The sequence below is a fragment of the Antechinus flavipes genome, chromosome 3 (genome assembly GCF_016432865.1).
Source record: "Antechinus flavipes isolate AdamAnt ecotype Samford, QLD, Australia chromosome 3, AdamAnt_v2, whole genome shotgun sequence".
NCBI lineage: Eukaryota > Metazoa > Chordata > Mammalia > Dasyuromorphia > Dasyuridae > Antechinus > Antechinus flavipes.
Genome location: NC_067400.1, coordinates 143,245,932 through 143,318,020, shown reverse-complemented (window position 1 = coordinate 143,318,020; position 72,089 = coordinate 143,245,932). Strand labels below are relative to the sequence as shown.

The window sequence follows — 72,089 nt, the reverse complement described above, 5'->3', positions numbered from 1 at the left end:
TTCCTTGGTGTGTATGTTTGGCACTCTTAGACTTTATCAAATTCTCCTTATGTAAAAATGAAACTGTTTTGGGACAATGGTGGCAAATAGTTTATTTGTAAAATGTTTTCCATATGTAAAATGTTATTCACATTTTTATATAATAATATTAATACAGAGTATTATATTGTATATATTGATCCTGATTCAGGAAAATTTGGAATCAAGTACTATCTTTGAACATATATAACCTTAAGTAAATCAGTCTCTGGGCCTCAGCTCAATGACAGGATTGGACTAAGTAGCCATTAAGATCCTTTCATGACAGAAATCTATGATTCTGTGATCTTAGGATGCTGCTTTCTTCTTAAGCTTTTATTCTGTAGCTTGGCTCCTCTCAACTTTTAAACCTCTCTATCAGTGTCCATTTCTTCCCCCCTCACACACTCTTCATCTTCAAAGAGAAGATTGTATATGAAAAAAAATTGAATTTCCATTCATACCACTTTTTAAAAGTGATAATAATAATAATAATATGAACAGAGTACTTACTATGTCCTAGGCTCAGCTAAATACTATTACAAATATTATTTTATTTAACTCTTCTAACAACCCTGTGAGGTAGATACTATTATCTCATTTTGAAGAAGACCCTAAAGCAAAACAAAATTTAAATTCCTTGTTCTGGATCACACAGGTAGTAACTGTCTGATGCTGATTTAAACTCAGGTTTTCCTGACTCCGGGCCTAATGTTCATTCTATTTCACCATCTAGCTGCCTCTTACATTTGGAATAACTTTTATATATTGCTTTCAAAACTGCCTTGCTTGTTTGCATTTCCTTCAAAATTTCCATTATTCTCTTCTTTGCACTAAAGGTTTCATTAGCCTTATTTTTTTTGTTTTGTTTTTAATCTCACTACTGATTATACTTAATTTCTCTGAATTCCCTATGCACAAATTTACCTAAAAAAAGAATTAAAAATGTCACAGACCTGACAAAAAGGTACAGCTGAGACAAATGAATTCACTTAGTGGCCATATCCAAAAATGAATGTCTCTGTACCTTGTGTCCATCACTTCTCTAACTGCATATGGATAGATGCTTCATTATAAGCTCTCTAGAAACCATAGCTGATTATTGTCCTGATCCCTTAAATCTTTCAGATATGCTTTTCTCTTCAATGCTATTATTCTTATTAAAGTTTTTCTCTTGGTTTTGCTCACTCCATTGTATGTTACCGCATGTTATATATGCTACCTGTGTTTTTGGAATCATCTCTTTTATCTTTTTTATAGCACAAGAATATTATGTGCATAAATCATAATTTGTCCATCTGTTCCACAATCAATTAGACTATTATTGTTTTATTTTCTCACCCTATTTTCCCCTTTATAATTCTTCCTTCAGGAACAAAAAATTCATTTTGCTTGCAACATATCATTTTCCAGTGTTATCTTCCATCCTTTCACTTTAAAAAAATTCATTTTCACTTTCATTTAATGCTTACTCCTCTCCTTCTTCCTCCATGATTTTAAGCTCTTCTTTTCAGATATTTCAATTATAAGAAATAGGAGGCAGATCAGGATAGCAGAGCTCTGGCTGTATCTTTCCCTTAACTCTCCAAATTCCTAAACAAATTCTAGAGAAGCAGAATTCACAAAAAAGTTTGAAGCAATTTTCCAGCCCAAGAAGGAAAAGTCTGTCACACTGGTTGAGAGTGAATCACAGTCCAGTGCAGGCTGTACCAGTACAGCCCCAGCAAGCCAGGAGCAGACTTTGGCATAATTGAATCAGTGGCAACAGATCTCTCAGCCTACACATGCCAAAGACAACTTAGAAAGTCAGCTGCATCTGGGTAAAAGTACAGAATAGTCCAGGGCAAGCCATGTCAACACAACCCTGGCCCTAGCAAATCAGGAGCTGGTCTTTTCAGCCATTGATTTGAGAGTGTTTGAGTGGCAGTACCTCACAGATGGCAAAGTGGTCAAACAACTGGTCAGAACACTACACAGGTCTCTTTGCAAGCGCTGAGGCAGAACTCTGTTGCTTTGTCCCTGCTCAGGTCTAGGTTACAGTCTTGGGTAGCAGTCCCTGGGTAAAAAGGAGCATTAGCACACCTGAGCTTATGCACATTGAAGCACAAACCCTGAGGTCACTCACAGACCAGAGCACAGGCTAACATACAAGTAAATAAATCTCTCCTTAGATCATACTATTTTAAAGGTTCCTAGAAGGATCTCTGAAAACTGCAACACAAAACCCTTGAAGTTCCACTGTGGAAGCAGAGCTCTACTTTAATAATAAAAAAGTAAAAGTCAAACTGGAAAAGTAAGCAAACAATAGAAAAAGATTCTGACCATAGAAAGTTGCTATATGGTGACAAGGAAGATCAAAATACAGAGAGAAAAAAATAAAGTCAAAACTCCTACATTCAAAGCCTCCATGAAAATTATGAATTAGTCTCAAGAGCTTCAAAAGGATTTTGAAAATTAAATAAAAGGAGTAAAGGAAAAATTGAAGATAGAAATGAATGTGATGAAAGAAAATAATGAAAAACACCTGGTAAAAAAGACACAAAAATATTGAAGAAAATAATGCCTTAAAAAGCATTCAAGGCCAAATAGAAAAGGAAGTACAAAAAGTCATTAAGAAGAAGAATTATTTGAAAAGCAGAATTTACCAAATATATAAAGAGACACAAAAATTCATAAAAAATTCTTAGAGGCAGCTGTTTGGGGGCAGTTGGTACAGTGGGTAGAGCACCAGTCAGGAGGATCTGAGTTCAAATTTGGCCTCAGACACTTAACACTTCCTAGCTGTGTGACCCTGGGCTTAATCCTAATTGCTTCAGCAAAAAAAAAAAAAAAATTTCTAAAAAGTAGAATTGGACAAATAGGAAAAGAAAATCTACTGAAGAAAACCTTCAAAAGTAGAATTGGACAAATGGAAAAGGAGTTACAGAAGCTCACTGAAGAAAATCCTTAAAATTTAGAACTGAGTAATGGAAGCTAATGACTTTATGAGAAATAAACAATAAAACAAAACCAAAAGCCTGAAAAAGTAGAAGATAATGTGAAATATCTCATGGAACCAAAACAACTGATCTGGAAAATAGATCCAGGATAGAAAATGTTATAACTATTGGTATACCTGAATACCATGATCATAAAAAAGAGCCTGGATATTTCTTTCAAGAAATTGTCAGGGAAAACTGCCCTGAAATTCTAGAACTAGAAGATAAGATAGAAATTAAAAGAATCCACTAATAACCTTTGAAAGAGATCTTAAAATAAAATATCTGGGTATACTATAGATAAATTCCAGAGCTCCTAGTTCCAAAGAGAAAATATCGTTAGCAGCCAGAAAGAAACAATTCAAGTATCTATGGAGCTATAGTTAGGATAATACAAGATATAATGGCTTATACATAAAAGATGGCTGAGTTTGGTATATGATATTCTAGAGGACAAAGGAGGTAGGATTATAACTAAAAATTACCTACCCAGCAAAATTGAATATAATCCTGGGAGGGGGGATGTATGGACTGAATGTTCAATGAAATAAAGGACTTTCAAGCATTCTTGATCAAAAGAACAGCACTGAATAGAAAATTTGACTTTCAAATACAAGATTTAAGAGAAACATAAAAATGTCAACAAGAAAGGAAAATCTTGAGAGATTTAATAAAAATAAACTGTTTACTTTTCTCCAGGGGAAGATAATACTTGTAACACATAAGAATTTTCTTGTTATTAGAGAAGTTAAATGGAGTACATATAGACAGGGAACATAGCAGTGTGTTGTATGTGAAGGGATGATATCTAAAGCAACATAAAATTAAGGGTGGGAGAGAAATGTACAGGGAGAAAGGGAAAGGATTAGATAGATTGGGGTAAATGATCACACATAAAAGAAACAAGAAAATGCTTTTACAGTAGAGGGGAAAGGGGAAAGATGAAAGGGAATGAGTGTGTGTATGTATACACACACATTCAATTGGGTATAGAAATCTATCTATACTCCTAATCTGTATTACAGAATAGTAGGAGGGGAAATGAATGGGGGGATGATAAAAAGGCTGATGGGGAAGGAGTTAGTCAGAAGAAAAAGGCTTTTGAGGTGGGATAGGGTGAGAGGAAAATACAGTTTGCGAGACTAATTATGAAAAAAAAAACTGAAATAAGTTCTCTGATAAAGACTTCATTTCTCAAATATATAGAGAACAGAGTCAAGTTTATAAAAATAAAAGCCATTTCCCAATTGACAAATGATCAAAAGTTATGAATAGTTTTCAGATGAAGTAATCACAGATATCTATAGCTATATGAAAAAAATGCTCTCACTATTGACTGGAGGAATGTAATATTAAAACACTTCTGAAATACTACCATATACCTAGTAGACTGATTTATAGGACAGAAAAAGAAAATGACAAATGATGGGTGGGATATGGGAAAAAAAAATGAGACATTAATGCATTGTTGGTGGAATTGGGAACTGATTCAACTATTTGTAGAACAATTTGGAATTATGTCCAAAGGACTATAAAACCATGCATACCATCTGATCTAGCAAAATCACTACTAGGTCTGTATCACCCCTTCCCCATAAAAATAAAACATAAAGAAAGGGATCTATAAGCATAAAATATATTTTTTAAAATATCTTTTTATTGATAGAATGTATGCCAGGGTAATTTTTTACAGCATTATCCCTTGCATTCATTTCTGTTCCGATTTTTCCCCTCCCTCCCTCCACCCCTTCCCCCAGATGGCAAGCAGTCCTTTACATGTTGAATAGGTTACAGTATATCCTGGATACAATATATATGTGCAGAACCGAACAGTTTTCTTGTTGCACAGGGAGAATTGAATTCAGAAGGTATAAATAACCCGGGAAGAAAAACAAAAATGCAAGCAGTTTATATTCATTTCCCAGTGTTCTTTCTCTGGGTGTAGCTGCTTCTGTCCATCTTTGATCAATTAAGGCTCTCTTTATCGAAGAGATGCATTTCCATCAGAATACATCCTCAAACAGTATCGTTGTTGAGGTATATAATGATCTCCTGGTCCTGCTCATTTCACTCAGCATCAGTTCATGTAAGTCTCGCCAGTCCTCTCTGTATTCATCCTGCTGGTCATTCCTTACAGAACAATAATATTCCATAACATTCATATACCACAATTTACTCAACCATTCTCCAATTGATGGACATCCTTTCATTTTCCAGCTTCTAGCCACTACAAACAGGGCTGCCACAAACATTTTGGCACATACAGGTCCCTTTCCTTTCTTTAGTATCTCTTTGGGGTATAAGCCCAGTAGAAACGCTGCTGGATCAGCATAAAATATTTATAGCAGCTGTTTTATGGGGACATAAAATTGGAAATTGAGGGAATGACCATCAACTGGGGAATGACTGAATAAATTGTGGTATGTAATTATTATGGATACTATTGTCCTATAGGAAATGATGAGCAGGCTGTTCTCAGGAAAATCTTTAAAGACTTTTATGAGCTGATGCAAAGTAAAATGTACTATGCACAAAAGTAACAGCTATATTTTACGATGATCAGCTGTGAATGAATTTGCTATTCTTAGCCCTACACTGATTCAAGACAGCTCTGAAGGACCTCAGATGAAAAATGCTATCCACATTCAGAGAAAGAACTGATGGTGTTTGAATGCAGATCGAAGCATACATTTTTACTCTTTATTTTTCTTGAGGATATTTTTGGGGGGGATTCCTATGTTTTCTTTCATAACATGACTAATATGTATAACCTTCATTGAATTACTGGCATTTCTCAATGGGGAGGCATGGAAGGGAGGAAGGGAGACAATCTGGAACTCAAAGTTTTAAAAACAAATATTTAAAATTGTTTTTACACATATCTGGGGAAAATAAAATGCTAAATGAAAAAATGAAAAACAAATTTCTCTTCCCCTTCTTTTTATAGTAGTATATTCCTTTTGGTTTCTTTTTTTCCTTTTTTTCCTCTTTAATCTTCAGCAAAGAACCAATCCATTCCCAGGACCTTTGTTTTTCTTATTGAATTCCTTCAATATCCTTTGAGGATATTAAGTTTCTAAAGAGACACAATTCTTTTTTTTTTCCTATTAAAACATTAACACCGTACATCATAACTTTCGAATTGCTTAAAAAAATTTACTTTTCTAGGTTTCTCTTAATTCTTTTGAGTTATTACTCGATTGTGGTCTTTTTTATTTGAAATATTCAAAGTCTTCTTGCAATAGATCTTATATTAGAAGTCTACTCCTCCTTGCCATTCCCATTTCTGGAACCATTTAATCTTTGCAGGATAAGTTATTATTTGTGTTAAGACGATGTCTTTAAAAATTTTTTTCTCTCTCATTTTAAGTTGAAGCTGTCATGTCTTGTGCGATCCTACCTGCAGTTCCTCAGGGCTTGAGTTACTTCTTTCTTCTAGTTTGATATCAAAAGTCTGGAATTTGATAATGATATTCCAGGGATCTTTTCTTTCCCCCGTCCCAGACAAGTGGTGGATTTTGTCTTTATCTCTGATTCTAATAGATTTGGCAATTTTCACTTATTATTTCTTAGAATATGGTATCCAGATCATTGAGTTTTGAATTATCTCTTCTTGGTCTATTTTCTAGGTCAGATTTTTTTGAATATCAAATATCTTGCATCTATTAAAAATTTTTTTGAGTTTGTTTTAATATTCTTGGTGTTTTAATGAATCACTACTTCCTATTTGGTCAATTCTAATTGTCAGGGAGTTCATTATCTGACTATGACTTAACATTAATAAAATTTTTTCTATTTCTTTTCTCAAAAGCATGTATTTCATTTCTTAGCTCTTATTTAATTTCTTCTATGTATTCATATAGTCCTTGTGAAAAATCCATTTCTCTCTAAGCCTTTACTCAAAACTATTATGGATCTACTTCCCTTTTCTTTTGGGGAATCACTGGATTTGCAATCATTTTTGCTATTAGTCAGGATTTTATTTGATTTACTCACCTTGCCACTTCTATTTCCTGAACTGTGACTTTGTACAGAGGCAAGTCTTATCCATGCTACACTTTAAATTGAACAAATGGCCCTCCTTTATCTCCCTTGGGTTTCTAACTTCAGGAGTTAGATACCTCCTGCATCTTTGAGATTCAGAACTCTGGATCATCAAGACCCTTTATGGCATTTCAAGATAGGAATTAGAGGCCTTGAAGCATTTGCACCTGTGCTGTCCTTATCTGAAAGCTATGGGCTTTCATTTCAATGCTGGGTCACACTGTCAGTGGTTATTCATTGCTGTTGATGTTACCTAGAGATTCTTATGTCAAGACTCAGGAGCTTTCAGGGGATCCCTTCCTTCATATTACCTTTGGACACAAAATCTTGCAAGCTATATTTTCCTTTTCTCTTTGTGCTGGTGCTCTTTGTGCTGGTGTATTACAGAGGTCCCATTTCCTATTGTTCTTTGGCTTCTAGGAATTTTTTTCTCTAGGTTTGGAATCTAAGAAGATACTATAGCATCTTATTAGATTTCGTGGTCATTATTTTAGGATTTTGCTTGAATAGGTATGTGAGTGCTGGGTAATCTATGTCCCATACAGGAAGCCATCTTAGTAGAAATCCTAAAATCATATTTTTCTAATTGACTTTCCTTCCTCCAGTATTACTTATCTTTTAGTCTAGACTTCATTTAAATAATTCCCCTGGGACAGTGACTTAACTATGTCACTGCTCTTTTCATAAACCTTCAATGCTTGTTGTTTTTTTTCAAACTTCTGAGCCTAATTTTTAAAGACCTTCATAATCAAACTCCAGTCAAATACTTTTTTATACTGTACACTACAGCCAAATTAGATTATTAAACAATATGCTAGAGATGAAAAGAATTTTAGGAACATCCTATCTCGTAATTATAAAGATAAGGAATATATTCATATAATTAAGGAGAAATATGCTCTCATTTCAAATGGTGGGGGAATGGGAATGTTATAGCAATCTTGGACTGATTCTTATAATAAGAGTATGGAGGCATGTCAATTACTTAATATTTGAAGATATTTTTCAACATACCAAGAAAGAGATGAGGTATTGACTAGTACATAATAGATATTTTAGAATTAGATTCTTGATTTGATACCTAACACATGCAAGTATATTTAAGAAGCAGAAGAAAAAGTTCATATAAACACATAAAGAAAATCTTGATTTTCTCATTAAAATATGCATAGTTCTATCTTGAACAATCCTAAAGTCAATGAAATGACCTTTGTTTTTTCTAGTCTAAATACCTCATCTTCATTTTTAGATTCCAAGTAAAGTTAGAAAGAAAATATGTTGAGCTTAATCAATATTTGCTCTTCATTTGAAAGGCATCTAAATATCTACAGATATTAAAGGGGAGATATATGAATATTGTTATTACCCTATTATTAATTGTCCCTCATGATATTATTAGTTCATCCAAATAATAATAATTGGAAGTCCTTAGGGGAAAGAAAGAAAATGTCTGAAATGTCCACTTCCTCAAAATATATATATTTTAAAGGTATAAAAACAGGGAAATATGAAAAAGCTGCCTCCTCAGAATAACTCAATTAATGGATTACTTCAATTCTCTCTCATTTCTTCCAAATTACTTTTGATATAGATTTTAATAAAATTGTTCAGTGAAAACAATCTCAATTCATTAACAGGAAAATGTTTTTTTTTAATTAAAAGAGGGAGCTGTTTATGTAACACAAGTTCAGTGCTAGAAGGAACTTTAAAGATCATCTAATCTAATAGATACAGAGAGATTAAGTGATTCACCTAAAGTTTCACAGAAGTAAAGCTAAAATTGTAACTGAGTTGCACTGAATATAGACCCATAGTTTTCCCTACCACATCATACTATTTAATCTTTGCCTAAATAAATAGTGTAACTGGAGAATGTTGTTGCTTGAAAAAAGTATACATTATGCTTTGTGATTATTGGTATATTGAATAATATTAACATTAGAGAGGAAATAGATGAAGAGTTTTGGACACAAATCCCACAAACCTGGTAAGGGAATCTGCTATTGTGTTGAAGGGAGACTTCAATTATTCAAATATCTGTTAAAGTTCTCTTTCTCACAAAGGAAGATCAACTAATGATTTATAGACCTGATTCTCCCCCAAAAGGAAGAGCTTATTACTAGGGTAGAAATGGGAACTTTGAGGAGATAAATGCCTACTTCATCTTAAAATTTATAATTGAGAAGTGAAAGAAAATTATGCATAGTTTGACATAAAATCGCGATTTGGGTAGTGCAGGTTCTAAATTGTTTAGAGAGAGGATAACAAATTCTAAAACTCTGTGAAACAGGTGAACCCAGGAGGGAAAGGAATGAAATTCTGAACACATAAAGAGACATAGTTATGAGAAGAAAGAAAAAGAATGTAATTATCTAAAAAGATTAATATGAATGCACAGGGAATTGACTGACCAACTTAGCTTACTTAAAAAAACTCATAAAACTATAGAAAAGGTAATGGGGGATGTATACAGTTGTGTGGCTTAGTGCGGTAAAAATAGTCAAAAGCATTAAATGTCAAAATTCAGGGGAGTTTGTGGGGAAAGCTAAGGATAATAGAATTGTATTGGTGTTTTTCAATTATGTTGCAGTAAAGAAGAGATCAAGGAAAGAACACATAAGACCCCTGCTCAGGGTAAATGGGATGTTGATTATGGATGACAGAAACAAATAGGAAACTATTCATCTCTTATTTTGCTTCTTTTTGATCTGTCAAAGAGAATGACCTTTGAATTACAAAGGTCACAACAGATATGGCATTCAGGGTACTGATATAGAGATAAATAGGAAGATAATAAGAAAGCACCTAGATGTTCTTGATGAATTCAACTCATATTCTCAGGTAGATTACATCCTAAGGTACTAGAAGAAAAAAAAGCAAATCTGGCAGATGTAATTGTTGAACTAATATCAATGACATTTAATAGATCATATCATGGCATGGGAGAAGTACTGCAGGATAGAGAAGAGCAGATTCTGATTTTCAAAAAAGGAAAGAGAAGGAAGTTTGCAAACTCTTTCCCAGTGAGACTGACTTCAATTCCTGGAAAAATTCTAGAATTTATTATTAAAGGCATGGTTAATAAGTATCTAGAAAAGTAGTAGGTGATTATACAAAGCTCACATGACTTTATGAATAGGTTATAAGAGATTAACCTTGATTCTCTCCCACCCACACCTTTTTTGGGTACAATTACTGGTAGAATGTTATTATGAAGCTTATTTGACAAAGTCTTTCATTCTATTTGTGGACAACTTGGGAGAGATTTGGTTTAATGACCAAATGCAAGAAAAGTCTTTAATAGTTTCATGCCTGCTTTGAAGTGCTCCAAGGATCTGTAGTTTATTTTTTATTAGTCAGATTTACAGATGATATCCATCTGGAGGGATCCCAAAATGTTAGATGGAAAGGTAAGCCTCTAAAAAGATTTTGACAAGATTGAATTTAGTTTCCTTCTTAGAGGTCTTCAAGCAGGTTTAGAGGCTAAATAACCACTCATCAGGTATGGTATGGTGGGAATTCCTTTTCATAGGGATAAAATCTTAAACATAAAATAAATATATCAACATTATAAATACAAAATGGGGAAATAGCAATCATTATGTTTGCCAAGAATTACAAGCCATGTATGTCACATAGCTGGACAACAGCTTGTACAAAAATGACCTATGTATTTTAGTGAAGATATAAATTAAAGAGCATTCAACAATGTAATATGTTAGACAAAACAAAGATAACATGCAGTTAGAGAGATATAGTGTCCATGTATATGTTACAATCCTACCTGGTAAGATTACATTATGTTCACTGCTTGGTAAAATATTTTTGAAAAAACATTGTGAAGAAAAAGAATATCCAGAGAATCCAGACAACATAATCAATAACCTTGGAAAAGTACCATGGGAAGATCAAATAAAGAAACTGTGGATAGTCAGCCTAAAAAAAGAGAAGGCTTACTGGGACCATGATAGAAGTCTTAAAGTATCAGTACTGTTATCATGCTGAAAAGTAATTAGATTTATCCTGTGTGATCACAGTAGGTAGAATAGGAGCATATTTGTTTGATCTAAGTGTGCAAAGAAGCATATTTAATGTAAGTGTGATGGATACACAGCATGTTAGCCATGAGTTTCCTCACTGTAGTCTCTCACAAAGGACATGAGTTCTTCACTTTCTCTCTGAGCTCTTTCATTCACTCCCACCTGCTCTCCTACTCAGAAGGTCTGGGTTCCCAAATAAGAACTACCATTCATATTCTTTCAGAATTATAGAAGTAACTCTTGGAGAAGAATGTGCTCTCCCTGTTCACCAGTACAGGTCTTGAGTCCCTACCTTGTGTTTCCATCAAATCAGCCATTCATGATAATGATACTTTATATACATATATACATAAATATTTAAAAAATAAGTAAAAGCAAGGGCAGCTAGGTGGGTAATGTAATGAAGTCCAAAGAAGCTGAATTTAAATCTGGCCTCAGACACTTATTAGCTATGTGACGCTGGCCAAGTTACTTAAGCCTATTTCCTTCAGTTCCTCATCTGTAAAAATGAGAAAAGGAAATAGCAAATCATTATGTTTGCCAAGAAACCCCAAATGGGGTCACAAAAAGTTAAACACAATTGAAAATGATTAAACAGCAAACAAGTATAAACACTAATAATCAATACAAAAACTCATTATAAACAAGTATGTAAATAATCAAGGTATAATCTTGGATCCCATGATCTGACCCATATATTTAGCATCTGTGGGGGAAGATAGACATATATAAATTTGGCATGAAGGCAGGAATAAGGAAAACTATGTACTCAGGGTAACTAATAACTCTAGGCTTGATGTCACTGGTTCATTGAAGATCATCTCTATCACATGAAACTATTTCTCTGCTAACTATTCTTCTGCTGGGCAAATCTCTCCTATTCTCAAAACCTGTGAAGCATTGAAAAGCTCTTAGAAGGTTATTTAGAAAGTGTTGAACTTTTGTATTGTCTAGCAGTTCCCATGAATCTAAAGATTGTAGTTTCAGTATTCTTTCACTTCTCTGAATTTGTGTTGGTTTCAAATATCAACTTAATACATTTTTTTAGGAAGCTACTAAAATGAAGAAAGTTGAATATGACCCTGGATCTGGTCGATTGTTTTTGCAGTCCTGGAACTACGTTGATTTCCCCTCACATGGCCACACATGTATTTACTTCAAAATGTTTAATTTCTCTTAGTGACTCTTGGTTGAAGAAAGCCTTAGAAAAAATAGCAACAGTCATTTTGTCTTCCCATTTGTTTATTTATGGTCTCTGAGATGGGAAATACCATGCTTTTTAGTTTTCATGGGTAAAATTATTCATTTTGAACTTCTATAAATCTTAATGAATATTCACTATCATATAAATTATTTAAGCTATAATTTCCTAAACTAAACAGTGATTAGATTAACATACATCCTCAGATCTCATCACAGCTGTTTCAACTCAGCTTTCCTTAATAGTTTTGGTTTTATAATTTGATGTAAAACTGAGAGTTTTGCTATTCTAGGTTGTACTCCAAAGTTCTAAATAGCAAATGCACATTAAAATACCACTTGAATTTTTGTTTTAGCTGGTAATCACGTAATACATAATCAGTTTTATACCTTGAAAAGGGATATTGTTTGTTCAGTTAAGTGGATTTGAAAAAGTAGATTTCTTTCTTTTTACATTTCTACACACATACACACACACACAATTCCAAACCCAAAAAATAACATACATATACACAAAGAAGACGATATATTTCCATCTTTATAGGATGATTTATCTATGTTCTATTCTTAAGAAAGTGGATGATATATACAGAGGTTGCCATACAAGAGATCGTCAGCACAGTAAATACTAAATGAATGAACAAATATTCCCTCAAAATCCTTTTGAACTTTGTTAGTCTATGATTTAGATCATATTATATTATTATATTATAATAAAATATATTTTATACGTAAAATATATTTATATAATTCTATATAAATCCTAGAGCTTATAGAGATCTTAGAGGTCATCTAGTCCAACTCTTTTATTATGCAAGTTGAGAAACTAGACCCAGAAGTGGTAGGGGGCATACACAAGCTTATAAAGCTATATTTGGAAGATGGTATATTTATATATTATTCCATTGACAGGCAATGGCTCTAGGTACAATAAGACAAATCAAATTTAGCAGAATTCATTTGCCATATTAAGCAGAGGATTTAAGCAGATGCATCAATGGTACATTTGAATAGAAATAGTACTTCAAATCTTTATTTCTTTCCCTTAGATTTTTTTAAAATGCACATATTATATTTGATGTCAGAGTATTCTTAACTTCGTACTGCTGTTCAGATTCCTTATTCTTAATATTTTAGATTCTAAAGACTAAGGGATGGACTGATTCCCATGAAACTGTCTTTATTTATCTTCTATTTCCAGATTCTTGATTTATACTTCATTCTTTCTGTCTTTCTGTTTCTATCTCACATATCATATACTATTCTTCTCACACAATCCACTCTGCTAGTTACTAACTCCCCCCCCCCCCGGACAATTCCTTATTTCTCTCCTCTTGAAAGGGAAACCCTGCTGGTGACATTTTTTTCTTGATTTCCCTCAGATCTCTCCCTTTGCCAACTACCCAATTCCTAGTCTGTAAAGATCCTGCTGATGGCAATTTTTCCCCCCTTTTTTTGGATTCAAAACATTCTGAATGCTGTTTGAATAGCAATAATGCTAGAAAGATTCTATGTATAAGGTTTGTTTTATCTGGCAATGTGTTGTACTTGATATCAGTGAATTAATTTATTAACTGCTACAATATACTTATGAAATAATTGATAATTTACAATATCTTGTCTTTTTAGGTAGGAAAACTAGAATATGAGTAATTGGTTTGAAGTTAACCAATAAGAAATTTTTGCAATCTGATTTCATTAACATGCAGAGAGTACCATTATGCGAGTTAAAATTAAAATGAAGACACTGTGTTCCTTTCAATCTTCTCACAATTACTACCAAGTTTATCCTAAGTGATAGAATCCCATTATCTCTGACTACAAAGTTTCCATGACCTCTGATAGAGACCTACCCAAATGAATAGTTTTAAAAGGTATGATTAAGGGCACAATTATATCCCACAGTCATCCATCTTAGCTCAAATCCTTCAGTGTTTTCTATGTTGAAGACATTAGGTAGCTTACAGTATTGTAGCACATAAAACTTTTTCAAATAACCCAATGACACATTGGTGAGGCTACTTAGGAGCAAGGAACCTTTAGCTCCACACTCACCATCTTAAAAGAGATTATAAACTAAATGTCGCACTCTTCTTCATTTCAAGATAATCAATTCTGCAACTATTATGTGATGAGCGAGTCTATAACAAATACTAGCTCCGAGTTTAACTCTGGAACTTGTTTTAATTTGTTTCCTTGGATTGCTGAGAGACTATGCTTTTGTTTGGGATGATGCCTTCCTGTCACCACAACTCAAATTGTATTTTCATTCTGAATGTTGTAGCATTAATCATTCTAGGGGTGATGAGCTATATTTTGGAGGCTTTTGCTCCCAGCATGCTAATTCAAGCTTTCACTCTAAATAGAAGATTTAAATTAAAATATTTTCAGGCCATCCCTGTTGATAGAAGAAGGCTATTTATTGAACACATATGGAGACCTATCTACTGAACATATATTTCTTATTGTTATATATACTTTTATTATTTACTAAACTTTAAATAAGAAATCCAGTAAAATACTCTAAGTAATAAATGCATGTACCACAGAAAGAAAATAAGTGTAAATGTTAATTTTCCAGAACAATTTAAGTTTCCTATTTTAATTTAGTTTGAATTGCTATAAAGACTACCTTCCAAAGTATTTTCACTTGGTTAAAATTACATTTTTTATTTCATTACAATATATGATACACTGTGACATAAAATCATGTAGTTATCCAGTACAGCATACTTATATGTGAAGTATTTTTAAAAACTATATCTAAGAGGCCAAAGATGAAAGAATCTGAAGATTCAAATTGTATTTTCACTATCAATTTTGATAGAATGTGAAATTAGGGCAAAATAATGAGTCAAAGAACTGTGATATTTTTCATATTTTCTGAATAATTAACATTCACTTTCAAAGAGTTGCTCTATTTTTATTTCAAAATGCTATTGTGAGTACCTTTAAGGAAAAATCTGTTTAGTATTCTCTTAGGAAGATGATTCTGATCCTGAAATAAGGCACTATACTTTGATAAATATTGGGAAGGGGGAGTTTTTCTCTTGTAAATTCAGGAGTCTTCAAACAATGGCCTGCATGCCAGATTCGGCAGCTGAGGACGATTATCCCCCTTACCCAGGGCTATGAAGTTTCTTTATTTAAAGGCCCACAAAACAAAGTTTTTGATTTTACTATATAGTCTGGCCCTCCAACAGTCTGAGGGACAGTGAACTGGCCCCCTATTTAAAAAGTTTGAGAACCCCTGTATAGATCATCTTGTCAACCAATGTTAAACTACAGAAAACTCATAGAAATTAAATAATTTAACTATGAATTGGCTTTTCTCTTGTGGGAGTCGGTGTTTGTCAACCACTTCCCAGGGTTATACTGGGGCCATTTGTAACTAACTTCCAGAGAAACTGTTAAACTTTCAGTGTTGAACTCTTATACCTGAGATATAAGAGAGTTACAAATCAAGGCTTCATTTGTTTTTTTGTTAATATACTGGACTTAAGAAAATGTTAATAATGCAGAATGAACAAAATTGTGTGTGCATATATTTAGCAAAGCCCTTTATTTTTCTATAATCATTGTTTGAGCTGAGTAGGAGTGTGGTACAAAGTGCAGGGAACGAAGTCATCACCAGATGGGAAGCCTTGATGACTCTAGGCTCATATAATGATAATAACTAGAATCTATTAAAACTGACTCTTTAAGATTTGTTAAGTGTGTCAATCTATTATCTCATTTGAACATCATAACATCCTTGTCATTGCTTTAAGAATTATGATAACTATCAACAAATCTTTATTTTTGTAATCATTCCCAACAAATATTTAAAATAAAAACTTTTCATTTATAGTTTCTATTTCTTTTGTCACCATAATTATTCCAAGTATCCCTCACCATCATACTCCCTAAAAGCCCTCCCAAATAATATTTTTGTTGATGAAAAAAGAAGTCAATAGAATGATTTACAATCTTGAGAAGATCTAAAATTCTGTACAATCTGTAATATTTATGTATCTCCCACTTCTCTGAAGGACTAGGTTGGCAGTGTCTTCTCATCTCTAATTATTTGAATTCAATTTGATTTTAATAATTTTTTAGTTATGTTCAATTTTTTTGGTGTATAGTTTTTTTCTGTTTATATCATTATAGTCACTATATATATTGTTTTCTTAGCTCTGCCAATTTCATTCTGCATCAGTTCTTATAGATTTTTTCATGCTTCTCTATATTTATTCCACACATAATTTCTTATAACAGTCATATTCCATTATATTCATATATCACAATTGGTTAAGCTATTCTCCAAGTAATGGATATATATTCTTTCCCAAATTTTTTAGGTATCACAAAAACTTCTGCTATAAATATTCTAGAATATATTGGGGAATTTTTTTCTTATTGATAACTTCCTCAGAACATAAGTAATGGAGTCTGTGGTTTACAGGATATCAGAGTGTACCATTTTATAGCTTCACAACAATGTATTTACTAATAGAATTTATATTTTTAAATACATATGTACACATTTTTGTAAAAATATAAATTCGATTACATATAAAATATATAATATTCATCCTTCCATAGTTCTTTCAAAGTGATTGTTGGGGAAGGATTCTGGGAAGATGGTGGAATAGGTTGGCAAATTTTCAACTCTCTTGATTTCCCCACAAATAGAATAAAATTTTGCTTCAGGGTGAACATAGATTGGTGAAAAATCAAGAAGATTTGGGGCAGAACAGGGGTCCTCCAGATACAGCACCACGATATCTAAAGAAACACCCTGGGCCAGGATTAGCCCATGTGAAGTACAAATACTTCTGAGCTAACTCTTTATAAACAAGAAGTGGGGGATCCCTCTGAACTAGCTGGCTGTGGCTGGAATCTTAGGAGAAACCATAGAGACTTTCACCTCTAGTACTGTTTGTTGAGTGGGGTTTGATTCTGAGAAGACAGTGAACTTCATCTGATTGGGAACACCAGATCCAGTTGTGCTGCTGAGATATGGCCCTGGGCAAGAAGGAACCATCATCAGGGAGTACAGAAGCACGGTCACTGTTGGCTGTGAGCACTTGCTGGAGGGGGGAAGCTCTTGGTTTGAGATTCCTGGTCAGAGTGGAGAGTTGCATAGAAGTTTGGGGTATTTCTCCCCCCTATGATTAGAGGTGCTTATATCAATACTTCTTATAAAAATGTATGGTTGAAGAAGAAAGAACCCCATCATTGAAACATATTATGGGAACAGAGAAGACTGGGGTTCATCTTCAGAGGAGTATACTTTAGTAAAAAAGTTTTTTCCCCAAAGAATGATGTGAAATGGCTCCCTTCCCAGAGTGAATTTATGGAAGCACTCAAAAAAGTAAACAAAAATCAAATGAGAGATGTTGAGGAAAAACTAAAGAAAAAAATTAAAACATCCAAGAAAAACAAGAAGATTGTGAACAAAGTTGACCAAGTAGAAACAGAGGTACAGAGTCTAAAAGATGAAAATAACTCTTTGAAAATTAGAATCAGGCAAAGGGAAGCCAATGAAGCTATGATAGACCAAAACATAACAAAACAGATTATAAAGAATGAGAAAATAGAACAGAATGTGAAACAATTTATAAAAAACAACAGTTCTGGAGAACAGATTAAGAAGCGAAAATGTAAGAATAATTGGGCTGCCAGAAAGTTGTGACCAAAAAGAGAATTTGATACAAAAATGCAGGAAATAATCCTAGAAAATTGCCCTGGAGGGATAGAATGTAAGGGAAAAGTAAAAACAGAAAAAATTCATTGATGGCCTCCTAAAAGAGATCCTTTGTAATGCATAGGAATATTATTGACAAATTTGAACACCCCAGATCAAAGAGAAAATTTTGCAAGATACAAGAAAAAAAAAACAATTCAAATATGCTGGATCTACAATTAGAATTGTACAAGACTTGCCAACAGCTATAACAAAAGACCACAGGTCTTAGAATCACATCTACAAACAAGCAAACTAATTAGGCCTATGGCCAAAAATATCATATCCAGCAAAATTATATACAATTTTTCTCATTTTTCAATGAGAAAAACTGGGCATTCAATAAACTTGCAAAGTTTCAGCACTTTCTATCAACTAAACCTGAATTTAACAGAAAATTCAACAGTGAAGAACCAATATCAAAGAGCAATTTTAAGTAATTAAACATGGACAAACTGTTTTAAAATGGGCAAATTGTTTATGTTTTTTTCTATATGGGAAATGCATACTTTGTATTTAAAATTTACATCTACAATAGGGGAAGTTCAAAAGAAAGATTGGCAGAGTAAAAGTAAAAATAATAATCATGTTATACAAATGAGGTGCAGAGGAACAACAGACATAGAGGTATTAGAGGAGGAGAAGGACTTGTAGTTCTGAAAACCTACTCATACCAGGAATGGTTTCAATAGGTAACACTACCATGAGGTACATAGCATCCTTCAAAATCTATAAAGAATTAAGGTGGGTGGGATAGGTGGGTGGGGAAGCAAAAGATGAGGGAAGAAGACAAGGGAGGGATCCCTAGATGGGGGGAGAGTAAGTAATAGTAAGCCAAGTTATGGAGCAGAATTTAATGAGTCAGCAGAGATAGTAAAGGGAGGAAAAAGAATAAATTAAATAAGGTACACAGTAGAGTACAAAAGAATTACAAGGAAATAAAGAAAAGACAAATACTCATAAATATAATTTCTTCTACTAATACACACACATATACATATATATATATGCTTTCTTAAATTGATATTTTCTGTTGTATATTTTGAATTCTCAATGATGTTCTGCTGGGCACATGATAATGCTCTCTTTTGTTTCATTTTGTTTTGTATTGCTTTTCTGTTTTTCTTTTTGCTTATTCTGTTTCTTCAAATAAAATAATTTTGGAAAAAATAAAAGCCACCCCCCAAAATAAAAAAAAAAAAAAAGCTATTGCCATTTGGGGTATTTTTTTTTTCTAATTGACAGAGGAAATAAAACCTAAGGTTGTTTTGATTTGCATTTCTATAATTATTAATGATTTAGAGCACTTTTTATATAATTTTAAATACTTTGTAGTTCTTTAGAGAACAGTTTGTTCATTTCCTTTGATAAGTTATCTGTGGGGGAATGTTTATTTGTATGTATTTACTAATTGTTTTTATTCCTCAGATGCCAAATCCTTATCAGAGAAATTTTAGACAAAGATTCTCCCTCTTCTCCACTGAACAATTCTTATTCTAGATGCATTGTTGTTTGGGCAGAAATTTTTCAGTCTTAAGCTATAAGTTATCTATTTTATCTTTTGTAATTGCCTGTATTTCTTGTTTAGTTGAGAATACATCTTCTACCCACAGTTGTGAGAAGTATATGTTTGTTTCTCTTCTAATTTTGTTATTGTATGTTTATGATTATAGTATGAAAATGATCCCTAATATTCATTTAGAATGTTTTGTAGATGGGGTGTAAAGAGTTGGTCTAAACAATTTCTATCAGACAGTTTTCCAATTTTCCCAGCAAAATATTTTATATTTTATATCCTATATCAAAGAGTATAATCTAGTTGTTTTTATTTCATAATTTCAAATTGTCTTGAGAACAATTTTATTAATCCATTGCACAATATGTAGCAGTGAGATTAAATTTAAAAAAAAAACATTCATCTATATATAAAGATCCTGCCATTGTTTTAAAGCACAATATTGTCTATATCTTAATATATTTCAATATATTTTGTTGAATATTTCTCAATGCATTTAATCTGCATTTACCTGAACATGTAATGCCAGAGAAACTGAGGCAAAAGAAACATTAGAGAATTTTTAATATTTTTGTTTGGATTTCTGAGAGGGAGAGATTGTACTAGGGGCATGATGCCCCCAGGGCTGATGCCCAAAGCATCCAGCAGTGAGTGTGAGTTCTCAATGACATATTTATAGCTCTTAGCTCAGGTAGCTAAACAAAGGCAGAGTCCAAAGGTGGAGTCCAAACTCTGTTGAGCAGGAATTTCCAGGCAGGGACCATCAATCCAGTTCTGACAGGTTTGGGAGTAGGACCATAAATTCTTACAAACTGGAAGTTAAGGAGATGTCCAGCATAGAGCCAGGAAGTCTGGACTTAGCAGTATAAACAATGCCAATTAGGTATCTGAGATAGGACATCTGGAATCTTATCTTCCAGAATGTCAGATCTCCACAGCCCTAATTATCTCAGTTCTAATGGGCAGAAAAGTGGAGTTGTAACCAGGGTAACTGAGGCAGAAAAATTCAGGGAAACTGAGGCAGGATCAATTAGAGAAACTGAGTCAGGACAATAAAAGGGAACTGTGGAACAACACTGAGTTATAGGCCATGGCCTATGAGTGTGTATCTGACACTGCTGATACATAGTATATTAGGGAGCCTATCTTCTCCCAGCTCTCATCCGTGACTTTTTGTTTTCTGTTACACTTTGTATTTGGTCATCTTTGATAATTTTGGGGGGGTGAGATTATGTTTCAGAGGATTTTTTGGGGGGGAAAGTTAAGTTTTAGAATTATTTTGATTTGCATTTCTCATAGTAGTCATTTGGAACAGTTTTTCATATGGTCACATAGTTTTCAGTTGTTTTTAGAAACTTATTTTATCCATATTTCTTGTTACCTTATCAGTCTCACTAAATATTATATCTGTTTCCATAAATAAAACAAATTGGCATTCTCCCTGTTACTTATACATAAAAATATATCTCATCTTGATGCCTTTGAATTGGATGCCCTTATCCTTTGAAGATATTCCTTCCTCTTCTTTACCTCATAGATTTCCTCTCTTCTTTTAAAATACAACTTAAGCACCATCTTCAGCTTCAAGTCTTACCTGTTTTCCTCAGCTACTAGAGACCTCTCTTCCAAAATACATTGTATTTATCTTGTATTCATTTGTATTAATTAATTTCATATTTATTCTGAATATATTGTGTGTGTATATATGTGTGTGTATGTGTGTACGTAGACATGGATACATCTAGACATACTGATAGAAATGTTTTTTATTTCAGATTATTTTCCAAAATGATTGGCCAGTTCATAACTTCATCAACATTGATGATGATCAACACGGTTCCATCAATGATTGACTTTTTCCTTTTTTTTCATCTTTGTTAATCTGATAGATAGATGCAAGGTAAAAATTCACAGTTTGTTTAAAATGCATTTTTTAAAAACTACAATTGAATTGGAACATACTTTTTTCATATGGTTGTTGATAGTTTGTGTTTCTTCCTTTGAAAACTGCCTCTTTACATCTTTTGACCATTTATTGAAGAATGGTTCATATATTTAAAAAATAATTTCCTGTATATTAAGATATAAAACTTTTTGTTAGATACATTTTCTGTAAATATTATAAGCTCCTTGAGAGTAAGACACTGTTATAAACTGCAATACCTGATTGAAGGAGATAAATATTGGAAGAGTGGTATAAATAAAGTTCTGTGGTGAAGGGAAGTTTTCAAAGAGGAGGCGGAATTTGAGTAGTATTTTGAAGAAAAAGGAAGAATAGATGAGAAAAAATGTGAAGATAGAAAAGGTCAAGATATGTTTGGAAAAAAGTAAGTGATCCAATTTGGCTAAAGTATAGTATATGTAAGTATATGAAAAAGCACAACGAATATGTTGGGAATTAAATGCAAATTTTTAAGCAAAGAAATGGCATAGTCCTTGTTTTAGAGATAGGTTCATATTTCAAAGGAACGTGACTAATGAACATGAATGAGTTTTTGAGTATGTGTGATGAATAAAATGGTGTTACTATTAAGAAGACTGGGAGATTCAGAAGGATTTAGGGGTTTTTTGTTTGTTTTATTTTGGTTTGTTTGGTTTTTGGAGGGAGGAAGGGTGAAGATAAGCTTGGTTATAGACATAATGAGTCTGAAGCTTGAATGAGACATTTAATTACAAATGTCTATAGGTTGGTGATTAGAAATGTAAGACAGGATTTAAGTAGAGCAATCAGGCATGGAATTAGAGATTTGGAATTCTTTATAATAAAATTTGCTAGATTTCTTAAAGGTAGCTGCATTTGGTCATTTTCGATAAGGATTGGCAATTTTTCTCTTGGTTAGGAAGGAAAAAAGGAATTGATGAAAAAAAGATTAAAATTTTAGAAATCATACTTATTTGCTATCTTCATAAAAGTTCAATGAACATTTCATCATAGTTCTCAGAAATAAATTATTTAGGGTAACAAGCTCATTTCAAGTTACACATTTTTCTAGTTTCTACAACACCTACATACCAAATAATGACCAGTGGGTAGTTATAGTTTAACAGCCATTGAGATTGTAGAGCCAGAACACAAAGTCCCATCAGGAATTCTGAGGAAGTCCATTTCTTTACTCCATATTTATGTTTTCCACAGCCTTTTAAAAAGTGTTTTGCAGAGTTTGGGGCTGACTCATTTTGGAATGTGCATTTTATTATTTGCAATATTTCAAGAGCAATATGAGGAAAACCTAGATAAGGGAAGACATTAGCATGAAGGGTTTTTTTTTTTGTTGTTGTTGTTTTGTTTTTGCTTTTCCTCATTTCCTTCATGTTAGGTTGATGATGAAAAGCCCACTAGAGGGCTATGTTCAAAACCTAAAGTGAATACTTTAAATTTAATGATATGATAACCCCCCTGACCTCTATTACTACTATTCTATTCATTTTACTGAATTCTACTACAGTATTATTTTCTTTTACATTATACTTTGGATATAAATATAAGATGATTTAATTTGTCTATATTTGTCATAAAATCATCCAGCTAATAATTTATTTATTCCAGTTATTTAGCTCTTTATCTGGATAAATATCTTTCTTCTCCCTTTATATTTTTATCCAATATTCTAAATAAAAAATTCTATATAAATTATTCTAAATAATATTGAATATATTAATTCTTCATTTTAAAAATTCCACAAGGAAATGCTGAAAAGTACTTAGAAATACTTCATTCCAGGATGCTAAGCATCACAAACATTTTATATTAGATCTTAATAGTTAAACACTTGGTCTATTATTATATAAATTAACATGAGATTGAGGATTTCCTTTCATTTGTTTAGCTTTCCAATTTGTCGGGCCAGTAATTTAAGTCTTGTATATACATTTAAACTTGTGTTCTTTTTAATCAATTAGATAAACATTTATTGAGAGTTTTGAAAATAATTAGTTAGTAACCAGTTTAACTGCATTCATATAGGTGTTTCTCTAACCAACTACCTATTACAATCAATGCATTTTACAAGTGTTTTCTTGAAAAAATGAGAATAATTTATTTTTAGAACTGTAATATAGTCTTACTCATTATTCCTCCACCTCTGAAATCCTCTTCCCTCAAGTTTGTGTGCTTTTTTCTATGTATAATAATTATGTTTCAAATATCATAGAGAATATTTGTTCTGTATCTACAGCAGAGATGTCAAATACACAAATTCACTAGTTTACATGTGGCCCCAAACACTTCCTCATTGATCCTTATGTATTGTTTAGTGACTCCCCTATTTCTATTTGAGTTTGATAGCACTGAATTTCACAGCTATGAGATTTGTTATACTTTTCAAATGCTCATCATACATTCATTTTTTGCACAGGTCCTTTTAGTAGTAGCAGAGTAGTCAGAGTAGTGAGATTAAGTGAGGCAGTGACAAAAAAAAGTGTTATTCAGTCATCTGATGCTAAATGACACTTTAGGATTTCAGTTTTTGCTAGCTTAAGAAACTGTTATTGTATACTAAGGTCTCAGATACTCTAAAATTGGGTGAATCCTGGGTGTGATCTACTCAAAATTAGTGTATATAACAGATACACACATATATAATGCTATAATATATGTAACAAATATTCTAGTTGGTGGCATAGGACTATTAATGTAATCTCATCATCTGGCTCTTGGAATTTTGCAAAATCAAGCAAGTTTTTTTTGCTTTGTATCTTTCCTTGATTAAGGTTATTGTCTAGATATTCAAATTCACTTGCAGTATAAATTATTAGCCATGTAACTGAGGTTTTAGATGAAATTCTGAAAACCATTATGAGGGAATGCTAATAAATATCATTTAAGTTATATAGCTTTGTGATTATATAAACCATTTTAAAATTCAGGTCTAACAAAGTTATAAATACTTTGAAAACTGCCTGTGACTTTGAAGAAGCAAGGCTCTTTTTTTGCCCTGAAAACAGATGGAGAGCAGATAAGATGGCTTTTTTAATTTAATTTTTGCTATATTAGAATACATTACAAATTGAAGGTTGTTAAATCTTGGTTTACAGAGCTTTTATTGTTCTTAGAAATTTAAACTTTAATCAGCCTATTACACTTATAGCAGAAACTCATTTCTAATTGATAATGGGGAAACTTGCTTAGTTCAAAACCAGACATTCTAAAAACTTTATAATTTGTGCATAGATATGATAGCATGATATAGTCAAGGGTTTGAATTCCAGTTCCATCACTGCTTGTAAGAGTGGGGTAAGGTAGAGGGGGGCTAAGTTATTATTGGACTTTAATTTCCTCATCTGTAAAATGAGGTGAATGGGATTGATCTAAATGGCCTTTAAAGGTTTCTTCTGGTTTTAGCTCTATCATCCTATTAATTCAAATGTGAATTCATTGTGAAAAGAGAGTGAATTAACATCTTGGTGGACTTGAAAGAATGCTGGATTTGAAGTCATAGCACCTGTGTTTGAATTCTAGCTCTGCTACTTCTTATCTATGTGACCTTGAGTCATTTAATTTTGTGGAACCCCAGTTAAATTAACTATAAAATTAGGTAGCTGGATTAACTGTTCTTTGTGATCCCTTTGAACTTAAAATCTATGTTTCTATATTTTTAGTTTATTCCAAAAATTTCCTAACCTCTCTTTGTTCCAGCATTATTTCATACCTCCCTAATTCATCAACCCAGCATTTGTGGATTCAAATTCAAATATACAAAGTATAAATAGACTATTTTGTAACAATAATGTATACCATTTATATAATTTAAAGTCAATCAAGCAAATTATAAGTCATTCAATAAGCATTAAGTATTTACTGTGTACCAGGCACTGTACTAAGTACAAAGAATACAAATACAAGCAAAAGAAATAAATGTTCTTGTCCTTAAGGAGCTTACATTGCATTGGAGAATAGAGCACAAAAAAGGAAGCTGTAAAACACAAGCATATATATGTACATATGCATGTGCATGTGAGTGTGTGTGTGTGTGTGTGTATGTGTGTGTTTGTGTTGAATATATAGGAGGGCGGGGTGGATGCCAATATAGAAAAGTCTGGAAATAGTAATGAAAAATGATAAAGCCTGGATGTTCTCCTTAAATAGCTTCTGAGAGACACTATCCAGTTACAAGGAAGGGCTGTGGCTATTGAAGTGTTCAATATTCAAATTAGTTTAAAAGGTATTGACTTGTAAGGAGTAACTATACTTAATTTTAACTTTTTGGTTTATTTCTTATCTCCATCTTAATTTTGCAAGAATTTCCTTAATTCCTATCTGTAACATGAATCTCCTCTACCACATTCTTTATCAATAGTCATCTAGTCATATTAAGTGATAAGGAACTCAATATCAAGTTACATATATTGTTACTGATATCCTAAAGAACAAATTAAAACAAAGAAATGTCCTGGGAGTCAACTTTCTCCTACCAATTCTGCCACTGATTAGCTGTCAGTTCTTGGAAAATCACTTAAACAACTTTGTGCCTCAGTTTCCTTATTTAGAAAACATGGGGTTTGAATTAGATTTTTTTTAACTAGATGTTTTTAAAGATCTCTTTTAATTCCAAAACTCTATGAAATATAGCAAGCTAACAAGACTTTATTAAAGCAAAATAAAAGAATTGAAAGTCATCAGAATGGGTTATCAATTATTTTAACAAGACTTTAATTACTCTTCTACTTTCTTATGTTACATATAAATGGTCCTTGGAGATGATTTTGTCACTGTGGTCTAAAACTAAATGCAACAGAAGCTAATCCGTAATCTTAAGAACAATTCCAGCTCACTTAATTTTCTAAAACATATTCTAAATAGTTTATACAGCATAAAAAATTCTATTTTGTGCTGCCATTTCTGTGAGTAATGTTGAATACACATATTCAGAATGTAAACTCTGAATCTCTTCTTTGGGCATTAGATGGCAGTATTAATCAAGACATCTGTGCAGAGATGCTGCTACTTTAAAAGTAAAGCATTATTCTCATAAGGAGATTTTACAAAATGTTATTTATCTCTCGCATTTTACATTTTAAAAAGGTGGGGATATGTTGCCAAATCTGACTTGTATTCATTCTCATCATGTATTTATTTTTGTTTTAGGCAACTTGCTTCAGAATAAGTAGATTTGGTTTTAGTCGCTTATTGCTGTCAAAATTATGCTCCTGCTTCCAATATATGCTGCTTAAGCAACATTATAGAGTTGCAGCCTTCTTTTGTGTTGAGAGAGAAATGCATTCAGTAACTGTATGAGGTTAATGAAAGGTTAATGGCAAAAGATTCAAAGTCACAAACATTGATTTAAATTAGTTAATATAAAGGAAAATTACAGTTTATAGTTTTATATATAGTTTAAAATATGATGTCGGCAATTCTGTAGATGCACTTATAAAGAAACTAGCTAGAGGCTGCTGGCCACAAAAAAATCCTAGGGTTTGTAAGAAGTATGGAACAGCAGGAATTTTGTGACTCTTACAGAGAATAAAGAATGGAAAAGGTGGCAGTTGCCCTGTCGTAGCAGTTCAACTATGGCAGTTGGTGTCTGCCACATTTATGGATCCATTTTTCAAAATCTTGAGAGAGGACTTCTAAATGAACAGGCAGAAAGGTATATGGCTCGTTTACCCCTCTTGGCGCTCACTCACTCAAGAGAGTTGAGAGGAAAAAAAAAAAAAAAACAGCCCCGAGGAATGAACTGCACTTGAAGTATTTTCACATAATTTAAAAAATAATTCTCTTAATGAATACATTTTCTGGAATTAACATTTTTTAAAACACTTATGATTGACCCCATCTTTGTGCTTCTTGTTGTGTTAATTCCCTCTGTTAAAAATATGAAACCACAATGAGGTCCACACAAGAGAGTGACCTATCCTAGTATAGAACTGGGAGCTCAACCCCTACCTGGAGTTAAAGAATTTATACTTTAGGAACTTATAAAAATGAGGCACTTCCTAACTGTACTACTGTGCACATGGGCCATATTTTATAAATTATAGCTATTAACTAGATTGTCACTTGTTCATAATTAAATTTGCTGCTTGTTATACTTAACTATATTGAAATTTAATAAATTTATCAATTATGATTTATTTTAACATTACCTTTGGTTATTGGTTAAACAGTATCTTTATAAAGGGGCATTGTGATACGCTGACACTGTTATTGACAAAATATTGACATGTTGCAAATAATGATTTTTATGAATGGTTATTAATACTTGGAATTTACCTGATGAAGGGTAATGAGGGAGTTTTGAAAATTTTGAAGAATAATATAAGTGAATTAGAAAACAATAGGATAGTCTTCCTTGAAAAGAGATTAGGACAAACCTCTATGGATGTTCACGGTGAATCATCAGAATCATGGTATGTTAAGACCACCATTTATCATCATGTTTCTAAATCAGCTTCTTTCCCCTCAGCCCACAATGGGGGGAGTCCTAGACTCCTGCTCTACTTTATCTACTTGAATTTATATAAGCCTGATGATCTTTTCCTAAAGTTATGCACTTCAGTCTAAGGGATGCTTGCTTATTTTTAGCTTTTTAAATACATGATAGCTAATGGGAAGAGAAATGGGGATAAGGAATCAGGGATAGAAATAGGTAAAAAAAAATAGATATTGTTGACTTTTTTTATGTTTGGGATACCTTTAAGAATACCTTAAAAACCTTAAAGAACTAGGGGTGCTAATAGTGAAAGACATTAGAATACAGATAGGAAAATATGTAGAAATGCAGATGCATTGGGAGTAAATAAATTAATAAGGTTAGGCTAGAGTTAGAAAGAAATGGTCTTAATACTTTAAAATTAGCCTTTTTAATTTGAGATTGGTTTTTTTGATACTATACAATGATACAGACATCTTTGATTCACGGATATTAAAAGCATCAGATGAGTAGGATTAATCTGGAAAATTATGTAGCATACTTTCTGTTGGCTATCAATTTTAAATGTCAAATACATGTTCTTATACCAAAGTTTTAGAAAGGGCATTCTGATTTATCAAAATTCCTGAGAAAATATTATGGACAGGAATTTGCCTTTACATGTAGCAGGTGCCAGGTTATATTTTTCATCATTACAAAATGAAGTGCCAACAAGAGACTACCTTGTTCCTGTCTGCCACCATCTATGGAGTTGATCCCAATTATACCAGTACCCACTGAGGAGATTTATTTTATGAAAAGACATCATATGCCCTGGTTCATGTCAATCAGGCAAATTTTGCCTCCCTTCTTGTCTGTTTAGGAGAATCTATAGACAATAATGGAGATTCATCAGCCAGGAGCCAGTGGTTTAACATTATCCACTGAAACTAGTTAGTAATCTAAAGAATCTACTTTTCAGGAATGATATATTTGAACAGAGAATCATAAATAAGAATAAAAAGAAAAATGGTAGCATCTGATAGGACTCTCAAGAAATAGGGCATAGTAAAATTAGTAACAAAACCACCAAAGTAGATACTTGCCAGATAGTGTCTGCCAAAGACAATACTTTAACTCATAGAGTACCACTTAGCAATACTATCAATTCACATCTAATTTCCAAAAAAGAATAGATTGAGTATTTTAGGAATTGTAGAAATGGGCAAGATTTTAAAAACATCTCATTGGATTTTATCAAGAGAGGGCAGCCCAATTTCAGACTATATTGTACTAATCTAATTGTACTAATCAGTTTAATACTTTTAGAAAAATGTCATGAGTTGTCATCAGTATGTTAGATACCAATAATAACTTTGTGTGAATGTTTTTAAATTGCATTTGGACCCAGCGTCATTTCCTATATTTTTATATGACCTAGTATCTACATCATTTGTTAAGAAAACCTTTTTGTGGACTCCTGAAATATGAGCCTGTCGGAAATGTTGGAAAAATACAGGAACGAGATGGTATTAAATATTAGATTTGGAAGAAGTTTGGTGCAGAGAGACATATTTTATCAATCATTTTCAATATTTCACATAAATATAATTATTTCTCAAAGAAGTGGCAACTGTCTACTGCCATTTGAATTCATAAAAGTTAGCTATAAGAACTTGCCTGCAACTGAAGAGCTATATTCCTAGTTCCTCTCAGTTATATATGTTTACAATTCTATAACATTTGAAATATCTTTTCATATAGCTATTGATCTTTTGTATTTCTTTCTTTGAAAATTATCTGTTTATATCCCTTCACCATATTTTTATAATGGAAATGCTTTTTCCATGTCATAAACCTTGGATAACCTTCATCAAAGAAACTTGTTACAAATACTTTTTCTTCAGTGAACTTTTTTCCCCCAATTTTCCCTGTATTGGTTTTGTTTGTGCTCAAAACTTCAAAAACCTCAAAACTTCATGCAATCAAAATTATCTATCTTACCTTCAGTGATTCTCACTATCACTTAGCTTGTCAGGAACTCTTTCCATATCAATAGATCAGAAACACAATTCCTTTTATTTTTTTTAAAATATGATTATATGTCAACATTTTATCTCTCACTTGGAGTTTACCTTGGCAAGTGGTATAAAATATCGGTCTAAGCCTAATTTCATCTGGATTGCTTTCCAGTTTTCCCAAAAGTGTTAGCTCATATCACTATCACTTAATTGGGTTAATATGTACAAAAAGCACATAGTACCATGCCTGACATAGTATGTACTACATAATTGCTTATTCCTTTGCCTATTTCAGTTATCTTTGAGATTATGAAACATTAAGCTATTACATTTATTTGCTTCTATCTGCTGTGCACCTAATCTGTTTCACTAATATCCCTTTGTTTTAATCAATGCCAATTAGTTTTCAGGATAGTTATAGTATAATTGTAAATCTAGTTCTGCCAAGGACCCTTCTTTTCCATGTTTTCCCATTTTTTTTCCTTTAGATGAATTTTATTATCTTTTCTAGCTTATCATTTTTTAAAAGAAAACAATATTCTATTATAATCACATACCACAACTTGTTCAGCCTTAGTTGATGGGCATCCCCTGAATTTCCAATTATTTGCCACCACATGAAGAACTTTTATAAATATTTTTTGCACATATAGAACCTTTACCTCTTTTTTTTCTCTCTGAGATATAGACCTGGTACTGGTATTACTGGAATAAACTGGGTATGCAGAGTTTTATAGTTCTTTAAGCATAGTTTCAAACTGTTCTCCAGAATTGTTGGATCAGTTCACAAATCTATCAACAATGCATTAAAGTCCACTTTTCCCATAGCCCCTCTAATATTTGTCATTTTCTTTTTCTGTCATATTAGCTAATCTAATAGGTGTGAGGTAGTATCTCAGAATTGTTTTAATTCTATTTTCTCTAATCAATAGTCATTTAGACCATTTTTATATGACAATGCATAGCTTTGCTTTCTTTCTCAGAAAACTGCTTGGTAATATCCTTTGACCATTATCAATTGGGCAATGAATCATATTTTTATAAATTTTATTCAATTCTCTATATAGTTGAGAAATGGAGGCTTTATCAGAGAAACTTGTTGAAACATCTTTCTCGCTCCCTCTCTCCAACTGTCTTTCTTAGTTTGGCTTCATTGGTTTTGTTTGTGCAAACCCTTTTTAATTTAATATAATCAAAATTATACATTTTACATCCTATAACACTGTCTGTTTCTTATTTGGTCACAGACTCTTCCTTTATTCATAGATCCAACAAATAAACTATTCCATACTCCCCCAATTTGCTCATATTATCACCATTTTTGTCTAAATTGTGTAATTCACTCCACTATCCATTTCCATTTTGGGGGGTGTGAGTTCATCCCATTTACATTCACAGTTATGACTAATGACTATGTATTTCTCCACCCTACTCCACCCACAACACATTTTTCCTTTTTTTCTTCTATCACCCTGGCCCTCCTCAAATATATTTTGTTTCTGAGTACAATCTTCTCCAATAAGCCATCCTTTCTATCAATTCCACCTCATCATTTGTTTATTCTCCCTTCCCTCCTACTTCCCTGTATGATAAGATTTTTATATCCGATGGACTTATTTCCATCCAAAAGGATTATTTCCTTTTTAATCCAATTTTGATGACAATAAAGTTGAAGCATTGCTGATTTAGTAGCCTCCAAGGCCTGCTTCTGGCCTGTCCACACTGCTAGGCCCTGCTCTAAACTAAACTCTAATGTCAGCTGAATTCTTCAAATGTTTTTTAGAACTCATTTGGAAATTCATCTGGTCTTGTTTTGTCACTAAATATGTCTATAGCTGTATTTAAATATGGAATGATAGATAACCCCTCTAAACTGGATTATTAAACTATTTTCTTTGCTGCTAATTGAACATTTTATATTTTATAAACTATCCATTTCATTTGACAACTTTATTGCCACATAATTGGGCCAAATCATTTTAAAAAATTCCTTATTTTGTCTTAATATGTTATTTATTCTTGTAATTTTTGATATGATGATTTTTTTAATTTAAAATTTAACTTTTGGTGATCTGGTTTTCTTGTTCTTTTAAAAATAAAATTAATTGCAGACAAGATTAGAAGGCAACAATAAACTGGTAAAACATTTTTACATTCAAAAGTTCTGATAAAGATCTCATTTCTAAAATTTGTAAGAATTCTAGACATTCTCCAATTGATAAATAGTCAAAAGATATGAACAGATAATTTTCTGATGAAGAAATTAAAACCATTTCTACTCATATAAAAAGCTGCTCAAAATAACTTTTAATCAGAGAAATGCAAATTAAGACAACTCTGAGGTACCACTATACATCTCTCAGATTGGCGAAGATGACAGGAAAAGACAATTTCAAATGTTGGAGAGGATAAGGGAAAACTGGGACACTGATACATTGTTGGCGTGGAGTTGTGAAGTGATTCAATTCTGGAGAGCAATTTGGAACTTTACCCAAAGGGCTATCAAACTGTGCATCCCCTTTGATCCAGCAGTGTTTCTACTGGGTTTATATCCCAAAGAGATCTTAAAGGAAAGAAAGGGATCCACATGTGCAAAACTGTTTGTAGCAGCCCTTTTTGTTGTGACAAGAAACTAAAAACTGAGTGGATATCCATCAGTTGGAAAATGGCTGTACAAGTTATGGCATATGAATGTCATGGGATATTAGTGTTCTATAAGAAATGATCAGCAGGGTGATTTCAGAGAGGCTTGGAGAGACTTACATGAACTGATGCTGAGTGAAATAAACAGAATCAGGAGATCATTGTACACAGTAACAAGAAAATTATATAATGATCAGTTCTGATGGACGTGGCTCTTTTACAAAAATGAGACGATTCAGACCACTTACAATGATCTTGTGATGAAGAGAGCCATCTACACCCAGAGAGAGGCGTATAGGAACTGAGTGTGGATCACAACATAGCATTTTCACTTTTTTTTTTGTTTGTTTGTTTGCTTGCAATTTATTTTCTTTCCCAATTTTTTCCTTGTTGATTTGATTTTTCTTGTGCAGCAAGGTAATTGTACAAATATGTGTACATATATTGGATTTAACATATATTTTTACCATGTTTAACATATATTGGATTACTTGTTATATAGGTGAGTGGGTTAAGGGGAAGGGAAAAATTGGAACACAAGGTTTTGCAAGGATTAATATTGAAATTTATCCATGCATAGCTTTTGAAAATTTTTAAAAAAAGCTTTAATAAAAAAAGCAAAAGAAAATTAGTTTAGTTTATTGGTTTATTTTTTAAAACTGCTTTGAGTTTTTAAAAACTAATTTCAGAATATCTATTTTAGTGGGTTTTTTTTTTTTTTGTTTTGATTTTGTTGTTTTTCTAAGGATTTTTAAAAGTTTTGTGTCCAATTAATTTATTTGTCCTTTTCTCTTTTGTTGATGAAAGTATTCAGAGACATAAATTTTCTCCTAATGACTGCTTTGATTGCATCCCACAAAATCTGAGAAATTCTGATTGCTGTTTTTTTATTTAATTAAATTATTTATTAGTTCTATGATTTGTTTTCAACATACCATTCCTTTAGGATTGTTATTTGGTCTCCAATTAATTTTAAACCCTTTTTTAGGGCATTTTATTCATGAGTTTTATTTTTCTGAATTTTTGGTGAAATTTTTATGCCTTACTATGGGATCAGGTCTTTTTGTTTTGTTTTGAAAGTATTAGGCAGTGTTGATCAATATGTATATACCTTTTTCCCATTAATAACCACCAAAGACATATTCTACATAACTTTTCTAAAATTTTTTTTAGGTTACTGCTTTATTTTTTTGGTTAACTTCTAGATTTGAAAAGGAAACTGCTGTCCTTGACTATTACATAATTTTATTTTGTATTTCTTTTTAATTCATTTAAACTTTCCTTAAATATTTAGATGTTTTATAATTCAGTGCATATATGCTTATTACTGATATTCATTATTTATTATGCCTTTAAATATAATATAGTTTCCTATTTTTTATTAAGTCCATTTTTGCTATTACTCTATAAGAGATCATGATTGCTGCTTTTTGTCTATAAATTATATTTTTTATTGTCTTGTGGAGTTATTTTCTATTTGGTTCATTCTAATCGAAGTAAGGAACTTACTATTTGTACTCACTCCCCAGTTCTATGAGGTCTCTGGCTGTTTTCTTGTAGTGGAAAAATGACCCACTATGGTTTTACTTGGTTTGTTGATCACTACATGGACTTGTGCTCATCCTCAATCTTTACTGAAATAATTATAGGAAAAAATTGGCTTTTTATGTTTTCATCTTTGTTAATCTTCTGAGTTAGACATCATTCTTATAATGAAACGCACAGTAGACAAAATTATGCCTGATGTTATAAAATAGAATATAAACAAAGTAATATCAATTTTAAATTAGCAGAAGATCTCCAAATCTTTATTTCTAGGCCTAATAACTTTCCTTAATTCAAATCCAATGTTACCAATTGTCTGCTGGATATATCCTAATGACCATCTTGTCAGAATTTCAAATCCAGTGTGTTCAAATTCATCATTTCCAAGATATTTAACCTTTCTGTGCCTCAGATTCTTAATTTGTAAGAAGAGGAATTAAATAGTAGATTAAACACATTTGTTCTTCTAAATTCTCTGTTTCTATTGAAGGAATTAGTACTCTTCTAGTCATCTAAGTTCAAAAACTTAAAATTATCCTAGACTTTTCTTCTCCTTCCAATTTCTTCCCACATCCAATTACTTCTCAAATCCTATTAAATCTGCTTCTACTTCTCCTCCTTTTCACTCTAGTTCTAGCCCTCTCAACACATCTTGACTAAACTACCATAATAGCCTCTTAACTGATGTACTTGATTCCCCTTTCTCCCCTTCATTAATCTATTCTCCAAGTTCAAAATAATTTTCTTCAGGCCTAAATCTGCTTCTATCATGTCCTATACCCCCGTGCCTCCATGCCAGAGCTCAAAACTTTTAGTAACTTTCTGAGAAAATAAAAATTCAGTCTAATAGTTAAAGATTTTAACAATCTGGCTACTTTTATAATTCTTTCTGTTAATACTCTTGATGAATGCTACATTTCTAGCAAACTGTTAACTATCACCTCTTCCCTAATACTTCAAAGTCTCATCTCTTGCCTGTGTGAATTCCCATAAGCCATTTTTCATAAATTGAATGCCTTTCTTCTATAATCCCACTTTAAAAATCTTTGTCTTCTCTCAAGGTTCAGTTCAGTGAGATTTTCTTTGCCTGGTTCTTCTAGCTTGGAATGTGCTTTTTCATTTGCCTTTTACTTATTTTTCTGATTACAAGTTAATCCTCCTTCCTCTGATAGACCATAAATGACTAGATCTTAGTGCCTTGAAGATAAGAGGCACTTAATAAATGTCCCTTTAATTGAATTGAGGAGATGTTAATATTATTTAGAACATTTCTTTGAAGTTCTTGACCACATGTCTTTCAATTATCCAAGGAATGGAATTCATTTGGGTGTATAGGTATGACCCTATCCCTGCTAATTCCTCCTGTCCATCTAACCTTTGATTTGGAGCAACTCCAATAGATTCTAATTTTAGTTTCTATTAATGGAAAATCAGGCTCCATCTAAGTGTTCTCACATTAACCTTACTTTATGGAGAGTCAAGTGGTTCAGCCAGGAGTGAAGTTTTGTTAAAACTTTAAGTGACCTGAATGGTAGTGTCATTTTAACAGTTCCCCACCTCCCTCTACTCTTATTCCATAAAATATATCATTAGCTTTCAATCATAGGTGATGTTCTTTCCTGTGCTTGCCTCTGACACTGAAGGGAAAGAAATATGACTTGTCTGACACAGTGAATGAGTATAATGTCTGTCTTTTGGATAATGACTAAATCCATTGTTTACATGGCCCATTAGTGTTTACAGCTCTGCCCATTTCCTTCATGGTCTGCAAAGCATTTTAGTTTAGATCGAGTTATTCTTTCCCAGCAACCAATTTCCCCTAGAATGGATCCCTCCTTAACTTGTGTAATTTGTGATATGTCCTCTTATGTAGTAAAGCCTCAATGTAGTTCAGGACACAATCTTGTATACTTGACTATACAAGAGAAATCCTATCCTGTCTTGTGATCTCAGATATCAAAAATGGTACCAGTATTATCCTTTTCCTATTCCTTCTAACCTTTATTATGGGAGAAGTATTCCCTCTTTGCATTCAGGTAGTAGGTTAATGTTGCCAAAATAAATCTAGATAAAAACACAATTTTATTATATTTAGGCTCAGGTTCAGAGGGTAGAAAAAAATCATCACTAAAAGCCAGAATTTCATAACAAGTTTTTATATGATTATTTTACATATTACAATCTCAAATTTCCTCTTGGGCTATAATAGTTTAAAAAGATTGATAATTCAATGTTTCCTTCAATGTCATAAAGGTTGAGCAAACTTAGTTAAGCAGAACCATAATTGCAAATATCCCCCAAATAAATAAACCTACTTAGACTTTATGCAAACTAAGTTAGGTTACTAATGAATTATATTACATTTACAGGGTTCACAATGATCTGATTAAGGGGATATGGCATAAATGTCTATTGGGTTACCTTCAGTGGAATTCCTTCAACGAGTCAAATTACTTGGAAGCTTTGAATTCCTTTTTTGGTTTCTTATCTGAGGAAAGTTTGAGGCCTTAAATAAATGTTCACAGGTCTCAGTCAATTCAATAGTCTGCTAGCTAGAGGAAATAGTTTTCCTCCCATAATAAAAATTAACAAAAAATTAAAATTCCAATAACATTTTATTCAAATTATTCTTTTTAATAATGCTGTGCCCTCATCATGAATATCTCTACTGTAGTTGTCTTCCTTTAGTTACCTGACTGGAATTCAGGCAAACCCTTCTTCCTTTTTCCTTATTAAAGATGGGTCAATGTTCCCTAGAAGGAATTAATAAGATTTCTGTTAGTTAAGAATAGTGAATGTGGTTCATTGCTACCATTGCCATGAAGGAAAAGTATTATACTCTTGATCTTGGGACAATAACAAAAGTCAGAGTGTAGTGGAAAAAATCCTGGGACTGCTAGTCCTATACATACTACTCTCTAAATAACTACATACAGGAAAGAATCAATTTCTCTGTGAATTTGATTTCCTTTTTTGCCAAATGGGAAAAGTAATTAAATTAATAAAAAATTTTAAGTGTTTACTGTATGCAAAGTTCTGTGAGGACTTTCTAAGTGTATTGGAAAGCTTTATTAAGACTGGAACCTATTCTCATGGATTTTCTAGTAAATGGCTGATATATGACATGGAGTTATTTTGAGCATAAAATGTCAAAGAGATGTGAAAATACTTTGTAAAATAAAAAAGACATATGTGTGTTTTGGATATCAAGGTAATATTGACTGTTTACATTCTTCATAAATATCCAAATTTTAACATAGACAAAACTTGAATCCACATTTTCTAACTCTAGTTCTTACTGCTGTGTCACAATGATTCTTCACTTTGCTCTATTCTTCATTTTGCTGTATTAAATAAATCCCTTTGTTAGCATGGTTTCTTATTATTGAATTTTTTTATATGAATGGCATACAGAATATGACACTATTGATGGGTAGTGTCATGAGTTTTTTATGCAAATTTAATCATTTAATTAAAGAATACACTGGTTTTTATCTAAACACAATCATGATTTTCATTGCTTATAGTGATTTTTTTTAAAGCATGGTATATATTCTTTACCATTAGTTACTGCTTCATAGAGAAACTCTACCCTCTGGTGGACTTTTAGGATATTGCTGCTGAAGATCACTGAATGTGGGTTGTGTTTTTGCAACTACATGCATAAATGGGACTCTGACGAGCTGGAAGGGACCTTTGAAACAGGTTGGTATAATCAATGTGCTGAGAGGTTAAATGACTTCCCTTCAGTTATTCATTTACTTCCAGGGTTGTGGTACTTGAGGGTACTTGTTTTTGGAGGCTATATAATCAGAGTATTAAGTAGTAGATTGTACTTTTATTGGCACTTATATATACTTGACAGTTTGGAGTCTTGGAAAAGACCTTGTGTCTGCTTTCAAACTGGTCTAAGATCATAATTGAAGCCCTGTGTGTGCTTCAGTAATACTGCCCTACATCCCAGTTCCTTCAGAGTGAAATCTACCCACCCCAAAATTCTATCTTTCCTGAAAATGATTATGTAACAGGTTAGGAGAAAAGATTTTTTTTTTTAATTTTTATTAAAATCGAACATAGTATAGTCAAGGTGCTTATAGCTTATTAAAGTGTATGTCAGAAATACATAAGCTCTGGTAAGTTGGGATGATTGAGTACAAGTTCACTCATGGTAAGTGTGGCTGATAAGTTTGGAGAATTTCATTATCAGACCCCTGGCAGGCAACCTGGATGAGTTATGTTGGCCATAAAAAATAACCTATAAAAGTGTTGAGTGGTTGTGATCACTGTGGGTAGAACTAGTACCAAGGATGATGAAATTGTGGATCTTTTGATTTTATTGCATATTAATATTATACCAAAAGTATCCTAATAAACAGATTGAATGCTAAATAGACAACTTATGAACATGTTTATTATGTAGGATTTTTATCTTTTACAATTCTTCATATGTAAGTCACAGTAAATATTGTGGGGTAAGAGGTTGAGAAGATATCTTAAAAATCTCCTAGTGACTAGTCCGCTGCATACTAATCCTATTTTATAGACAAGGAAGTTGAATCCCAGAGAAGTTAAATGATTTGCCTGAGATTACACTGGTAATTGTTATCTAGCACTTAGAAATGGTTATATTATATAGAACTGTGAAAAGATATTAATTAAAATAGGATTCTAGCTGCTTACAAGGTGTTGCCAACTAAATCAAGGATACCAACAATTATTAAATGTCACATGGACAGAAGAACTGATACTTAATATTGAGCATTTTCAAAGCTGGAGATTGATGATCTTTTTATGTGAGTTCCCATCTTCCTATTTTATACCTTTCTGTTGAAGGTATCATTATCCTTTCAGTCACCTGGGTTTGCAATCTTAGAAGAGTTCTCCACTCTTCCTATTTCTTTTAACTAACAAATCTAATTGATTTTATTGATTCTACTTCCACCACCTTTTTTTCTCTCCACTCACATGGCCATTATCCTAGGACAGAGGCTTATATTTCTCACCTTAGCTATTATAATATCCTCTTATTTCGTTCCCCTGCCTCATCTCTATACTTTCCCATTCACCTTTCTCATACTGGCAAAGTGATATTACTAAAACATATCTGTGATTATTTTACTTTTCTGCTCAATTATCTCCAGGGGTTACATGTTGCCTCAGAGATCAAATACAAACTCTCTTTTGACATTTTAAGATTTTCACAATCTAGATCTAACCTAACTATCCAGGTTTATTACAAATTAACCCATTTTGCTCCTCACACACCTTATTCTATTTCCTATCCCTATACCTTTACCCTTTGTAGACAATGAACTATTTTCTCCTCTTGGCCTCTAAGAATTCTTATCTTTGTCCATAACTCAGCTTTCTGTACCTATTTATTGACATACCATTCATCCATTATAATTTAAGTTCCTTGTAGGCAGAGATTATCCTTTTCTTTGTAAACCTCTGAATTTAGTAGTTTCTGGCACATCGTAGTATCTTTCTAAATCCTCATTGACTAACAGCCCTCTCCCCTCCATTTGTCTTTTATTTACTATTACTTATGTGAATACATATTGTTCCTTTTATAGAATATAAGCTTCTTGAGCCAGTTTTTTGTTTTGTATTCATACTATCTAGAACAATCCCTGACACATAGTATTGCATATGTTTAATAAATACTTGTCCATCAGTACCCCTCTATAAGATCACTGTTCAAATAATCTTGTTATTTTTGTTTAGTCATTTAGTTATGTCCAGTGTCAAACTCTTCCTGACAGCACTTGGGGTTTTCTTGGCAAAGATACTGCCATTTCTTTCTCCAGTTCATTTTACAGACAGGGAAAATGAGACAGATAGGGTTATATGACTTGCTGAGGGTCACACAGAACTACTAAGTCTCTGAAACTGGATTTAAACTTAGGTTTTCTTGATTCCACATGGGGTGCTTTATCTACTGTGCTATCTAGGTGCCCTCAGTTAAACTTTAGGGATCTCCAATATCATCAACTTGAGTTCCACAGATCTCCTTTGTTCATATAGCACTAAAGAGACCTCAGAGACCAAGTTAGTCCAACCATTTCAATTTGTATTTGAGGAAAACCAGCATTGTAGAGGTTAAGTGATTTGCCAGAAGTCACCCAGGTAGCATATGATAGAACCAGAGAGGAATAGTTCTCACTATGCCATGTTGAATTCTTCCCTTTGATTTCCTCTCAGAATTTCATTTTCTCTTATGCCACAGAAACATTGGCTTTTCCATTTACCTTTAACTGAGTCACCTCTTCTTAACCATGGGGATAATCGATAGCTAGGCAATATTGGTCATACTTTGACACCTTCCTGTTGTTTCCTATATTGCCCAGCCCGAGTAGGAGATACAGATAGAATGATTAATAGACATACATCTATTAATCATATCACTAAGAATTTAACTTTGTCTAACTGAACAAGTCTGACTCCAGGCAAAATGGTAAAGAAGCTGATTTGCTGGCCTTCTACTTTTGACATACCAAAGGCATCCAACTTTCTAAGGCCAAACCCTGCCTAAGACCCTACCAGTGGTTCTCAAAGTCTGGTCCAGAGCATCCTCAGAATCTCTGAAATCCTTTCAGAGAGTCTACAAATTCATAACTGGTTTTTATTTTTAATGTGATCAATATCTGTAACTATAACCCACATAAACAAAAACTCTTTGGACAGATCCTCAATCAATAGGATAAAGATTTTGAGAACAAAAGTTTGAGGATCACTACCCTAGACTGTGGCTCTACAGGAGCCAGTCTTTCTAGGAAATATAATATATTCCAGAACTTTCCAGACCCACTGCTACCATCAAAAGTTACCTATCCTGTGCACCTTTCCCTTAGGGCCCTATTTCCTCTTAGGTAACAATTAATCCTATTAACTGGTTTGCTAATGTTTACTGGATAGGAATGACAAAATATATTACTTTCTTTCAAGTAATACACCTTTATGTGAAAAAGATCCTTCTGGAGACAGGATTACCCCTGTGACAGATAATTTAGGTTCTTTTGTAGGTCAATGAGGGAGAAACTTTGAGGCAACTGGGGCCCAGTGGTTCTCTTCTACTCATTCCACTGCCAGAGCAATTAAGACAGGGCTTTCACACAGCTATTATCTTGAAGGGGATAAAAGGGGATCAAACACAATACTTTCTAGGCATAACATGGGCCACCTAGGTTGCAATTATATATGGTTTAAATAGGGGATTTAAGGTGAGGATTGTAAGATTAGAGTTAGTAACAGGAAAAAGGAAAATATAAATAGCCAGGGAGAACTGGTGGGAAACTATGGAAGGTAGAGAATGGAAAGGTCAGGAGGTGGAGAACATCTTTTTGGGAGAAAGAGGTAGCATGGTATTATTGAAAGTGTAATGATTTGAAATCTGAAGATCAGGTTTTGGATCCTGGTTCTTCAATTTATTACTTTTGTGTTCTTGGACAAGCTACTTAAACTCTATGGGTTTCAGTTCCCTTCCTAGAAAATAAATGGTTTGGACTAGATAACTACCACGTGTTAACACTTCTAATTCCAAATTTATAACCATATGAAGGCTAAAGAAGTATAGTGTCATAGCAATTTTTTCTTCCTTTCTTCATACATCAGAATTAATCTGTCTGTGGCTCTTTCATTAAATCATTGTCTGCAAATTACATTTTAAAAATGATTTTATTTAATCATCAAAACAGTCTTCCAGCTGGAAGACATGAAGGAGTGAAGAAGAATCTGCATTGGTAGGTTTTTATGAGAAAAGCTAAAGCCCCAGTTAGATAGTGCTGTCAAAAATTCAATGATATTATAGCCAGTAAGTTGGGGGAGAATTTTTTATTTTATTTTAGATTATTTCCCAAAATGGTTGGCTAGTTCATAACTTCATCAACATTGTGCCTGTTTTACCACAGTTCCATCAATGATGAACTTTTTCCTTTTGTGTCATCTTTGCTAATGTGATAGATGTAAGATAAAAATTCACAGTGCTTTTAAAATGCATTTTTTAAAAACTACAATTGAATTGGAACATACTTTTTTCATATGGTTGTTGATAGTTTGGACTTGGGACTCCAGCCAAAGTGGGATTGGCACTGGTAACTGGGATCGTGCTCCATGGGAAGAGATCTAAATTTTGAATATAATTCCCTTTCCTTTCCCCCAACCCCAGCCGAGGTGGTGAAAGGGATAGAAACGAGGGAGGGAAGGAAAAGGATTATGGCTTATGCCTACCACTTGTTAGATAAATAAGTTTGTATGTTTGCGAATATACTTTTAAAAAGTAAACGTTCATTTATAAAATCCAAAGTAAAAAGGATTGAATAGATTTAAAAGCCCTTATTAACAGTTTACTATGTAATGCAAGTTGTTAAGTACTGGGAAAACAAAAAGAAGAGATCTCACATAACTTGTGGCTGGCTGCAGGCCATCTGAAGACGCTTATCTCCTTCTGCCCAGAGGGTTGAGAGCAACCCCTAAAGCGAGGGACTGCTGGAGACAGTAGGGAAGGAGATTTAGAATAGGCTAGGAAAACAAATTCTCTGCTGTTTATAGCATTGTCCAGTTGCCTGTATTACGGATAGAATTTTTTTTGCAGGTTTATTTCATAACCAGGGGATTGCTAAAATTATTTCTTAGGGTCTTTTCTAAATCAAATTTTTCTCAGAAGTGACTGGAAGATAATTGCGAGGAAAAGAATAGGACATCTGTTTCTATGTGTGTGGAGAGAAGTACTGGAGAGCGGAGAGTGTCAAGAAAACGTGAATGCAGTCTTTGCCACCCCTTAAACAAGGGGACTGCTGGAGTGGGGTGATGGTGAGAAACGCCATCTCTCTACCCCTCTCTACCCCTACCCCACCCTCTGTCATTTCTCCCTTAAGTCATAAGCTGCTGCAGTCTACGGTCGTCCCTATCCCTTGGCTCTCCTGGAGTCCGGACAGAGCGCTCTGGACCTGGTTTAGTTTAGATCCAGTAGTTTGACCTCCCAGGTGCTGTTTCGCTCCACTTCACTCCTGGCAGCCTCCTTCTGCTGGGAAACCACCTTTCACAGACTGCTTTGTGCTTTATAGGTGAGTGGGACTACAAGAGTCCGTTCTTCCTCTGTTCCTCAGCTAACTCTGAAGAATCACACACACACACACACACACACACACACACACACACACACACACCCCGGAAGGGAGAGGCAAGAGGTGGTGAGCTTTGTCCATCGTTCTTTACCCCCACCTCCACCTTCTCCCTCCGCCAGGAAGAGGGAGGGGCTGGAGCTGAAGGAAGGAAAGGCGAATTAAGGGCTAGGGGAAGGACGGCTGTAGGAGAAACTGGAGACTAATTCCAGAGAAAATGGGCAGAACAGAGGGACTTTCCCAAGCTGCTCCCATCCCCACCCTCCACCTGCCTTCTCTGCATATGGTTGTAACCTGATGATCTGGTTTCCCCAGACTGGGATCAGGCCACCCTGGATCCAGTGGGGTGTGCAATGGGGGAACATAGGAGAGCAGTCCAGGTGGGATTGTCCAGATTGAGGCAAACTCAGATGAGTACCTAAATGTCCCAGTCCCACAAGACTCCAGGTGAAAAAGAGACGTTCCAGGTTCTCTTAGGATAAAAACAAGGATCTTCCGAAAGACTACGCAGGAAAAATCATGGAAAAAAAGAATGGTTTTTCTTCTGTGCACTTGATAGTCTTGGAAGAACAAACACAGTTGGCTCTGTGTTCACTGGGGTCCAATTACTTTTACTCCCTTTGTTCTTGGGATGGGGGTGGGGGAATTAGTGTGCAATAAATGGGGAAGGAAAGGGAATCTTGAGAGATCATTTTCGTTCAGCCAGACATTATTTAATCATTGCCCCCAAAGCTATCTACTTACCTTTTCTTTTTTGAAAACCTTCAAGAAACAGTCCTTTACAAGCTCCAGACTTTGAAAATCTTTTACTGTTAAGAGATCCAAAAGTCTAATCCAAACCCTAAGCCCATTTCTTTGTGCCCTGTCCTAAGAGGGAACAGAAAGAAACACTACTTGCCGGGGTAAGGTGCTGCCGGCCCCTTATCACACATACATAATATACTCATATATACTTACACTGAGTGTGAAACATTGAAAAAAAGGTATTTCTTTACTTTACTTTCAGGGAACAGTTCTTCCGATAAAGGAATTTACTGAATGGATAACACATTTTACTGAGTTCTGCTGTAGACATTTCCTAACTGCTACTCTAGGCAAGTGGTTTCATTTCAGTCTGCCTCAGTTTCATTATATGTAAAATAGGGATAATAATTATACCTGAGTTGTTGTGAGGATCCAAATGAGATAAACTTTCAAGGGCTTTAAAATCCTTAAATTTTTTATTGTTAGCTAATATTATAAAGTTAATAATAAAGTATCTTGTTTCTTGAAATCTTATTTCCATGAAGCTATTGTGCTGTAAAACCCTGATAAAGCAAAAATTTTGGTGTCTAGGGGACAATTGCACTTTGCCTATATGCAATGTATATGGAAGACACGTGAATTTTGGTTTTCCACCATTAAGTAGAGATGAATCAGTTCATATCAGGAGACCCTGCTTTGAAGCAGAAATCAATCAGTGATGAGAGTCAAAAGAAGAGTACAGGAGAAACAGAGAATCAAAGCTGAGAAGAAAGAGAACAAAGAATGAAGAATGTAAGAGCAGCTACTTCCATTCAAATCTAGCCTTAACCAGCTGAGCACAGAAAGAAAGGCTTCCTATCATTTTTGCTGCTGGAAGCTAGTCTGATTGGAGGAAAGTCTGCTGTTCAAAAGAATTAATTGCAGAAAAGAAGAATTCTTTGCTATTTGAAGAGCTACCAGGAAAAAGGAAACACTAGGTTGCCTTGCTCTTTACTACAACTTAAAGCTTGAAAGATAGAACCCCCTAGAATGTTTGCATTGAGCACTGACTGGTAAGACAAAGACCTGAAGAGCTCTGTAGATTCCAGACTTAAGGGAAATATTTTACTGAGAGACCTCACAGCTCACAGCTGCTCTCACAGAGCCTAGCCAAGAAAGCCAACCCAAATTGCTCTTCAGACACATAGCTCAGGGTCTTTTCTGAGTACTGCTTCAGTTGTTGAGCATAGAAGCTAGCAAAGAAGTGGCTATGCTCAGCAGGAGAGCAGAGAGGCTCAAAAAAGAAGTATACCCTTTCAGCAAGTAATATGTGATACAGTTTATTCCCTAATGAGATCAAGGGCATCAAAGTCAATAGTTTAGAATTTAGAGTTGTTACAACTTTCCCTATTTATGGCTTTCTCTATTTATGTACCTCCCTGCTAAGTTTCTGCTTATACCCACCCATTTCCATGGACACTATGTACATTTTTGGAAGAGTATGGCCTGGGTTTATAGGTGTACATTTATGTTATGATTCCTCTTCCTTTTGTCTGCTTTTTTAGTAAATCATAACTGATAGAGCTAAGGGTTATCTTGGCCAATTGCTTTAAATGGAAATCACACTGATGGGGGCTCAGAAGCTACAATTATGAGTAGTAGAGATATAGTATTTCCATACCAGGATTAAGATAGAGCTATGAAAGTGAGTTTCAGCAAACTTCTCTAAGAAAACCTACCGGTCGGTGATATGAGTGTAATTTGGGGAGAATAAGAGAGAAACACCTAGAAAGAAATACCTGACTATCCTCATGACATATTAACATTCACTTGCTATTCTCTCTTCATCATATTTTAAGACTGCCCTGAAACTTGTCAGAGCTGACTTTATTCATTGTGTAGCTGATTGAGTCAGAAAACCACAAATTAACATTATCTCTGTTGTAGTAACTCTCTGTGTCATATTTAATGCAATATTTCTTACCTCTGTTGTCTGCTTATTTGGTTAAATCAACTGAATTGAGTGTGGAAGGGAACCAACTCATCTTCACTATAAAGTGAAGATATTATAAGAAAGAGTTGCTATTATCCCGCATATGAAAAGCAAGAGAATTTTTTTGCTATCCACATGCAAAGACACTTTTTTTTGAGCCATTGAATTTTAGAGCTAGAATGAAGCTAGCAAAAGCAGCATTATTGCACTAGAAGCCAGAAAGTTCGATTTTTACTGATTCTTCTGATTCCTTCTGATATTGTACAACGATATAGTAATAATAGTACATAGTCATGTAAGTCTGATTCTCAACCATAAAATAAGCATAATTGTAGGGTACCCCAGAAGTTATCAGTGCAGTTTTAAACTTCAGTAGCATTATCAAGTATTAGCTAATACAGCTTTTTAATCTATTAAAATTGAAAATTGCAATAAGATTTTTGGGACACCTTAAGGCTTAAAACTGCATTAAAAATTTTAGGAAATTTTATGTTCTTCCTATTTTATAGTCGAGATTCAGAGAAATCAATTAGTTATCTCAGGTTGTATTCTTTGCATTTGTGTTGTCTTATCTCAAAGAGGTATTATGAGAAGCAAATCTACAGGTATGATTTATGAGAAATAAATGAGAAAAGGATTGTGATATATGCATTTTTCCATATTTAACTGATAAACAAATATATATTATACTCTTTGTGTTCAATAGTAAGAAAGAAATACATTGTCTTTTCTTATACTTTAGTCCTTCAAGTCTCAACTAACAGTCTACTTTCCATAAGAATCCTACTCCTTAATGTTAGTTTCTTTACTTTTGAGATTATTTCAATTTATTATAAATAAAATATATTTGCATACATACATATATACATGCATATTTATGTGCTTATATATGCATATATATAATGTATACATAATTGACTGCATGTTGTTTCCAATAGTTTGAGAGCTCTTGGAAAATTTTGCCTTTGTACCTCTAGCACATAGCATAGTGCCTTGCCAGTAAATGCTAGTTAATTTGACTTGGCTGGGATTAGTATTTATGTCTTCTATCATTTGCAATCCATGTGGAGTTAGATAAATCATTTATATGAATATCACTTTTCACATGTGTAAAATAATGGGGCTGGATTAAATATTCTTGAAGTCCCTTTCAACTCTGCATTCTATGATTCTATAGAAAAGTGTTGGAAAATGTTACAAGGACACAAAGATATAAGACTTGGTTTCTGCCTTCAAAGTGCTAATGTACTAGTTAGGAGATTTGCCCTCTTGAAACAGAAAATAGAAACATACAATTTAGTACCATCTTATAAATGTTATAAGACTCAGGAGATGGAGTGCAGACTGAAGTAGTTGCAGAAGGCTTCTTGCATTATTTGGGATTTAAGTTGGGCCTTGGAGGCAGGGTTTATATTTGTATAACTGGAGAGTATGGGTGAGGGAATTCCAGACTGGATAACAACAGAAGAAAAATGCTTCCCTGATCCCTCTATGTTACTCTAGAGCCCCTAAATGCCTTCATTTTCCTCAGGTCAATCTAGGTTGACCTTAAGACTTTGATCCCTGATTCCTCAACCAGAAAATGGTTGCAGGGTTTTAAAAGCAGCAACATGTATTCTGCACTAGAATTGGATTAGAGGTCCAGAAGCAATAGCAAAACCGTGGTTGCTTCACTGCTGGCATGCTTTCCTGTGTGGTACAATAAAACACTTCAATCATTTATTAACTACTGTTATAGCAGGCCTTTTTTACCCACTAGTTTATGATTATCCCATGATACAAATAAAAACATGTTTATAATTTGTTAAGTAATTTCAAGTGCCACATTCTCCTTCATGAATGTAAAAATGAACACTAATTATATTTAGATAATGTAGAATCTTGGCTGTCTGTGATTTATCAAATGGAATCCTATCCCAGCAAATGTGTATATTTGTTGTGTTAACCTACTTCACAATCCAAAATACTTTAAGATACTCCTTTTTCCTAAGAGTGAAACTAAATATTAATTGTAGAAATGGAAAGGATAACTAACCTTTTCCCCCAAAAGTTCCCAGTGCCCTTATTTATGTTTCTTTCATTTGCCTCCTTTTCCTCCATGAAACTTAGACATCTGTAACTTTCAAGCAGGCAATCTTGAATACAGAAAAAAGTGATAAGGGATCTCTAAAGAGCCATGCTTACAGTTATTAAGGCTAAGAATTCCAGCATCAATGACCATAATTGCAAAGTGTTTGTTAGTTCACTGCATAAGTATGCCCCTTGTATGAGGAGAAGCTAAGATAGAAATGTTTGTATAAGATAAGATAAACTGCACTAAGCCTTTTAGGACAGCCTGTATTTGTGCTCAGACCCATATATAAAAGGTAGAAGACAACAGCAAATTACAGATCAGAAATCAGAGATTATACATAAATAATGGCTTATAGATGTCAAAGAAACATACCACCACTTAAAAACTTACTTGGTTAAATAATCCAAGTGAGGAATATCCAGTGATCAGCTTGCATTCTATTAATATATAATGTTAAGAAAAAACAAGGAAATCCCTGAGCTTGTTAGGTGGATTCCATGTGTCAGACTTGAAAGGTCAAACATCATACAAGATGAATTGGAAGCAAGTAAATGATGAACTGTCTCACTCAAAGGAATAGTCATATTAGTAAGATAATAGTAGAAATCCTTTAGAATACATACTACATATGTGTATATAAAATCTATATACTTTATATGTATATGTATATATATACATATACATATATACATATATATATATGAATATATATATAATCTGCTTGTTATAGTTTGAGCAATCATTCAATGCTTTTTATTGTTCACTCATTGATCAGTCATGTAATATTCTTTGTGTCGCCATTTGGGGTTTTCTTGGCAGAAATATTGGAATGGCTTGTCATTTTCTTCTCTAGATAAAATAAGTTGAATAGGGTTAAGTGACCTGTCCAGGGTCTCATAGCTAGTAAGTGTCTGAATGTGAGAAGTGCCAGATTAGAATTTAGAAAGATGAATCTTTCTGAGTCTAGTCTTTTCATTAGTTTCTAAGTATTTTAGTTTTGAAGGCTCCTGGAATATTATTGGATTTTGGTGGAGTCTGAAAAACTCATTAAAAGACATACTTTCGCTTTTGTGTCCTAATATTTCCTTTATATAATGGATTCTTTCTGAATGACTCTCAACACTACCCAAACCCATCAGTCTTTCATTATTAAATAGAAATGATAACTCTGTGATCAGGTCAAACTAAGCCCTGAATATGCAGTCTTAGCCAGATGAATTGCAGTCTGGGACTTCCATTTTCTATGAGCTTCTTTCCAAGGCAGTCTTGCGCTCTTTTTTTCATTAATAACACTACATTATTATACATGTAGACTTTTTATTTATTTTAATGAGACCATCACTGGAGTCTGGCTATGGATCCTTTTTCCATTTAGACACTATGTTATAATTACTTGGCATTTATCTGCTCACTTACTTCTCAACTATCGGCAAGAGCCTTGTCATACTTGTTGAATACCTGGTCTTCTAAAAATTGGACTATTGTGTGTAAATCAGCATGGGATAGTGACCTCTGGACCACCAAGAATGATAAACATATTTACCATCATCATTATCATCATCATCAAGATCTGTTTCCATTACTGGAATCATTCAGTAACATGAAGGTTGATGCACTCACCCGTGTTGTCACCATCTGTACTATTATTGTCATTATTCAAATAGTGTGCTGGGCACATTAACAATATGAACACCTGGAATGTTATGCTGACTATATCCAACGGCACTCTTCTACAGACTCACAGTGATCTTTTCCAATTTATAAATCCTGTCAACTCAAAAAAACTTTGAAAACCTGGTATGATCCTAGCATAATGCCTCCATCTGGCCATTGACAGAGATGGACTATATCAGATCTCTGCCTACCAATAACAGTTCTGTTTTGCCTCGACCAGCACTGATACCTTCAGTGGCCTCTGTAAAGTGGGCAATTGAATTTGCTAAAATCTATCCCTGAGGTACTCCACAAATTCTTCACCTTCAGAATCTCTTTACCGTCTTCTATAGATTTTAGCTCTTATTTAATTTCTTTAACTGGTCATCCAATCATATAATTTATTAGAATTTGACCAATTATGAAATCACAACTTCCAAGGTCAAATGGCTAACATTATACTACAATGTGAATGATGAAATTGTGATAATATCACATATAGCTTACAAGTCATTAGTCTGATGGACAGTGAAATGGGTCATCCTATGGTGATCCCTGCAACTCCCTAAGATGTCTCCTATAACAACTTAGTAGATGCTGATTTCTGCCTCTCCACAATGGATTATTTGCTTATATAGTGTTATATAAGATTTCTGGAGAGGTATCATTACTATCCATCACATGGACTTATTAGTCCTCTACTGCCAAGGATCTTTCTAGTTAATTTTCCCAAATGACCCTACCGAAAATGCTGAAGTTATAGGACAGGGGTTCACAGAATGAATATCCTGAGATGACTCCTATATGTCAGTTATTATTCCAGGAAAAACTGCTTGAATGAGGTTTTTAGCATTAACTCATATCACCACTGTTCCTTTCTCTCTTCCCAGCCTTATATCCCTGTAATGCTGTGGTCAGTCAAATTCTAGTCATTCCCTATTACATGTAGGAGAAAATATAAACTCCTATGGTGGCTTTAAAGTCCTCCATCTTTCCTCATGCTATCTTTCTTAATAATATTATTATCTTTCATCTACTGTACATGAAAGTAAAGTAAAGTAAAACTTTTCTTAATAATATTATCTTTCTTCTACTTTACATTAAGGTCAGTCAAACTGACCTGGCCTTTCCTTATGTGTAGCAAACTATACTTATGTCTCTACCATTGCAGCACCTGTCTCCTATGCTTAAAACGTATACCTTCCTCACATTACTTTTTAGCATATACTTTTCTTCAAAATTCAGCTAATTTTCTACCTTTTAAATGAAGCCTTAACTCTTCCACTTCCAACTAAAAATGGCTTTCCTTTGTCCTCTATCACTTATGTTTCATTATATACTTATGCAACTCCAGCTTCAATACCTTCTTTTGATATTGAAAATATCAATACTATTATTGGATCTTTAAGAGTGAATTAAATCCTGAGAAATAGACAGACTGCAGTATATAAAGAAAGAAGAGAACTTCTTTCCTGAGAGACTGAGTTTAACTCTTATCTTGTTAAACACACACACACACACAGAAATTTTAACAAGTTTTTGCTGAATATTCTTAGGAGATTTTGGCTACTATCTTTAAAGAGCTGAATGATGGAAATTATGTTTCCAGATTTCAAGTCAGTGGTATCAGTGATATTTGGAAATGCCTCTTCCTGTGATTTCTCACAACCCATACCTTGTAAGTAATTATTTTTGTCTTTGTTTTATTATTTCTTATACTGCTAATAAATTTTGTAACCAAGCTTTAATATTTATTCAAGCCTTGGTGAATAGGGAATTTTGTATATGGAGAGAAATGAGTCAAAAGCTTATGGGAAAAGAAGTTTCTCCAGAATATTTAATGCATAATATTTTATAAAACAGGGCAGGTTCTCAGGGGTAATTGATTAAGAGAAGTTGCTGTTTTATTAATTAATGAAATATCAAAATACATTCCTTGATTGCTTAGAACCCTGGGTGAAAAATGAAGTAATAAGCAAGAGGTAGAGAATGGTAAAGTTTGGTGTAATTATTTATCAATGTAGTGCCCCACACAGTCACTCCTACTCCATACAGCCTCTATAAGGATCATGAATTCTAAATCTTGTTACATCTATTTTTATACATGTTATATTGTGTCAAAAATAAAATCTTTGATGGCAGGAATTGTTTTGTTTTTGTCTTTGTATCCCTACAATCTACTATATCATCTTAACACATTTTTTTTATTGTTGTTTAGTCCTTTTCAGTCCTATCCAACTTCTTGTTGACCTTTTTAAAGATTTTCTTGGATAAAGATATTGGAGTGATTTGCCAGATCACTTTATGGAAAAAGAAACTAAGGCAAACAGGGTTACATGACTAGCCCAGAGTCACAAAGCTACATTTGAATTCAGGATGAGAAGTCTTCCTGACTCCAGGTCGGGCACTCTACCTACTCTGCCACCTAGCTTACAAAAGACAAAGAAAGTGCTTAAAAGTTTATAGGAGGCAATTTTAGCGGGATAGCTACCATCTATTTTGTTCTTTAGCTAAAAATAACTGATGCTATTTTGTTAATAAAATGAACAAGCAATGGGTAAATATTTTATTTTGCTCTAAGCATATGAATTACATACAGACGTCCTTGATGTTTAGGGGCAATAACTTATTTTGGGATATAACTTGGTATAAATGGGTTCTGGGAATGTCCCCATTTTATAAGGAAAATTGTACTCAGAAGGGTCAATTGAATATATATATATATATATATAGTATTTTTAGAGAGTGGGAGTTAACTGTACTAGGTAGTTTTTTTTTAATCTGACAGGGAACTCTCACCCTAATATCTCACATTGTAAGTTATACGTCTGGACAACAGTTGGTTCATGCACTATCAATTCTCTCTCTTCCTACTCCTGAATCATCTAGGATTACTCTGATCCATGTGTTCTCATTAAAATGTGACTTCACAGAGATTAGTAAGATTTTCTTTTTTGAATTTTTTCAAATAGCAGCCATTCATGGACATTCAAGTGAATTTTTTTCTTCTTTTCATATGCAGGATAATACCAGCTGTGCCTGGAGAAACAATAAATTGTCTCCCATGTTGAACAAAAAAACTGAAATGATTTGCCTCATAATTTGTTCTCTAACTGTTCCTATTTCTGTTTATGTTAGTTCATCACTCCAGTCACACTCCCAGTTGCACAAGATTTTTGTTCCTGCCTTAAGGCCTTCAGAATTATTTTCCTTCCATTCAGAAACACATTCCCTTTTGACCATCCAGATCCTTCCTTTCTTTTTCACATTGCTCAGAAATTACTTTCTCAGACAACACATGGAACTATGATTGCTGTAATTACTCTAGGTACTTGTTAGCAAACATGTATTTTATACATTTCTTCCTCTGGCTATAGTTTTATATATTTTCCTATTTATACATGTGTATGTACATACAACACACAGATACATTAATGTGGGGAAGTCCTTCCATAAATATATATCTTTGTAGGAAAATCTTATGTAATTACCCATGACACATATATGTTTAAATTTTAACTTGATTTAATATCTAAATTTATTACTTTTATACATCTTAAAAAGGTATTTCCCAAACATGTATTAGCAATCAATCAAAATTCTGTCTTTGAATTTCCAGCACTTCCAAATAATAGGTGCTTGAAAATACTTTTTTATTTACTAACAGATATGAATACTGACATAACTTTATCAGTAAACTAGCTAAATATAATATCAAGCAAGGTATAAAACAGAAGACAGCTCACGAGGTTGAGAGAGTATAACTTGTGGAAAGTCCACAAAAGAAGCATTTCATATTATTAACAAAATTTTCTAAATCTTTCTATTTTCCAATTATATAATATAAATTACACTGAATTGTGTAGCATTTTAAAAATAGCATTCTTAATTATAGTCATTTGAAAGTGGTAGATCTAAATATCTATTATTGGAAAAACAAAAGTTAAAAAACATTTATTACCTTGATCAGAGGTCTCCAAAGTATTTTGATCACATTCTCTATCAATGAAAAATTTTTGAGCATGTATTCCTATAATGTGTATATTTGCTTATTTATAAATTATGTAATTACTACTAAGATACTAAGATACTACTAATCTGTCAATTATAAAACACATAAAAATACACATTTTAAAAGAATGAGATAAATATGAAATAGAAATTGATCTTAAAGCCAAATAGGGAGTCACTGGAATTTATTTATTCAATAGTTATTTTATTTTTCCAATTACATATAAAGATAGTTTTCAACATTCATTTTTGTAAGATTTTGAGTTCTAATTTTTTATCCCTTCCTCCCTTACCTGTCATCTCCTGAAGACAGCAATCTAAAATAGGTTATACATGTGCAATCATTTTCAACATATTTCCATATTAGTCATGTTGTAAAATAAACAGAACAAAGGGAAAAACCATGAAAAAGAAAAAAACAGACAAAAAGATGAACATTGTATGCCTTGATCTACATTCAATCTCCATAGTTCTCTCTCTTGGGCATTTTCCATCCCAAGTCCATAGGAATTGTCTTAGTTCACCACATTGATGAGAAGATCTAAATCTGCCATAGAAAATTTTGGGGTCAATTGAACATATGTAGTATCTTTAGATCTTATAGATCTTTAGGTACTGTTGCTATGTACAATATTCTCTGATTCTGCTCACTTCACTCAGCTTCAGTTAAACTAAGTTTTTCTGGGCTTTTCTGAAATCAACGTGTTAATCATTTCTTATTGAACAATGATATTCTGTTACTTTCATATACCATAACTTATTCAGCCATTTTCTAGTTGATTGCCAGCCACTCAATTTTCAATTCCTTGCCAACATAAAAAGACTTGCTACAAACATTTTTGCACATATGAGTCCTTTACCCTTTTTTGTGATCTTTTTGGGATATAAATCTCTTTGAAATTTATTGAGGAGGGGAGTGACTTTATGCTTGAGGAAAAATATTTCAATAGCTGTGAGGAGGACAGATTGAAGGGCAAAAGACTTGAATCTTTCACTAATCAGGTGTTTATTGCAATAATCTGGGGAAGAAATGACAATGACCTGAATTAAGGTGATGGTCATATGAGTAGTGACAAGTAGAGAGATATAAGGGATGTCATGTGGTTAAAAAAAAAAAAAGAAAAAGAAGATAATATATTAAGATCTATAAGGAGGTTATCAGGACTTGCTTATCCTTATTTAAATGTCCCAAAATGAAGAACTGACCAGGATATTAGAGGACCATTATGTGTTCAGAGGTCAGGGTGGGGATTTTCCCAATGGCATCTGCACAACTGGTTAGGGTATAATTGCACCAATGGGGTTGTGCTGGGCTCAAAATAATTGTAAGCTGGCTCAGTAAAGTAAGGGGTAAATTGTTGAGATGGGCAATGAGAGCAGGTGTGGTTGAATTGGAGATAATACCTACAATTAGTTCTGAAAGGGAGGATGAGATGTTACTCATCTTCCCACTGGTTGATCACATACTCTTTGGTGTGTCCCAGTGTCAACTTTGGGGACCTTTGGCCTAGATTATGATTCATTTATTAGGTAGATAAACTCATTGTGATAATTTCCATTTTATAGAAATATTGATTTATAATTGGAAGAAGCTTTAGGGTTCATCTAGTCCACTTTACAGATGAAGAACTGGGAGACAAAGAGGTTGGATGTCTTGTTCATAGTCGTACAGAGTGAAAATAGCAAAGCTAGGATTTGAATTAAGGTTCTTTAACTTTTTTGTATTCTTTCCACTCAGTCCATCTGGGGCAGGCACAACCCCTCAATAGGAGATCCAGAACTAAATAGGAGAAAAAGATTAGGAAGGGTTTCATTTGGAAAACTGTGCTGCACTTTTAATGATCACACACTAATTGCTACTAGAAAAGTCCATCTTTTCAACACCAATATTCTGAGTGATTCTATATGAATATAATTCATAAAATATCATGATCTCAGAAAAATAAAAATTACAAGTAATCTAGTCATTGATCAGATGCAGGATTGATATAAATAGGCTATAATACAGAATCACATCATTAGGGAGTAGTTCCCAGCAATCTAGAACTGTTTGTTCTTTGACTAAAACATACAGGTTATGGATTATTAATTCTTACTTAGCAATCAAATTTCCTTATGCCTTTTCCCAAATATGTTGGAGTTAATGGCTAAATCTGTCAATTTCCAAGTAAAAATTGTGGCAGTCAATTTATACATGCATGCTTCATTTATATTTGCCTATGTGTTCTGGTCTTCATGTATCCCATCACTAGAAGTACAAAGCTTGTTAATGCAGTGACATTTTATCTGAACTTCCCATATCTGGAGTTTCCTCCTCTAAGTAATAATGCCCATTGCTGCAAGACTGTTAAAGAACCACTTTAAAAATGCCGCATCTCTATTTAAGAGTTTATGGCAATCCCCCATAACTCATGGAATCAAGTTCAGACTCTGTCAGACTCTGTCATTCAAAAGATTGTCATTGTTATTTCCATAGTTGGAATTCTTCAGAATCATAAAATTAAAAAAATAGAATTTCAGAGTTGAAGGAACTTCAGCAATCACATAGTTTAACTCATACTTGGGGAAACAATCTCCACCATTATAGATTCAAAATTATAATCAAATAGGTCCTTCTACATTTTTATATTTATGTAAATTTGAAATTTTTCAGATCCCATGTTGAATTCTACCTTCATTAATAAGTCTAATTTACACTGGTTTGTTCCTTAGGCTTTCTCAATTGTATCTTTTCATTGTTAGAAAAACAAAAACAAAAATCTGGATAAATGCTCCATTGATTCCACATAACTTCTCATAGCAACTACTAGGAACAAGTTTGTGGCATTAATTTAACTTTTATCCCCCTGCTCTTTAATTCACTGCATTTTCCTAATAGCACCAGTTTGCTTTATAAAACACTAGGGTTATTGTGTTCATTCATTTCTGTATGTTTTATTCTATATCTCATCTATCAGTCAACCTTTCTATATCTTAACTAGTATCAAATTGTATCGATGATGATTATTGTTTTGTAGAATAGTTTGCGATCTGAGACTACTAGGTTACTTTCTTTCCTGCTTGTCTTTGTTATTTCCCCTGAGAATTTTGACCTTTTGTTCATTCAGATGAATTTCATTTTTTCTAGCTCCATAAAGTAATTCTTAAAATGGCATGGAATAAATAAGTTGATTTTTGTATAATTGTTGTTTTTGTTATAGTAGCTTGGCCAAGCCTGAATAATTAATATTTTTCCAATTATTTAGTTGTTTTTTTTTTTTTTACATCAGCTTGTCTTAAAGCATTATTTTTTCTTAAGATGATTGATTTACTGATTGTTCCTCTTTTTAATTATGTGCTAATTCCTCCTCAGGTCTTGACAGATCAGTCATCTTGCAACTCTTATTTGTCTGGTATTTACATTATAAAGACTGTATTTATTAAATAAATTTAGTAATTTCCTTTTATGCAAGCCTGAAGGCTCAATCTCCAAATAGAAGGACTTAATACACTACATATTACTTGTTTCAAAACAAATTATGGTTTTTTTCTCTCCACCCTCAAACCCCAGTCCTAATTTGAAACTTTGGTTCTTACTTGTGTGGATTGTTGTAACTAATAAACATTTTAAAGCATTTTATAAGCAGGGATTTTGACACCTCAACAAGTCTTCTCTATTCTTCTCAAATCCATTAAACAGTTAATAAATTCTAATCTCACCAACTCATTTCCAAATTTTCCTGTTGCCATTTGTAGTCAGAAGTAACACAGTAAAAAAGCCTGGACCTATCTAAATACTTTATTGAGGCTACAAAGCTTTATCAAACAATGATGAGGAATAAGATTTCTGCATAAGTATAGCTTAAAAGGACCTTCTCCTTGATACATTTCAAACACATGGTCTTCTCACCCAATTCCCTTATGTCTGAAACCAGCTTCCACAGAGGATACATTTTTGACTTATTAAACATTATCTTCCTGACAGACAAGAATCCCTCTAATCTATTAAGTAAATGTTCTGTTTTCTTTTCCCTCACTGGGTCCTTGTGCCAGTCAACACAGCAGAATCGATATTTTTTATTCTATTTGATTACAAGGGATTCTTTTCATATAAAATGTTTATCAAAACTAGAACCGTTATTAAAATTCCACTGAAGGATGTCCTACTTTGGATATATAGAGGAAAGATCCATTTAGCCTTATATTTCCTTTCATTATTATGTCTTATTCTTACTAATTTTCTGTTAACCAGTGCCCTAAATTACTTCTTCTTGACAGGTTCTGCTTTCATTCTTTGGTCTAACTCATAAAAAACACCTCTCTTCATTGCTTAGGGCATATTGAATTCTGTGTGAGAAAGTCAATCTTCTGCAGAATCTCAGTAATAGGGATTCACTCTTGAATGAGTAGTATGACAGTTTCAGGTAGAGGTCAAGATGATTCCTATTGACATCCTAATAATGCATCTCAAAGCTGAAAAATGTGATATTGGAGAGGAGAATGGTTGGCAAACTAATTTACCTAGTTGTCCCATGGTTAAGGAGAAATCATTTCATTAAATGTTAAAGGAATCATGTTTATTTATCCTGCAATGGAATTTTAAGAATATGAATCAGCCCTCTTGTTTGTTTTGAACTCAAAAGATGAGAGTAATCTGAGTTTCTTTCAGTAGAAATTATTTTAGTACCCAAAGGGTTTTCAAAAATAATACACTAAGAACCATAACAGTTTCATGTATTCTGGCATGATTTAAATACAATTCCAACTAGAAGTAGTATAGTGAACTTGCTTCTGAAAGCTTCTTCCTATTTTTCATTTTTCCTTATGAAAAATAGCTGCCTATTACATTTCAGATTTTTTAAAAGCAATATGTTTCGGTTATAGATTTGCTTCTTGGTTTACTGGGTTTGAGCAGTGAATATTTACTAAGAAAATATCAGACTACCTAGAATTTAGATGTGTTTAAATACCTAAGATTATTAGGATAATGTATAGTGCATTATACATTTGTTAAGAATACTCTAATGTCCAGAAATAGTTAATTTTCTTCTTAAGGCTTCTGAGTTAAACAGAAAAATTATTCATTTTTAATATTTCACCAAATAAGTGAAATGTTTTATTCTTGTTAATAGAGAATTTGGAGTTGTGTCCTTTCAGAATTTTTTTAAATTATAGCTTTTTATTTTCAAAATATATACATGGATAATTTTTGACACTTACCCCTACAAAACCCCGTGTTCTAATTTTTTCCCTCTCCCCCCAAGTTGGAAAGTAATCCAATATATGTTAAACATATGCAATTCCTTTACAAATATTTCCACAAGTACCATGCTGAACAAGAAAAATAAGATCCAAAAGGAAAAAAAAAAAGAGAAAGAAAAACAATGCAAACAAACAACAACAAAAAGAGTGAAAATACTGTGTATGTCCATATTGAGTTCCCCCTGTCTTCTCTTTGGGTGCAGATGGCTTTCCTTTCTGAATTATCAGCTCCAATTGGTTAGAATGAGAGATTATGAATAAAACTATATCTAAAATTGTTTTATGACTTAGATGACTATCAATGGACTTATCTATTTTACATAATATGTAAAACAAAAATAATAATATTAGGCAACTGTTCTTTGGTTAAACACATAGCCTATTTATTTTAAGTTAGGTTAGGTTAGGTTTTAAGTTGGAAACAGTGATAGGTATATTGTAGGTATTCAATAAATATTTATTAGATTTACAAAAATATTAACATTTATGGATATTTAAGTAAGTCACCTTAGGAATCCTTACCTAATTTCCTAAATGTGAGAAAGATATTTTCATTGAATTGAACAAGATGATTATTAGGGATTTCCAGTGGATTGATCAGATTGTTATTATGGCAACGTATTAACTCCAGACACGAAGATTCAGAAGAAATTTGGAAAACATGATGAAAAAATTTTTAGTGGGGAAGCTTTTTAGTTTTATTCTCAAAACTGCAAAAAAGAGTGCATTTTTAATTCTAAAATTTCCCATTTTCCCCTGGGTTTCAAATCTTTGAATATAACAACACAATTGTTTTAAAAGCAAACTAATTTATATTCATCATGCATTTTTTATATTGCTAAAATGTAAAAAAAAAAAAAAAAAAGCTCTAAAAATGAACCAAAAAATTATAGAGTGTATTTAGCTAAATTCTTAATTATTTTCTTAAACTTTTTCATTTTCAGTTCTTAGTCATAAATGTAAAACAGAAAAAAGCTAATCCTTAGTCACAAATTTCCATTTTATGAATGTTTCCTCACATGAAACAGAAATCTTGGTCCCCTAAAAGAACTATTGGGTACTTTCCCATAACATAGGCTCTATTCACACACTATATAAACTCCAGTAGGATAATTAGTAAGTTAAGTCTCCAGAGGGTAACTGGTGACTTTTTGCCCAAAGCCTTCTCAGAAAAACTCTGAGGAGCTGGGTATCTAGAACTGTTGTTCATAACCCCCTTCTGATATGTTTTTCCCAATATCATTCTACATTTAATCTCTCTTTAATACTATTTAATACTCAACATCAATTAGTTTTTAAAAAGGATATTTACCAAAAAGGTATAACAAGAATTTAAGTACAACAATGTCCAACAGCTAGAGTACATTTTCCTTTACCACCTTGCTCTTTAGACAAAATGCCTTTAAAATTAATGAATTATCACAAAATATATCTTCTTTAAGTATAGTTCTGGATCTGATATAGCTAATACTTGGGTCATTCTTGTTTATAGAATACAGACTGTCAGTTATAGGCCTTCAAATGCAGGATTGATTTTCTCTTAGGTGGTACTCAAGGATATCATTTCTCAAGTCCCTCACCATCTCACATCCATGTTCTTGTTAGGGTGTTGCACCTCTGGTGACTTCAGCATTTAGATCACAAATTCATAATCTAGTCTAATTTATCTCAGATACACTTAATTAATGAAGATCAAGAGAAATCCACCTCTACCACCATCACAGCTCATTTATAACGATCCTTAAGTTTTGCAAACCACTTTGTGTTATCCCATTTAATCCTCACAATAACCCAGTGAGATCGGTGCCATTATTGTTCCCATTTTGCCTATAAAGAAATTGAAGCTATTCAATTCAGTAATTTGCCTATGACCACACAACTAGTAAGTGAAGAAGAATTTGAATATAGATCTTACTAATTCCAAGTTTACTGTTCTATGCAGTATTTTATCCCACAAAGTTGGAAGCAACAGTGTTGCAAATTATTCATGGATCAGGCTGATAAAGCATCTGGCAACAGGGAGCAGCTACTTCTACTTCCTCTGCTTTTGTCCCTCCCCAAACTAAGGTCTCTAGCATTTTTATCTTACTTGTCTTGCCTAAGGGAAGAGACTTCATCTGTTTCAGTCATTTGTACACACACTTAATTTTGGATCACCATAAGTTAAAAAGGGTTTATTATTATGCAGGAGACAGAAAGAAAACAGTCACAGAATAGGTATACATGCTTTGATACAGGAAGAACAAAGACCCCTTTATCATGCATTTCTGGAATAAGATCATCATGCTTCCACATGATCTTGCTAGAATCAGAGAATCTGGCTCCAAGGGCTGGACCCTCACTTACTAATCCCCCTCACCAGCCCTCCTAGTATAAAGGGTTGCCAAGGCCCCAAGTCCTCAAACATCATGCTTTACAATGCTCCCTTTTCCTCCTTCTGAGACACAATAATAAACCTAAATTATCCAATCTCTTGTATTTGTCCATAAATCCAATGGAATGAATGAAAAAATTATTAAATGCTTATTATATGTCAAATGCTATGCTAAATATTAAGGATTTGAACATAAAAAGCAAGCTAGAACCTGCTCTCAGGAAGCTTTCTTTGTAATGGGAAAAAGGCAACATTTTATGGAGGAATAATCATAAAGAAGCATTTTGGGTTTAGTAACATTACAAGGATTATTGAGTATAATCACAGAAGAAGCATAGAGGAGTGTTGATTTTATTATTGTTCCCACTGGAAGAGAGGGAGGAGAGGAGTGGATTATACAAGTCCATAGGGGAAAAAGATAAATGAAATACATCATTATGGGTCTGATGGAGCCTCGGTAGCAAGAATTTTAAGCAATCAGGAGATCAGGACCTAAGGAGGAATGCTAGAGCACCTAGTTGAGAGGCAAATGGTGAAGCACAATATGACAGATAGCATAGCTCCATGATTTGAGGGTTAAAGAAGCCAGATGAACAAAAATCTGCCAGATAAAGTTGGAAGCTGCTTCTCAAACAGTGTCTTTTAGCAGCACTAGAATAATTCACATTTGATTGAGATATTCTTTTCCCACTTTTTCCAGTGTCTTTGTGGTAAATTTCAAAATACCTTTCCTTTTAATGAAACTGGTAAAAGTATCTACCATTGTCAGCAGGTTGAATGAATTGCTAAACTAAAGCAGAAATTAAATTTAACATCACCTTGGACCCTAAATGTCTTTATGACAAAATGTTCCTTGGAAAGCACCTTATTGCCACACTTCTCTTGCCAAGACTGTAGCATCTTTATTCTTGCCAATTTTTTATTGCTTATGCCATTTCTTAGCTATCATCCCTACATAAAATATAGCAGGGCTCCTGATTTTAAAAGGGAGTTTTGTACACTTTCTTTTCACTTCCATTTCTTCCTATTTTTCTGAAACTTATTCCAGCTTGTCTAGGAAACTCTCCTCCCCCCACTATCCTTCTCATTCTTTTTCATGGGGTGATGAAGGGGAAAGGAAATAAGAATTTTTAAGTGCCTACTGTATGTGTTAGGAACTGTGTTGGAACACTATATGAATATCTAAGTGATCCTCATAATAATCCTGTGAAACAAATGATATTATTATTATTATTCCCAGTTTATAGATGAGGAAACTGAGGGAAGAAGGAAGTTAAATCATTTTTTGCTCAGAATCACAAGGTAAATATCCAAAGCTGGATTTGAATTCAGATCTTTCTGACTTCAGAAATCGTGGTCTATCAACTATTCCACTTAGATGCCTCACAAGTGAAAGTCATGGAAAGTTGTTAAATCAGAGCTATTTAATATTGTCATTAATTATGTAGATGAAGGCATAGATTGCACATTTAATCAGATTTGCAGATGACAGAAGGCTGGGAGAGTGCTAACTTGTTCAATGTCCAGGTTAGGATCTTGACTGGCTAGAAATTGGGTTGAATTTTATAGATCTAAATGTAAAATTTTACACTTGGGTTATAAAAAAAATTAACTGCCTAAGTACAAGTTTGTGGAGCTATGGCTAGTCACTTCTAGTTTTTCATGTGAAAATGGTCTACTCTCTGATAGGGTACCAGCTGCCAAGGGAGCTAATGCAGTACTAAAGTTTCATTAAGAAATATTGTGTTTGGGATACATGAAATGATAGTATTGTTGCTTTCTGCCTAGTCAGTCCACATCTATAGTATATTGAATTTGTTCTACGTGCCACATTTTATTTTATTTCATTACTTTTAAGATTCTACTTTATTTCTAGTTCCACATTTTCCCCTCCCCTTCTATCTCCAGAGGGCAAGAAAAACAGAACACATTACAAGTATCTATTGGCTTGGTGGATCATTGGATCAGGAAAACCTGAATTCAAATCTAGCCTTAGATACTTACTAGATGCGTGACCACAGAAAAGTCACTTAGCCTTGTTTGCCCCAGTTTCTTCATCTGTAAAAGGTGTTAGAGAAGGAAATGTCCACTCCAGTGTTTTTGCCAAGAAACCCCAAGTGTGGTCATGAAGAGATAAATATGACTAAGAATTTCCAATATTAGCCATGTATCTCTACCATTAAGGATAGGGAGGGAGAAGAGGGAGAGAGAGAAAGGCAGGAAGGAAGAAAGAGAGGGACAGGGAGAAGAAAGACAGGAAGAAAGAGAAGAAAGACAGGAAGAGAGAGAGAGAGAGTGAGAGAGAGAGAGAGAGAGAAAGAGAGAGAGAGAGAGAGAGAGAGAGAGAGAGAGAGAGAGAGGAAGGAAGAGGAAGAGAAGAGGGGGTAAAGGGAAAAAAGAGAGGAAGAGAAGAGAGGGAGAGGAGAGGGGGAGAGGGTGACACTTCAATTTAAGAGTCCATCAATTCTCTGTCTGAAGGTAGATAGTATATTTCCTTAAGAGATTACTGGAATTGTGGTTGATCAGATTTACCAAGTCTTTCAAAGTTGATTATCTTTACAATATTGCTGTTACTAATCTAAAACTTGTTCTCCTGGTTCTTTTCACTTCACTTAACATCTGTACATGCAAGTCTTTTCAGGTTTTTCTAAAACCATCCCATCCATCATTTCTTAATAGCACAATAGTATTCCACCACATTTATATATCACAACTTGTTCAGCCATTTCTTAACTGATGGGCATCCTCATAGTTTTCCATTTTTTGCCACTACAAAAAAGCAGTTATACATATTTATATGAGTCCTTTTCTGTTTTCATTTTATTTCTTGGGTCAAAAACCTCACATGAGTATCCCTGAGTTAAAGAGAACATGGGTACCAAATTTTAGAAGAACATGGAGACTCTGAAGAGCATCTAGGGAAAGATGATTTGGACACTGAAGATTAAAAATCATCCCAGAGTAGAGACATTTTATAGCTAGACATAGGAATGGGAGAGTGTACAGATATATTATAGTTGCCTTCAAGTATCTGAAGGGCTCTTATGTGAAGATAGCTAGGTGACATAGTAGATATAATAAAGAGCTAGAGCTAGACTTGAAGTTAGGAAGATCTGGATTCAAATTTAGTATCAGATACTTGCTAGCTGGGTGAAGCTGGGCAAATCCCTTAACTTCTGATTCAGTTTCCTCAACTATAAAATAGGAATAATCACAACACCTGTCTTCCAGGGTTGTGAAAATAAAAGAAAGTAGTTTATGTCAAGTGCTTTATAAATTTTTTAAATGCCATATAATGCTAGCTATCATCTATAGACATATGGGAAAAACACTCTAAATCATTGTTGATTAGAAAAGTGCAAATTAAAACAACTCTAAGGGAATGTTTCATACATCAGATTAGCTAGTATGATAATAAAAAGGAAAATTATAAATGTTGGAGAAGATATGGGAAAACTGGGAGACTAATGCCCTGTTGGTAGAATTGTGAACTGCTCTAACCATTCTGGAAAGCAATCTGTAACTATCCCAAAAGGCAACCAAGCTTTGTATACCCTTTGAGTTAGCAATAATACTTGAATGCCAAAAATATTTTTTTTAAAAAAGGAAAAGAACCCACATATACAAAAATATTTCTAGAAGCTCTTTCTGTGGAGGCGAGGAATTTGAAATTGAAGGAATACCCATCATTTGGGGAATTGTTGAACAAATGGCGATATATGAATGTTATACTAGTATATTATAAGAAATAACAGATGGGCAGATTTCAAAAACAACTGAAAAGACTTATGTGAAGTGAAGTGAGGAGAACCAGGTGAACAGAGAAGTACACAGTAATACCAACATTGTACCATGCTCAGCTATGAATGATTTAGCTATTCTCAACAATATAATAGTCCAAGACAATTCCAAAGGATTCATGGGGAAGAATGCTGTCCATCCTGTGAAAATACTGAGTCTCAATGAATATCAAAGCATACCATTTTCACTTTTGTGTGTGTATGTGTTTTCTTTTAGTTTGTTTCTTCTTTTACAACATGATTATTATGGAAACATGTTTATCATCTCAGGAAAAGAGGAAGAAAATTTGGGACTCAAATTTTAAAAATAAATTTTAAAAAAAAGAGGAAGAAAATTTGGGACTCAAATTTTAAAAATAAATTTTTAAATGTATCTTCACAAATAACTGGAAAAAATAAAACATTATTAAAATAAATACACATTATCTTTCATTATTATTTTTAATTATATGGAAAGCATTTATATTCACTTGTTCTACTTATACTTATTCTATTTGGTTTCTTAGGGCAACACAAGAAACAATGGATAGAAATTGCAAGTAAACAAATTTAGGCTTGTTTTCAGGAAAAACTTCTTAACTATGGTAGGCCCTATTGAAGTGTGAAATGAAAGGACTTCCACCAATTTACCAGCAGGAAATATGGACACTTCTTGGGAACATCATAGAAAGGATTCTTGATCAAACTAAGAATTAGATTAAATAGGCTCTAAAGTATATCATAAGTTCTATTCTATTTCTATATCTATCTAGAATAGAACTATTCTAGTTCTATTTCCAATGACAACTTTACATTTATGTAGCATGTTAAGATTTACATAGTGTTTTTCTTCTTTGCAGCTATGAACAGGAAGAGGTTAATGTAAATTAGTGTCATTTTTTTAAGAAGTGGAAGATTTCTGAAAAATTAAGCAACTTGTTCACAGACATGCAATTTGGATCTCAAGAATTCTCTGTTATTAAAGTAAAAATATAAAGTTAATTAGATGGCAGAATGTTGGAAACCACTTTTGAACATTAATAAAATAAGGCATAACTCACATTTGCATAGCACATCAGTTTTTGTAATGCAACAATTCTTGGCTCATCATAACTCTGTGAGATAGGTGTCACAAATTATTATCCCCATTCAACAGATGAGGACATAGGTACAGGTTGTAGCTATTTGTTTGGAAAAGATTATACAACTATTAAGTATCAGATCCAGGATCATAAATCATAAATTGAACTATCTAGTCCAATCCTCATTTTACAAATGAGTAAACTGAAGTTCAGAGAAATTTAATGACTTGCTCAAAGTCACACAAGCAGTAGATGTCAACAGCAACTTTTAAACCCTGGTTTCCTTTTTTCAAAATTAGTACTCTTTCTAGCACTCTAGAAAGAAAATTGGATATACTATCAGAGGATTGGGATTCAAATACAAATACGAACACTTGGATTTAAATAACAATTTGCTGCAGTGATGAATTCTGTGACATTGACTGACAATCTCTCTGAGTCTTAACTCCCTCTTCTCTAAAATCATGAGTTTTGAGTAATAATAACAGCTAACATTTTTATAGCTTTTATATGTGCCAGATAATTTACAATATTATCTCATTTGATCCTCACAATCATGAGAGGTAGTTCGTATTCTTCTCTCCATTTTATAGATGAGGAAATGGAAGCAAGCAGATGTTGTGACTTGCCTAGGATCATATAGCTAGCCTTTGAAGCTGTTTTTGAACCCCAAATTTATTTCCATATTTAAATCCACTTAGCATACATATTTAATTATAAAACCAATATTCTTTTCTATATAGGTGGTATTCCCTTTTAATTGTTTCTAATCTCCATTTTCTACTATTTTAAACTCTGTTTATAGCTTTAGCAAAAAATGATTGCTTTTCTCATTAAACTCACTTAAATTTAAGTAGGTCTCAGATCCTCTCCATTTGGCTTCCCTCTTCTGTCTTCCAGGCATGATAATCAATTCTTTGATTTCTCCTTTTTTTAGTCACCAGTGAGACAGCTACCTTGCTTCTTCAGCTTTTGTTTTTCAGACAGGTGGGTTTCATATGACTCCCTAGGGCTAACATGTGTGGTCTACATATCCTGGCACATATATAAAATGTCACCAGGTCAAAATACCCAAATCCATTCCTGGAATGACTTTCTTGTACTTTTACCCTGGGAATGAAGTTACCCTACATTCTCCCCTCCCCCTCCTTTCCCATTTGCTTGTTTAACTTATTTAGTATTGGGCAAACTTAGTTACTGATTTCTAGCCTGCTTGCTGTTTGTTCAGGGAAGTGCTCAACTTTCGTTTGCTAATAGAAAACAGAAATTTAAGATCACTGAAGCAATTTATAAAGAGAAAACTTGCCATATGTCCCTTGCATTTTATATATATATATATATATATAATATATAATATATATATATATATAATATATATATATATATGTGTGTGTGTGTGTGTGTGTGTGTGTGTGTGTGTGTGTGTGTGTGTATAGATGTATGTGTGTGTATATTTACATCTATTGATCTATATAAAGAGAGAGAGAAAGAGAAACAGAAAGAGAGAGAGAAAGAGACAGAGAGAGAGAGAGAGAGAAAGAGACAGAGAGAGAGAGAGAGAAAGAGACAGAGAGAGAGAGAGAGGGAGAGAGAGAAGGGGGGGTGGGAGGGGAAGACAGGGCAGGAGAGAGAGGGAAAAAGAAGGGGGGGAAAGAAGAGAGGAGACAGAGGGGAAAAAGGGTGGGGGAGGAGAGGGAGAGAGATTGATTTTCCTAACTTAGGAAAGGCTAGTTTAGTTTTTTATTTGTGGAGGAGGGTGTGCTTGTTATGACATTGTGACCTTGTAAGATCATAATTTTAAAGTGTGGAAGTTTTTAAAGCATGGAAGCAGCTGTGTGCTTCTAAATATATAACAATAAGCTTTCAAAATATGCTCTGAATACACTTTTAAGTTTAATTTACATTATTAACATTTTCTCCTTGCCTGCTTAAGTCTAAACAAACAACAAAAAATAAATTGTCTTAGATTTCCGAAGTATAAATACTCACACCAAAAAGTTTAATAAAGACTTTAAAACTAGTTTGAGCCAGTCCCAGAACATCCCTATTTAGCATCATTTAGCATAAACTCCTCAGTTTTTTACCTGAGTAAGCTAAGGTTTAGAGAGTTCAAGTGAGTTGCCCAGTGTCACACAACTAGTTAGTGGAAGGAACAGGATTGGATCTTCTGCCTTCACTCACCCTAACCAGCAATCTTCCCACTTAAGTTCTTACTCAATTACTTCACAGTCATGGATGAGAATTTTGAAAAACAAAGCACTCAGTGATTTCAGTGTGTTCATTTTTGTTTTATATTTTTGTTATGTTTTGTTAATTTTTGTTATATATTGTTTTGTTATAGCACAATTCCTCTGTGCTATAGTGGCTGGTCTGTTTGCTTTCACTGAAAAAAAATCTAGCCCCCCCAGAAACCAGCTTGATAATGTTTATTCAAAACCAAAATACATTACACCCAACACACACACACATACACACACACACACACACACACACATCTGTTGCATAGCTTGTAACTGAAACCATTCCAGTTTGTCTTCTCACCTTGGTATTCTCTCTAATCAAAGCTTCTACTTACACTTTACTTTCTATACTTCACAATCTTGCTTGTCCTTCTAGTTAAATTCGACTGTTATCCTGTCTTCTACTCTTGGATCCCATGCCCTTTGGGTGTATTATTGCTCGATTCTAACACTAACTCCAGATTATTTCTACCATCTTCCTTCTATGTTCTTACTCATTTTCTATTGAGTAGGATTGAAGAAATTCCCCTAAGAGTCTGACTTGGTTCACTACCAATTTATATCATCTAATTAGAGGGAGACCTTATTTCGGCATTTTACACTTCCTTAGTGGAAGACTCTAGTGATGGGACAGATTGGAGACATCAGGAAAGAGGTGGCAGAGAATGCAATGGGTAGAAGGGCCTAATGTGTTGTGGTTTCTGGGGATCATGAAGAGTCACACATAATGATAACAACAAACTGATTATCCTATTCCCCACAAAACTTCTCTCTGCACTTCTCTATTATATAATTTCTCCCTAACTCTTTCAGGATAATATGAGCATCATCTCCCCCATTACTCTAGATCTTAATATTTCTTGTGACACCATCCCTCATTTTCTCTTTTATTTTAGTCTTTGTTGAAATGAATGCAATTTTGAGCAAATATGAGAATAAAATTTGAAAATTTTATTTTCTCTAGTATATTTTCTCCATAATCTCCTCTCTCTTTAATCTTCAATCTTTTCTTATATATTGGCTCATTCCTTGCTGTCTTTAAATCACCAAAGATTTCCATTATTCTTAAAAATAATTCATATTTCTTACTATCTTTTCAAGCTATTGTTCTATATCTCACCTCCCTTTCACAGTCAAACTCTTAGGAAAAAACTTGTCCTTATTTCTTGCCTCCACATTTCCTCCTCACTTCTTAACCCTATGCAATCTGAATTCTCACCTCACTTAAACTGTTGTCTCTATATTTACTAGTGATCTTTTACTTGTCAGATCCTCAAATCTTATCCTTCTTGAGCTTTGTAGCTTGACACTGGAGCCCTATCTATTAGTGGTACGATTAAACTATTTTGAATATACTTAAACATGTGTAAGTTGCCTATGTATATGTGCATGATGGTTCCTGTTACTAGATTGTAAATTCCTTGATAATTTCATTTTGGTCTTTATAAGCCCAATACTTCGCACAGTATATATAGAGTATTTATATAGAGTAAGAGCTAAGTAAATTCATGTTCTGACCATCTTGTTTTAGACCACTATGCTCTTTGGTTCTCTTTCTACCTGTCTGATAGCATCTTCTCATTGTGCTTTACTGGATTATTGTATTTCTCACACACTCTACTTGTAGATATACACCAAAACCCAGTCATGGACCCACTTTTCTTTTCCTTTCATGCCTTCCCTTATACTGGTCTAGATCCCATCCAGAGGGCACAGCAAAAATGACCACTGTGGGAAACACTTCTACTTTTCTTTGTTTAGGATAGATGCTGATTTCCTTCCTCTTTCCAAGTCAGTTTTTAGACATACTACTTAGTTTTCAAATGTGGATGAACCAGTCCTGTGCATAATTCACAAAACACATGGCTATTCCAACCACTGAGTCACCAATTAAAATGTAGGACTGCTAGCCTTTACCATCTGCCTGACCAGTTCATCTTTTCAGCTGGAATATCATCTGACCTACCAGTATACCCTTAAAGCCATCCTTGGACCTTTCTATATCTCTACAGCAACAGGAATCCATGCCATAATTTGTGGACTATAAGCAAGAAAATGACACATCCATTGGCTATGCTATATTGAGCATTGTTTGGGATTGTCTGGGAATGAATGAACTGTAGCTACTATTTTAAGGACTGAATGGTATTAGAGAGCATCTGCCTCTGGGTTTTGAGGGAAAATACCTTACCTCCTTTATTGCTGTAAAAGTTAATCGATGTTAATTGATTACATGACAATGAAGTTTTAATCAATAGTGATTAATATTAAGAACACAATAGAATGGGGTGTCAAGCCTGTAATATTAAAAATATTTGCACTCCCTCAAGATTACCTCCAGAATCTTGAGGGGGAGATATAGCCAATCCTTGTTGATGACTAGAATTGTGAGTGTGAATTGGAATTAGAATAAGGACTTCCAGAATTTATTAAGGCTGCAATAATATAGAATTAAAAGAGAAGAGGGGCCAGAATAGAATATTGTTTCAGTTAGTATGCATTACCTGAATGAAGAACCAGCAAAGGAGACAATAAATGATTGCATTTATAGAAAAAACCTAGGATAAGGAGGAGGAGGTAATAAATAATGTGAAATACTGCAGAAAAGTCAAGAACAAGAGTTGAGAGTGGGTCATCACCTTTGGCAACTAAGAACATTGATAGCTTTGGTGAGGACCATTTCATTTGAATGATGAGAATGGAATCCAAATTGCAGAAGATTTAGGGGAAATTGAGAAAAGAAAAAGTTAGAGGTACTAAAATATATCAAAAAATACAATCAATGTTCCAGAACAAAGTATATGTTAATACTAAGGACCTAATTTTCAGTAAGCCTTTGAAGTATAAGACAGGAAGATAAACTCCTGTTTATATAATATGTCACCTTAGTCCGTAGTTTCTGAAAAACCTTTATGGCTGATATCAGCAGTAGCAGTCAAATACGATTTCTATACAACATGCTCTAGTACCTAGAGATGTAAGTTTATTTTAAAATAATAATTAAATCTATCAATCTGAAGAGTGTTATTGTTATTCCTGAATCCCTTCTCTAAACACTGGAACTTTATTGATTTGAGAAGTGAAATAGGAAGAGTGAGGACCAAAAATCAATTTGTTAAAGCAAGCAACAGAACTCTTTCTCTAATAATTGCAATTAAGAGTTATTCTTTTTTAAAATTTTAACTAGTCATTAACATTTCAGAGACAAGTTTACTTAGTTTATACACAGGCAACCTAATTTCCATGTTGATTGTTGAGTTTTGATGAGAGACAATATATTAAACTTTATCATTATACAGCATGATTCATCAGTTATGCCTCAGTTAGTGAATTGCTTACTTTATTTTGAAATAAGAAGTTAATTATTGGAATCAATTGCATAGAAAAAAAAATCTTCAGGCATACTAGTTTCAACACCCCAGAAATTCTACCATTAGCTGTGTCCATACTTGTTAATGTAAGTTTGGATGGGAATTTATTAAGTAGTAATTCCTACTAATCAACTGATGATACATAATAATTGTGTTCAATTAGTGACTAAAGGCCCTATTTACAAAACAGAAATCTTGTTTTTCCGTCACTTTTCAGTTATGTCTGCTCTTGTGATCCCAATTGCAGTTTTCTTAGCAAAAGATATAGTGGTGGTTTGCCATTTCCTTCTCCAGCTCAATTAACAGATGAGGAAAGTGAGGCAAACAAGGTTAAATTACTTA

At 33.4% G+C, this 72,089-nt stretch overlaps 1 long non-coding RNA gene across 1 annotated transcript; it reads right to left on the bottom strand.

Annotated features, from left to right (window-relative positions):
- Positions 1-36,680: 36,680 nt before the first annotated feature.
- LOC127553363 (uncharacterized) lies at positions 36,681-67,444 on the bottom strand. Its single transcript, XR_007951729.1, has 2 exons — positions 66,980-67,444; positions 36,681-36,837 (listed from the first exon to the last, which is right to left on the bottom strand). It is a non-coding gene; the product is annotated as an uncharacterized LOC127553363 (long non-coding RNA).
- Positions 67,445-72,089: the final 4,645 nt, after the last annotated feature.